Raw genomic sequence first — 62,212 nt, forward strand, 5'->3', positions numbered from 1 at the left:
TCAAACCATTATTTTAATTAATAAATTTATTTCTCCTTATTTATTTAATTATAAAAATCTCATCATTTTTCTAAAACTCTATTTATTTTTAAATAAAAATCCTTTTTAATTTATTTTACGAAAAAATTGGGTGTTACAATAGATATCCTATCCCTAGATTAGATGATATGCTTGATGAATTGCATGGTTTGTGTGTGTTTTCTAAAATAGATTTGAAGATTGGATACTATCAAATCTGCATGAAAGAAGATGATGAATGGAAAACAACTTTTAAAACAAAATATGGTTTTTATGAGTTGTTGGTGATGCCATTTGGTTTAACTAATGCACCTGGTACCTTGATGAGGTTAATGAACCATGTTTTGCATGCTTTCATTGGAAAATTTTTGCGGTGTATTTTGATAACATTTTGATCATTTACATGATATTTTTAATGTTTTGAGAGAAAATAAATTATATATCAATCTTAAGAAGTGTTCTTTTTTCCATAAATCAATTATGTTCTTGGGTTTTATCATTAGCTCAAATAGAATAAGTGCAGATGAAGAAAAGGTAAAGGCAATCAGGGAATGGCCTGTACCTAAGAATGCTAATGAGGTAAGAAGTTTTCATGGTTTAACAAGTTTTGATAGAAGATTTGTGAAGAACTTTAGTTCACTTGTTCCACCTTTAAATGAACTTGTTAAAAAAATGTGGTGTTCAAGTAGATTGATGTGCATGAGAAAGCTTTTAATTTATTGAAAGATAAGCACACCAATGCACCTTTGCTTTGTTTGCCTAATTTTGATAAAGATTTTGAAATTGAATGTGATGCTTCTGGTGTTGGAATAGGGGCTGTACTGATGCATGACTCTAAACTAGTTGCATACTTTAGTGAAAAGCTTCATGGGGTAGCATTGAATTATTCCACATATGAAAAATAGTTGTATGCTTTGGTAAGAGATTTGTAGACATGGTAGCACTATTTGTGGCCAAGGGAATTCATAATTCATTTTGACCATCAAAGTTTGAAGTTTCTAAAATCTCAAGGTAAGCTTCAAAAGAGACATGCCAATTGGTTGGAATTAACTGAGATGTCTCCTTATGTGATCAAGTACAAGAATGGTAAGGAAAACATAGTGGTTGATGCTTTATCCGAAAGGTATGCTTTGCTTACTTCTTTGCAAACTAAATTTCTTGGTTTTGAGCTTGTGAAGGACTTGAATGCTACTGATTCTAACTTTGGCAAAGTATGGAATTCTTGTTCTAAACATGACTTTGGGAATTATTATAGACATGATGGTTTCTTCTTTCAGAAATATAAATTGTGTGTACATATGTGTTCCGTGCGTGAAATGTTAGTTAGAGAAAGGCATGACGGTGGAATGATGGGACATTTTGGTTTGAAAGGTCGTGTCAAAGATAAATGACAATGCTTACAAGCTGGACTTGCCAAGAGAATATGGTAACATAAGTGCTACCTTTAATGTGGCTACTCTATCTTTCTTTGATATAGGTAACGAATCGGATTCGAAGATGAATCCTTTCGAAGAGGGAGAGAATGATGGAGGTGCAACCAGCCCATCCTTTACATGGGATTAGAGGTCCTATGACAAGGTCCAAGGCTAAGAGGATGAAGCAAGCATTGCAAGGTCTGATTATAAAGATCAAAGAGAAAGAAGACCAATGTAAATTAAGGGTTGCACCTAATTGGGTTACTTTCTTACAAATTGAAGATGCTTTGAGACCAACTTGAAGAATCACTTTGGGAACCCAATTTACAAGACAAGAATCATCCATGGGCTGAGTTGTTTAATTTTGGTGGACTATTAAAATTGGATTGATTAGATAATAATTAAATCCAACATGGATGGACCAATCACTAGAGCAAGGAGTAAGAGATTTCGAAAAAAGCTTGGCGAGAGACTAAATTATCCCATGGAGGAAAGAGAAGAAGAAGCAAAGCTCATAAATTTTAGTCAACTTTTAGAATATGATTTATTTTTATTTTTTAATTGTATTTTTGGCCTATTTTCGGAATTGTAATGGGTTGCCATGATTTTTTATTGTTATTTTAAAGTCTTTAAATTATTAGAATAATTATTGGGCCTTGGACCTAAATTAGGGTGATTAGTAGGAGTATAGATAGACTCCTTAAACACTTTGTTGATAAATTTTGAAGATTAATGAGATTTGAGAGTTTCTCTATTGTAAAATTTTTTACTTTGTTCTTGGGTTAAGAACTGATAGTGTTGATTCTACCGGCAGGTTGCGATCAGGATCACACTCCTTTTAATAACTTTGTTCTTGAGCAGCGATTGTGACAGAAACAGGAAGAGTAGAAACAAGGGAGACCAATCTCATCACAAGCATAAGTACCCAGTTATTAAAGTGAAAACAAGGTGGTATTTTGAACCAAACTAGTCAAACAGGCTTTTTGTTTCCCAAGATTCAATGTTACCTCTAGATTTGGCTATCCAAAGTCAAAATGCTCAACAATATTTAACAGGGAATCTGCTAGAAATGAAAATCTAAACAAAAATGTGTTCCTTTTTAGTACATATAAGGATCATAAGGATAATATAAAAGATAAGGTTTTCATAGGAATGAGTTTAGACTTAGTTTTAGTAACTTAATGCAAGGGACCACATATCAACCAAACTCTCCAGATCAATGATTCCATACTGATAACATGTAATTCTTTTAATGAATGAGTAGCCCTCTATAACCACTTGCCCTACATTTGCCATGGGAGAATTTGTTCACAGCAACCCGCATCTCAAGGAACAAGCATGGAAAAATAAAAAGTGACATACCAGACATTATTTCCTCATTTTAAATAATCATATTGACATGTAAGTGAAGTAATTACAATAGCAATCCCCCAGCCCCCAGGAGAGAGATGTAACACCCTGATATATATATATATATATATATATATATATATATATATATTAGTAATTATGTTTGATGTTTGATTATTTGTTGCGTTATTTTCATCCGTAATTATTTTTAAGGAAGCTAATTTAGTTAATAGAAGGGTGTGGATAGATAAGGATCTAGCTTCTCAAAGAAGCCTATTGAGAAAGCTTCTCAAAGAAGCCACGAGGAAGCTTCTGGAGGAAGCCTCTTAATGAAGCTTCTAGAGAAAGCTACATGAAGCTGCCTCGGTAAAAACGCTGCCCAGCCTTTGTTAACCGTTGGATCTTCTCGAACTTTGGTCTGCAGCTTCACAAGACACTTTTCCACTATCTGACCGTTGGGATCTTTGAGTAGATCTCTGGAGTGTGCTCGAAGCTTCCGTTCCCGAGAGCATTTCTTATTTAAGCACTTCAGCCTTTGCTTTCGTGTAGCTTAGGAAAAATGTCATTTCTTCTTCTTTCTTTCTTCCAAAGCCATTTCTAAAGTTCCCAGCACTTTCTCCATCACCCACAGCCACCATTAGCCACCACAAACCATTGTTGTTCTCCATTGAAACTCCCCAACGAGAGGAACCCGTCGATTGGAGCGGAATCTTCCAACTTGGCTTGCAGTTTCGGTAGAGAACGAAACCCTAATCTGACCTTTCATTTTCTTTCAAGATAACCATGGTTCTATGCTTGTTTCTTGTTAGTTTCATCTTGTCTTTGCATCTTTTCTGACTTTGGAACCGCCATTGCATGTCTTATGCTTCCTTTGAAAAACCTTAGAGAAAGAGACTTTGTAAACGTTATCCTTTCATGAAATGCATGTTATTTTCGTAACCTACATTGAACCCCGGTCACTTTGGCGTGGTCGGAATTTCCAAATGATGTTCCTTTGTAAAACCCAAAATGCTCTCAGCTCTTTCATGTAGTGATGTGGGTGTTTGACCCAGAGCACTGTTACTAGCTTTGTTTTCTAAAATCCATACTAAGTCTCCTTCTTTTTGGCATGGTAGAGGCTTGTGTGGAATCGATGAGCAAGGACAAAAAGGAATCTTCAAGTGACGCGACAAGGAATCCGCGGGGTAGCTCATGATAGGTAAGGGGAGTTTATTATAAAATTTACCGTTTTAACACCATAGTTAGGGTCAGGGAACCTAGCTATGAGGATATCTGCCTGACCCTGTTGCATGTTGATTTTTCTTCAAAGAAAATTACGTTTTAACTAATGGGATGCGATATATATATATATATATATATATATATATATATATATATATATATATATATATATGTATGTATTGTGATGAATGATATTGTTGTGGTTGTTTGATTTGTGTTGTTTGAAGACCTGTGAGTGTGAATCTCAGGCATGAAAGATATATATGTATATATGTGCGAAATGCAATTTGTTGTTGATGTTGCTATTGAAGATTTTAATTGATATGTGATGATAATGATGATTATGATGATATTGATTTGAGATGACGTTGTTAATAAAGACCATGTCAACATGAATTGTTATATGTGAATATAAAATGAGGTTGTTGTTGTTGTTGATAACGTCATTGAGACGAGATGATATTTATGTTGAGAATGACATGGAAATGGAATGTTGATTGATGTTGGAAATGCATTAGCATGTGCATGTTGTGTATGTTCGTGGGGGGCACTATGCACTGACCTTCCAGGGTCTTTGGCACTAGCTTTTGGCCGCGCTCATACGTTGGATGTTGTGTATGTTCATGGGGGCACTGTGCACTGACCTTTCAGGGTCTTTGGCACTAGCTTTTGGCCACAAACATACGTCGTATGGAGTGTATGTCTTGGGGGGTAGAGTGCACTGACCTTGTCGGATGGCCCAGACGTGGGTAACTAGCGTGGTTAGAGAATCTAAGCATTTCTGAGGGGATGCTTAGGCGCTTTAATTGGTCCATGGTCTTTGGCACTTACTTTTGGCCATGATCATAGCTCATACGACACAGGAAATAGAGTAACTGTGGCCAAGTGTACTTTGTACTAGGGGGTTGTCACCTGGTAGGGAACACCTTTGGGCTCCCAGGCTGATCACCTATGGGAGGGGGGCTGTTACGTGCATAACCGGGTGGTCTCGACAAACTCAGCACAGTTCCCTAAGTGAGAGTGTCGTGTGGACACGCTTAGGCTATTTCCTGAGGTTTGGTTGTTGTCGGTACGTACCACATTGCATCTGAGTGTTGAGTCAGGTGCATGCATCATTTTGTGCAGTCTTGATTGGGTCCATGGATGGATGATGAGTAATTGTTGGATGTGAATGATGAATATTTGTTGGATATGAGTGTTGAATAATGATTGTTGTGTATGCTTATCATGTTTGCCTATGTTCCTTGCTAATTGTGGTTATTTGGAATTGGTATTGGTTCTTTTATAATAAACTCACCCTTGCAATTTTGTATCGTGTGGTTGATACCTGTGATGATCACGAACCTTGTTCGTGGGAGCAAAATGACAGTGGCAGGGTGTAGGGAGTAAGATTCTGGTGAGGAGCCGTCGAGCCGACGTGATGACGTTGGCGTTATTTTGGGAGAGAGTTGTGTTTTGTAATCAACTCCTCCGTAGCTGTTTTTTAAGTTTTATTTTGTTGAGTTAAAGATGTAAAACTGGAATTTTAATTATATATATATGAACATATTTAATTTTCGTTATGTGTATGACATGTACCGAATTATTGTTTCTATGTAATTATGCATATTCACTTAAGTAATGGCGTGTTGTTGGATGAATTTATGTTGTGACAAAATCACTTCTATTTTCATAATAAAAAATTAAGGGAGTTCTTTTTATAAAAATTGAAATTATCGAATATTAGAGTGTGGATACCGTAGCGACGAGGCGGGTCGTTACAAGAGATGTGTCTGTAGCTTAAAGAAGTTACTCATCATTCAATGAAGTATCAAAAGCCTATAGAACATGTATACAATAAGGAACAAATTAGGTAGACTCACCTTACAAGTAAGCTCTCCTTAGAAGCCACCAACAACAAGAAAATTATCCTTGACGACTAATGTGCTAATTTGGGTCTGAGAAAATTCTTCCAACAAATCTCCTGCATATCTCTACAAGACCAAAGAATGCATAGTTAAGTAAAGCAAAGAAATTACACATGTATAATTAAGTAAAGCATTATTGAAGCCATTTAAATTGGAAACTTGTATAAAACTAATCATAATTAACACACACTTAACTAAAAAAAATTCTCAAATGAACCATGTTATGTTCTCCAATTCATTAACCACACATGACACATGTATTTTGACTAACTATGGGGTTACCTATCATCATGCCTCTAACCAAATCAATCAAGTAGTTATTACTTGAACCTCAATGGACATAATAATATAATGACAGAAAAAAATTGTTATCATATCATTCCCTGCTAATAGTCATCTACATCATCAGTGTCATCATATGGGCAACGTCCTTCAAAAACAATGGCATTCACTTTTGACTTGATCGGTAAAGTAATTTGCTACATTATTAGAAGTCGAAAGAAATAGCATGACTAAGAAAGCAAATTCTTAAATGATAAGTTGCAACACATTGCATGACACAAACTAGTCACTGATGCAACTCATTTAGATTTGAGTCATACCTTGTTTTGGTGAACAGGCTGTAAGACCCATAACATTTTTGCATAAGCAAAAATATAGATCCAGACAAATTGTAATAAACAAATATATATTTATGCTCAAATAATTGTCAATAAATTAACAAACTTGTTTATAATGTTTACAATAAATATTAGCACAATATATAAATTCCTCTTATATCATTTAAACCTTTCTAAATCACATGTTTTTAACTTCTAAAAAATATGTTTCCCATTTCTTGCGAATTGTTTTTATGGTCTTCATGTCTAACAATGTTTCATCACCAAACCACTACAAAATATAAAATATACAAATTAGTCACGTGCACGTAAAATGATTAAAAAGTGATAGTAAACTAATAATTGAAACTTGTTAAAGTAAATATACCATGCTCTATTATTCTTCAAACCCCGCATGACTATGTTCCACATCCAATGCATGACATAATAGCCACACTCATAGTCTCCGCTTTGAACATCTCTAAATTCAATATGAAATATATTTAAATTCCATATTACAAAGTTTTAAAATATCACCAGTTGGACTAAAGCATTGATTAAATGAATAACCTTTACTTCAATCTAGTGAGATGTAAGTTGATTAGATTTACCATCCAAACTAGTCTTCAATCTCTTCATTGAACTGGTTAAAAAAACATCAATGTATGTAGGAGGATAAAAAGATTTATGTATTCATGCTAAGAATAGAGTAAATGAGTTATAATTTAAAACTTAACTTGTTAATTGCGGCTTGGATGGGAATATCAGGCTTTTTACGCAAGGAACAGAACTAGACAACAAGATCATTCCTAGGACACACAACGACAAGCTACCAAAGGCCCCTGAATTCGAGAATGATTAGCTACTTATAATGCAAACATTCTTTTAATGCATTTGTTAAATTTTACTTATTAATTCAAGTAAGGTTCTAGGTAGACCTCTTTTTGTGATTCCTTCTCTTATGTTTCAATGTAATGTTGACATTCATCACGTCTATCCTTTGCATTGTGTATGAACTAAGACTCAAGGAATACATACATGGATCCGTGACCCATCCTTATACTCGATTTATCCATAAACCTATTTTTAATATTACAAATGAAAATTTTTAATCATATATATCATAAGAAATGTTAATTATTAGTTAATGAAAGAAAACTTTGAAATTAAATTTACTTACATCATCCACAACTGTAGTATAGATATGTTCAAACATTTGTCACCTGATATTATTTCATTTACATCAGAATATGTTATGAAGGATGCTTCTACATTTAGAATCCCAAATTTAGTCCCATCCCATGACAACTCAAGAGGCTTCTCGTAAATATCATACAAATTTTGAATCAAATCAACTAAGTGATCTATTTCACCAATGAGAGTCGACCTATGAACAGGTTCAACCTATTTCTTTGAACGAATTTGTGAATCTTATTTAGTTAATAAACATAATAGTTAACCTAATGTTAGTAAAGAGTTTTTAGCAATATAAGAATGTCTTAATATTTTTAAACATAAATAAACACCTCATGTGAAACAGGTTTCACAAGATGTCTCAGTCATGCAATGAATGCGTCAAGGCACATTGTGAAAAGGACTTGGGAAAAAGGACTTAAGCATTACCATCGTAAACTTTTCCAACACTCACCTTGACCACATCATCTGCATAAGGCACATTGTGTATGGTGGACGGCCCCCATATACTTTTCCCAAGGCCACCAGGCGGGTAGAATGATCATCTAGAACGTACAACCCCATAGTAGGTTTTTTCAATCACCGATATGGGTGATAAGGTTTGAGAAATCTTCGATGCCTAGTATATATTGTCTTCTTTTCATGTCTCAGTTGGATGTAGCTTGTCTATTTCTCATAGATAGGACATGCATGATGTCCTTTGACATTATATCCACTCAAATTCCTATATGCTGAAAAGTCATTCTGAAGGTCTGCTGGAGATTCCCATCAAACACATCAACCCCGTCTACCCATAATTTTCTTAAGTCTTCAATCAAGGGAGTGAGATAGAAATCAATATCATTTCCTAGCTATCTTAGACCCGCTATCATCATACACAAGATAATGTATTTCTGCTTCATGCACAACTAAGGAGGGAGGTTGTAAATCATCAGCAAAATAGGCCATGAACTGTAGTTAGTGCTTAAGTTACCAAAAGGATTCATGTCATCCAAAGCAATTCCAAGCCTTAGGTTTCTTGACTCCTCCCCAAAATTTGGAAACAATCGATCAACAATCTTCCATTAGGGAGAATCAATCAGATGCCAAAGTAATCCATCAATTTTTCTGTCATTTGCATCCCATGTAAGGTTTTTTGGATCATGTCCATTAGCAAATAATCGCTTAAACCTTAGAACTATTGAAAGATATCAGCATACCTTTGCTGGGCAGCCATTGCTGGTGGTTGCATTATCACTACATTCGTCATCCTTCACTTTGTACTGTGATACCCCACATGTGGAGCATTTGCGCATTTCAGCAAATTGATTTCTGTACAATATGCAATCATTAGGGCATGCATGTATTTTCTGGTACTCCATATCCATAGGACATAATATCTTCTTTGCCTCGTAGTAATTTTTCAGCAACGTGTTAAGATGTGATCTTATGTCATTCATTGACCCGCAACTCCCATTCCCACATTTAACACATGGACAAAAAAAAATTCCACCCATAAATGGTGCGTTACGTTTAGCAAATTCCAAGAATTGTTCAACCCCATTCTTATACTTCTTCACTGATACGTGATGCTTTCATCCAACTTCAATCCGTGTTTACTCTATTGTCATACTCATAAGGTTATCCCACAAGCATGAACATCACTTATTTCATAAAAGGTGTGACCCTATCCTATTCAGGAAGACCCTTTTTATACTTGATTGATACGTACAAGTTAAGTATCATTTCTTAAATTTGATAAAATTTTGACAACATTTCGCATTGATCTCCAAGTACACGACATGAAAGCAGTAAGATCAATTCACCATGATCAAGTATGCACCCGGAGAACAAATCGATATGCACTAAACTGATATTTCATCAAATTTAACAACAGATACTTAACCTATACGTATGAATCATATATAAAAAATGACTCTTCCTAAATTGCCCAAATAGACAATTCAAGATTCAATACAGTGATTGATCCAAACTGCCCGTATTAATCATTGTATTGAATCTCAAACGTGATGCAATCCTACCCCGCAAGGGTATTGGATAGAAGACTCCAAGTAGATTGGGTCAGAGATGCAAGAGAAGGCCCTAGGGTACTTATGAGTCTTAGGATAGATTTTGGGCCCATGGGCTAAGTACGAGCCCACTTATCTTTGTACATATTAGATTAAGGTTTCATTATTTTTGGGCCTTGTATTTAGGGCTCCATAATGTAGGTAGGGTACCTTAGAAATATAGGATTTTTCAGCCCTTGTATTTTAGGGCACCTAGACTAGTTTTTGTTTTAGGGGTAGTTTTGTAATTTCACATGCACTAAGTGAATATTTGATGTGTGTGGTTGGAAATAAATTTAATTGAATTGGTAGAAGCCCAATCCAATTAAATTTTAGAGGGGGAGGTGAGCATTTGCTTACTACACCCCATTGCCACATCATATAGTCACACTTTGTGCATGTCCTTCATGCTTTACATGCCTCATGACACCTAAGCACACTTAGTGGAGAATCTTGGAATTAATCTTGGATTAGTGGACTGAACCATAACTAAAATTCACTAATCATAATTAGTGAAATTTTGGCTCCAAAGTTTGGCTCCACAAATTCAATTTCAAATTCAAGTGAAATTTGAATTGAAATTCAAATTTCCCTCCAATTTTTGTGACACTTAGGCTATAAATAGAGGTCATGTGTGTGCATTTTTTTCAACTTTGATGATTTGAAAATTAAACTTCAGATTTCAAAGCTCTTTTAGAGCACAAAATTTCATGCTCTTCTCTCCCTCTCCCTTCATTCATCTCCTTCTTCCTCCAAGCTCTTATCCATGGCCTTCTATGGTGGTGAGCTTCTTCTAGACTCATCTTCTCCTTGAAGTGGCGTCTCCTCTCTCTCTTCCTTCTCCATTCCGTTGTCATTCATCTTCCAAGAAGCAAAGGAATCCATTGATGAAGAAGATCCTAGGCCTACAAGCTCCAATGGAGCATACATCAAAACGAGAAACTAAGGTTCATTCAAAATGCATTAATTCTTAATTTGAATATAAAGCAATAGCATAAAAGAGAAAGACATGCACAACAATTATAAAAATAACAACAAAACTTACTTGAACAAAAGTGCAGAACCAGTGAGTTTTAAAAGAATGATGCCCCGACAAACAGTGACGTTGATGCAAGAATTCAAGCAATTAACGTTCTTCTCAAATTAATGGAAAAAAATAATTGATTAATCCATGTTTAAGAAACTAAACTAGTAGTACACTAAAAATAAATAAACTTCGGAAATGTTGTTTGTTAGACCACTTGTTAATAATAGTTAGTGTCCCATGATTCACTTGAAGATTAAAACTCACCTACTCGTCTAGGATATTAGGGGTCAAAGAATATTAAAAGCTACTAAGAGATTCCAATGAATTTAATGTAGAGGGCAAAAAAAACAAATAGCATACTAGAAATATAGCAAGGTATTATTAGAGGCTATGTCGTTGCACCATGAAGATTCAAAAAGTGAATCATCAAAATTTAGGAGACACGAATACTCCTCAAAAAACTACTTAGGCATGCCTAGTCTTTGATGTTATACCAAAGGCACATTCCACCTACCTATACCATACCTAGACAAAGAGCTTCAACTACAGAACACTCTTTTTTTGTCATGTCTGAACATGAAACACCCACTTTCAAACCTGTGCTATTTTGAGTTAGAGTGAGAGTGACTTGAACTAACATTACAACAACAACAACAAAATTCCACTCTGGTGAATTATTTTGTAGCAAATACAACAATAAAACAACACAATTGTCCTAATTTTTTAGTTTTTTTTCTCCTTAATTTCTACCATTAAATAGATATTTTCAAATCCTAGAAGGTAAAAATTATTTGCTATGTTGGCATGCAAGCTCACAAATAACAAACACTTCAATAACATTTGCTATGTTTGCACACAAACTCACATCTTGGATAATGCTGAAAACATCTTTGACAGCCAGTGGTATGATACCAGGAGAATATTGTTCTCCTTTCAAATATCATTATTAAAAAGCAAATCAGAAACACAACTGAAGAGATCACATCAATTATAAAAGTATGCCATCAAATAGTTAACAATGATGATGTAACTAGTGTAGGGGAGAGTGTGGATAATGCTGAGGGAGTAGCTAGGGGAGTGATGAAGGGGTTTGAGGTAAGGAATTGTTATGATGCTGCAACCCAGCACAGAAGAATGGCTAGCAGGCAAGAAGGAGGCAAGCACTAACCTTAGGGCCAAAAGGAAATTGAGCAAACCACACCATTTGGAGGATTTCGTAACCACTTTTGCTCCTAAACGCTGAGCTGGCAGTCTGCTAATGGAGAGTGAGGATACTTGTCTACTATTAGAATCTTATTTTGTTATTCGGTTATTCGCATTTGTTGGCCTTTGCTCCTTAGGACCTGCAGAGGAATTAGAATAACAATTCAGCATTCATGTGCTTATATATACGAATGTAAGATGTAATGGAATGCAAGCAATATAAAATCTGAAATTCCTCTCCTCAATCTCCCTTTTCTGCAGGTCTCCTAGTCCTCGAATTCTAGAAGCATAACAAGAATGTTCTTGGGGACTTGAGGTATGTGCAATCTGTGAGCCTTCCTCTCAAGTGCTTCAGAAACATTAGCAAGGAGGAGGTTGAACAGAAGCTTATGGTGATTAGAAACCTTATGAAGAGCTATGTGGGAAGAGGGGTTATTCTTTACTTGGGTGATCTAAAGTGGTTGTTTGAGTTATAGGCTAATTTTTGTGAGCCAAAAACAAACTACTACTATTCTATAGAGCACAGAAGCTTATGGTAATTAGAAACTATTGGATCGAGTGGCCTCGGAATAATTAAGAAGGGGGGTTGAATTAATTATGAACGTGTCTTGACTAATTAAAAATTTATCCTTCTTAATGTTACTAGATTCAATTAGGATTTACTACTAAGTTATGAGAAAGTAAAGAATAGAAACAATAACTTAGACAAAAGTAAAGCGGAAATAAAAAGTGCACAGTGGAAAGATAAAGAGTGTAGGGAAAAAAAAGACAAACACAAGATTTATACTGGTTCGGCCACAACTCGTGCCTACGTCCAGTCCCCAAGCAACCACCGGTTCTTGAGATTTCCAATAACTTGTAAAATCCTTTACAAGCAAAGATCCACAAGGGATGTACCCTCCCTTGTTCTCTTTGAACAACCAAGTGGATGTACCCTCCACTTGAACTGATCCACAAGAGATGTACCCTCTCTTGTTCTCAGTATAACAACCCAAGTAGATGTACCCTCTACTTGTACCACAAAGGATGTACCCTCCAATGTGTTAAGACAAAGAATTCTTAGGCAGTTAGTCCCTTGAATCTTTGTAAGGGGAAATAAAAGATATCTTAGGCGGTTAGTCCTTTGAAATCTTTTGTTTAAAGGGAATAGGAAGAATCAAAATAATTCTCAGGCAGATAGTCCTTTGAATCTTTTGGTAAGAGGGAGAAGGAAGAATCAAAAGAATTCTCAGACAGTTAGTCCTTTGAATTCTTCTGGCAAGAAAGAAGGAATGAAGAAGAAGAATAACACAAGTTTTTGGTCAATGAACTTTTCTTGAAAGAGAAAGTATTGAACAAAAAATTTTAGAAAGATGAAGAGAAATGAATGAAAGAAATCTGTTATGCATTCTTTGAAATTCGTGCCATGGTCACATATTTATAGTCATTTGATGACTCAAGTTAAAAGTTGCGACTCTTGGCAATTTCTTCAAAACTAGTCACTTCAAGAGTTGTGACTTTTGTGAAAACTAGTCACTTAAAAGTTGTGATTCTTTTTTAAAACTAGTCACTTAAAAGTTGTGACTCTTAAAAAATCTTCAGAAAACTAGTCACTTTAAGAATTTTGACTTTTGGTAATTTATTTTTCAAAGTAAGTCACTGGTAATCGATTACTATCATAGTGTAATCGATTACACATCAACAGATGTGACTCTTCATGCTTAAATTTGAAAATCAAAATGGTTAGAAACATTGGTAATCGATTACAAGTATTGTGTAATCGATTACACAAGTTTGAAATGATTTGAAAATGTTTTATCACAAGTTGTGACTCATGAAATTTGAAATCTAACGTTTTAAAACATTGGTAATCGATTACATGATTATGGTAATCGATTATAGCTTTGAAAATCAGTTTGAAAAGAATGTTGGCTACTGGTAATCGATTACTGCCTTCTGGTAATCGATTACCAGAGAGTAAAACTCTTGGTAAAAGATTTTTCTTTGAAAAATTCTCTTGAACAAAATTGTGCTATTCAATATTTTGAAAAACTCTTTTAATACTTATCTTAATTGAGTCTTCTCTTGAATCTTCACTTTAATCTTGATTATTGAAACTTGCTTTGATTGAACGACTCTTTGATTCTTGAAACTTGTTTGACTCTTGATTCTTGACTTGAGTCTTTGGCATCATCAAAATAATCTTGGAAAACATTGCTTCCACAGAAACCAGTTGTTTTTCATTGTTTCATCATCCCCTTCATCTCCCACTTCTGTTTCCTTACATGAAAGAAAGTTCAACTTTCATCACAACCACCTAATTTGGCCAATCATTTTTTAATCAGAAAAGTCACCAAAAGAATGTGAGTTAAACACTGAAACTGGTGATGATGATGGCTATGATAGAAACTTTATAATGTTCATGCCAGATACAGATATCCCTAAACCAAATCTTTTGTCAAATCCAAACTCTAGCCCCAACCCAGCTTCTTCAAGTGAAGTAGTGGATGGTTTGCAAATCACTCAAATGTTCAAGGAACCTAATGGTGAGAATCATAAGATTTTGTGTGATGCTTTGGAGAAAAAGGTTCCACATCATAAAGATGGTAGTGTTCTAGAGATTGCAAGTATTGTCCTTCATTGTAGATCAGGAATGAGAAAAAGAAAATTAAACCAATTGATGGAGAGAAGAAAATCAAGAAACTTGGATGTTCTTTCTTGGTGTGAATTCTCAAGCCAAACATGTAAATCATGCAGGTTTTGATGATGTCAAATGCAAGTATTGTCCTTCATTGTAGATCAGGAATGAGAAAAAGAAAATTAAACCAATTGATGGAGAGAAGAAAATCAAGAAACTTGGATGTTCTTTCTTGGTGTGAGTTCTCAAGACAAACATGTAAATCATGCAGGTTTTGATGATGTCCAAAAGAATTTGCTTGATAATGAGCGTCATCATCAAAAAGGGGAAGAATGTGGATTATGCATTGTTTTGATGATGTCGAAAAGAAATCACTTGATTGTCATCATCAAAAAGGGGGAGAATGTGAATGTATGAATACATGAATTTTGATGATGTCAAAGAAGAATCAAACAAGGCCGCTTCAAAGGATAAGCATTTGCTTCAAGATTAATTCAAGATTACTTCAACAAACAAAGCCTTGTTTCAAGATTCACTAAAGATCAAGACTTGCCTCAAAACAAAGGGTTTCAAAGTCATGCAAGGCTCTGGTAATCGATTACTAGAAGGGAAGAATGAAAAAGAGCTTTTGAAAAGGGTTTTGAATTTGAATTTTGAACATGTAATTGAGGCTCTTTGTGTTGTGTTATGTTGTGTTGGTGACTTTGTGAGCTAATACTCTTTGGAATTTCACCACTCTGTCTGTGATGATGGTTGTTGAGAGGACAAGAGTCTTGAAGGACCAATTGTCATTGAAAATTTGAAGGTATAGTGAACCTTGCAAGTTCACTGACTTGATGTTTATCTCAATCACCTCTCCTTCTAGGTTGAAGTGCACCCTAAACCAATTGCAGGGGCTTGACTTGGCAGGATTTGAAGATGCTAGTGCATCTGAAGTACTGTTTACACTGTGCGCCCATTCTAATAGAGTCTAGCCTTGCTCATTAACAGAGTAACAACATGGAAACAAAAGATAGTTTAATAAGAGAAGCAAGGTGAGGGAGCAGATTTTGGGAGTATTTCATAGATTCCATAAGATGACAGGCATTGTTGTTAGAGAAGACAAGTTGTGATCTGTTTTGGGAGTGTAGAGGGGGAAATTCTATGGTTTTATTTTGTAGAGGAAGAGAAGAAGCTCTAGACAGAAGACCCAGAAGTCTATGTGTGTGTTATGTATATATTAATATTGTGTGATGCGTATATGATTCATGATATGTGATAACATGTTGATTTGGAATTATACCATTGTGATTGAGATTGAATGTATGTGATAAATTGAGTATGTATTGAATTGTAATATACATGTGTATTGAGATGTTGTGTGCATTGAGTTATTAGCTATGAACTATACAATCACATAATTGTAAGACCCTTTAAGGGCAATGAGTTAATGCGCGACGAGTATTATGATGGGAACCATATGGGGTCCTGATGAGTTTAATCACAAGCACGACAAGATAAAATTATTTTGAGATCAATTGAGGAGTCGTGTATTTAGCACAGTTCATAGATAGAGTCCGCGTGCTAAAATATTTTCTGGATTAGACCTGAATCAGGAGGGAGAGACCCTGACAGACTCTTTGGAGTGTAGGCCTTGGGGGTAAATACACTCGGTTTGAATGTTTCTTGAATCCTATGTTGATCCCATATGGTTGGAGCGTTCTCACAAAACAGAGCGACCCTGACTGGTCTCCCTATGATTTTACCTAGTGAGAGTGATCTGACTTACTAGTGTGTGATTTGTCTTGTCATGTACTCTTGGACGCCCGACGAGGTTTTTCACTGATATGGTACCACATTGCATATAGGATTAAGTCTTAGTATATATGTCGCATAACGCTTGCGTATTGATTGATATTGATTGGTCGAGTGATATTGTGTTTGACCCTTGAGTATGTGAATGATGTGAAAATAAATGAGGTGTGGTGTTACGCGATAGGTGGTGGAATGACATGAACTGTGTTTAAGTAAGTTGTATTTCATTTATATGATATGTATATCTATGTTGTCCCATTTCTCTCTATTAGTTAAGAATGTGATAACTCACTCCTCGTGTGTTATTTTTGTTTTGATCTTGTAATGATCTCAAACTTTGTGTTCATTGGAGCAAATGGTTAGATGGATGACTATAGAGAACCTCATGCTAGAGGACATTGGAGCACAATGCTCTGATAAGATGTGACATTGGAGTATAAGTTTTTATATTAATTGCATGAAGTCTTAGACAACCTTGTTTTGAGCCGAGATAATTTTGTTATTTATTTGGACAAATTCTATTATGATGTTAGAAAAGTGAATGTGAGCCTTTTATCCTTTGAAATGTTTTTATTTAAATGTGTTTTAAAACTTTTAATTAATTTTACTTTCATATTTCTTTTATTATTAGTACATATATGTGTGGGGTAGAGGATGTTATAATCGTAACCTTCAAATCAAAGATGGTTTTATAAAAATTGTCATTAATGACTTCTACCAAAGACAATTTTTATAAAACTGACCTAAAAAAGTTGAAATTAATTTGAATAATGTTACTGTTTGTTTTTCTACATTGGTTTTTTGAAAACCAACCTAGATACAACGATATTAAATCATGATTTTTTAGTAATATATTTACAAGGAGTACTATAACATACCAGTTCTGTAACACACATCTTCCAACACTTAGAGTAACTCGAATAGAGTTACTACTTCTAATTGTAAGAGCATTTCAAAGTGAAATTGTAACCATTGGAGAGCATTGCAGCACATAACAATTTTCATGCAAAGCGGACCAGACCATAGCAAAATAATATTGAAAAATAAAGTAGGAAGACGGCCTTAAAAAAAGTGAGAAAAGAACCATTTTTGTTCTTCAATGATACGAATTACTCAAACAAACAATTACTCAAAATTGTCATAATAAGAATAAAATTTGTTAACGATAATAAAAGTTTTATATAAAAAAAAGCATTTGAAAACTTATTCAATCATTATACAACAATTTTGTGTTAACGGTCATTTATTTTTAGCGTTATACAATGTTTAAGTTATAGTTAGTGGGGGTATAATTAATGCATATAGGTCCAAAAAAAAGTTATAACAATTCTCTCATTTATCTATTTACTTTCTTAAATTTTATTGTTCATATTTCATTCTCTTTGCACATAAATGGATCCCAATCATCTCAATTTTTCTTCAATTGGATGCCAAATTGGCAACCCCCAAATGCTAAAATTGTTCAAAATCCTCTTCAATTTTCAAAACCCAAACATGAGAATTTTTTTCCAATTTCTATTCCCTAATTACTTTCCACTAAACATGTCATATATGGTAATCTATATGTAATGTAAGGTCAAAGTGGAATGAATTTTTCGTTCCATCATGTTTGATGGTGACTCAACAATGAGTATATGGAGATTATTCTGATCGACAAGTGCAAACACCAACGGGATCCATACCTAAGTCTCTACTTCCTTCACTATACTCTCAGATTAACTTGGAAAATGTGCAATCAATGAAGATGTAAGCTTGTGTGGTCGTGCATATTTTATGTATTTTAATTTTGGAGGTTAAATTTTATTTAATTAAAATGTATTGTATTTTTATTTATTATTAAAAATTGTCATTTAAACATATTACCTTAAAACTAACATGAATAATAAAATATAAAAATTAAGATATATTGTGGAGTCCATTTTAAAAACTTAAGTGATATTTTTGGTTAGAGTAAAAAGTTAATTGGGTTATTTAAAGTAAAAAATATATTATGTGACATTATAAGAAAGTTTGAAATACTATTAAAAAAGTAAAAAAGAAACTCCAATGAATTTGTTGGTTGGATAAACTATTGTTCAAATTTATTGAAAACTAGTCACTGACCCGTGCATATGCACGGTTTTTTTTTTTTTGTTGATTTAGCAATTTTAAAAAGTTTTCATTGGATGATAGGGAAAAAAAAAAGAAATATAGGGATTAAGGCAGCTATTATAACATGCAGTATGTCCACAAAGTAACAACTGAATAATTACAATAATATTGGAGCATAAGATTTAAGATGACAAAAGCATAGTAAACGTTGTTTGTAAATTAAAAAAAAAATAATAACCAAATGTAAAGCAAGGTTGATGAAAGGAATTCTAATCAGAGGTTGTATCATCCCATTGTTGTTCTCTTCTGATAATCAATTCTCATACTTTATGATAAACCACTCGTGCATACGCACGGGTTACTCCGCTTCGCTCTACAATTTTTTATGTTCAGTATAAAAAATTATTTTTATTTTTTTAAACAATTTTTTATGAATAAATTTTGAGCCAAAACAACAAGCACACTTCCCTTTCACTTTTTTTTTCCTGGACACTGATTTTTCTGCCAAATTGTGTGATTTTTCTTATTTTTTCCTTTAATCCAAATCGCTTGGTTCTTTTTTCATAATAATTTTTATCTAGATGTCTAGAAAATTCAGTAAACATTTCAGCTCAAAAAACGTAGTGACCAATTCCCAGTAATTTATACAAGTTCGTATGTTCAAGCTGCCAGCACCAGCGATTTCAACCTAGAAATCAAGAGTAGTGTTTATGTTGCTTAAGGCTTGGATAGTTACAATTTGTATTTGCTTATGCTCAATTATCTTGAATAAAACAATTCAAGAGAGCTTAAGACTTATTTTGATTCACAAATCCAGCCACAACTCAGCACCACAACTCAACTTCATCATAGGCATCATGTAGGAAACTTAGAAAAAAAAAAAGTTCAACAACAAGACTACTTCTAGGAATTGATTTAGAACATGTTATGAACTAAATAACATGCATGAATTAGACTCAAAATTCAAAAGATAGGCTAAGAATGACAAGAATACATGAACAAATGTATCTAGAATTCAATCAACAAAATAAAAATTCAACACAAACTTAGAACATAATGTGACAATTACTATGACTAAACATGACTCTAAGACAACATGGATTAAGTGATTTACACTTAGATTTTTGTGTTTTTTTTTCTAATCAATATTTTGGAAGAAAATTTAGATCTAAGGTTCAGCACAAGAATATTATGAATGAAAAATGATAGAACCTGAAATCAACACAAAAACATGATTCAAGAGTAGAACTACAAAATTTGAACCATAGAAATGCAAGAACAAGTGTAGATCTAAGATTTAATCGGTTTATTTTTTTTAATCTACTCTAAACAGCACCAAACCACAAGACAATGGAGGATATACATGGAGAATAAGATGAAGAACAAGGAATTAAAGAGAATTCACCGAACAAAAAGATAGAGGAAGCAAAAGAACATCACCTAGATGAAGATGCTCTGATACCACATAATGTAAGCTCCATTGGAGCTTGTAGGCCTAGGATCTTCTTCATCAATGGATTCCTTTGCTTCTTGGAAGATGAATGGCAGCAGAATGGAGAAGGAAGAGAGAGAGGAGACACCACTTCAAGGAGAAGATGAGTCTAGAAGAAGCTCACCACCATAGGAGGCCATGAATAAGAGCTTGGAGGAAGAAAGAGATGAATGAAGGGAGAGGGAGAAGAGCACGAAATTTTATGCTCTAAAAGAGCTCTGAAATCTGAAGTTTAATATTCAAATGATCAAAGTTGAAAAAAATGCACACACATGACCTCTATTTATAACCTAAGTGTCACACAAAATTGGAGGGAAATTTGAATTTCAATTCAAATTTCACTTGAATTTGAAATTGAATTTGTGGAGCCAAAATTTCACTAATTATGATTAGTGAATTTTAGTTATGGTTCAGCCCACTAATCCAAGATCAATTCCAAGATTCTCCACTAAGTGTGCTTAGGTGTCATGAGGCATGTAAAGCATGAAGGACATGCACAAAGTGTGACTATATGATGTGGCAATGGGGTATAGTAAGCAAATGCTCACCTCCCCTCTAAAATTTAATTGGATTGGGCTTCTACCAATTCAATTAAATTTATTTCCAACCACACACATCAAATATTCACTTAGTGCATGTGAAATTACAAAACTACCCCTAATACAAAAACTAGTCTAGGTGCCCTAAAATACAAGGGCTGAAAAATCCTATATTTCTAGGGTACCCTACCTACATTATGGAGCCCTAAATACAAGACCCAAAATTAATGAAACCTTAATCTAATATGTACAAAGATAAGTGGGCTCATACTTAGCTCATGGGCCCAAAATCTACCCTAAGGCTCATGAGAATCCTAGGGCCTTCTCTTGCATCTTTGGCCCAATCTTCTTGGAGTCTTCTATCCAATGCTCTTGGGGGTAGGATTGCATCAGGAACTAAGTCAAGGGAGAAACTAATTTTTGTCCGCCAGGTGGATAAGCAAAACATCATTGCCACCCATGAATGGATACTCAATCATAGCTGATATTTAATTTTAGTATCCTCTCGCATGCTACTTCCTGGACCTCTATATAGGCCAAAAAGGAAAAGGGGAAAATTGGACACTCTAAAGAGCAGACTGGATCAAGCTTAAAAGCAGGATATAATTATTTTTTTTACCATTTTCTCAGATAGACCTTTATGTTTTAGCTATGGGAGCCATATTTATTGAGGATCTAATCAAGTCTATCTGTATCCAGGACAGGAAAATCATAGTAAAAGTAGGTACATGAGAAGCAGTTGTTAAAAATCCATAATCAAACCATATGAAAACCTCAAATAGGTATGCTTAAAAAAAAGACAATATAATACCGAACAGAATCAACAGTACATTATGAAACAATTTTCAAGTTAGGGTCCAAACTCATGCCAGTAATTATCCATCGAAACACATTTTCAATGTTGAGTAAACAGGTCAAAAAGTTTCAACAAACAACAATAACAACAAAATAATCAAGAGGAAAACATATTAAATAGCAGAAGAATATCGTATCAGAGGTCAATATTGGGCTCTTTGAGGTTGATGATGTAGACAAAGCTTTGTAGATGTCGATGGAGAAGTGTCCTTACTAAAAATGAACAAAACGAAGGAAATTATTAAGGAAGAAAAAATGGGTAACAGAATAATACTGTGTCTGCTGGATTCTTCTTCACTGTTGACCTTGCAAAAAATGAAATTAAAATGATCAGCTCATAGAGCAACACTGGACGTTAAAATGATCGCCTTTGTTGGTGTTTGCAGATTGCTTTGCCATTGTTGTTGTGCAAGAGCAGCTCGGCCTGCTGCAGAATTCTTAAATTGCTCTTGCCTATAATTCCAATCAAAACCTATTAGTTTGTCTATAGTTACTTTACCTATGCATTCATTAACCAATAGAAAAGCTTTATAACAACATTCAAATGTCTTTGGTCGTTTCATGCCTCACCCCCATTTCTAAAAGTAGACTTCATCCCATTAACTATTTGTTAATTGCAATGAACCTTGCACACATTTTCTATTATGACTACTTCCACAAACACATTTCAAAACATGTAGTAGTACCTAAGAGTGACATGAAGAAAATAACCCCCCTGGACATTGAAATTGAATTTTCCCTAATGATTGTAATTTGTGATAGTTGTATAATGTTTGTAGTGCATTGAATGAATAACTTAGCAGCAATGAGCTCTAAAAACAAAATTAAGGCCTTGAAACTATAAAATAAAATATTATACTGAATTGAAGTTTAGATAATAGTTAGCAAAATTCAGAATTGATGTAAATGGGATGGTACCCCTTGCAACATACTTTATATCAATATAGCCCTTTTATTTGTTGATTAAAAACAGAAATTAATTAGTCTCAAATTTGTAATAGCATCATATGATTCTTTTGGTTATGCATGAACAATAGTGTATTACAGATTATCATAATAAAAAAGAGTTATGTTTGTGTGCTCGTTGATTGTTGCCTCCTTGGAGTAGAAGATAGGGTCCTTATCTCTTCCAATGAATGCCAAAAGATTCATATTATATTGGGATTTCAATGAAGGAAAGGGTGAGTCTTCAAGCTTCTTCCATAGGGCTACAACAGTAAGTTCATCTTCAATTCAACACATATCATGGAATTTTATATTATATTGGGAACCACAAATTAGAATCAGAAATTACAAAAATAATATATGAGCAGAGAACATGCTAATGTAAGTAGAGCATAAATAAATAGAAAAAATATAAAAGAATTAAGAAAACATGAATACCTTCCATGTGAGTTTAGAGTTAGATGTACTTATCAAAGCTTCTCTCCAAGTAACATGTAGACTTCTTACCTATGCTTTGTCTTGAAAGAAATTGAAGCACACATTTCATGTGTAACATCAAACTTCATATTTCAACTGAAAATGGTATAACCTTTTAAAGCACACCAATTGACTTTTCATTCTTACCTCTCTTTTGCCTCTTTAAAACGGTCAAAACTACAAATTGTTACAATAAACACATGTAAAATATAGATGGACAAAGAAACACTAAGCTAACCTCTCAGCACAACAAAAACACTCTAAAGCCAAGTAAAGAAAATAAAATGAAGGCTAAGTTTGTCTGACATGTACTACGGAGGAGAAAATTTACATGAAATAAATTTTATAAAATAGTTCCTATTTTATCTTTCGGTTTTAAAGTTCAACAAAATATTAATTACTAATTACTATCTTTTCAATTATGACATTATTCTAATTCTTAAATATTTTGCACCTCACAAATGATAGAGAAATGATAGTGGACTTGGAAGTCATATCAGGATATAAATTGCACTTCTCAATTTAATTTGTGTTCTATCTTCCAAAGTGGACTGGTAAAAATGTATAGAAGTAATACTCCCTCTAGATTCATATCAAGATATAAATTGCACTTCTCAATTTATAATTATATTTAAGTTCACCAAATTTAGTCCGGGAGGGAGTTTTTTTTCTTATGAGGCCACAGTTAACAGTTTTTTTGATAAAACTATTTTCCAAAACAACTTTTTGAGTAATACAGTAAGGTGTCATAGGGTAATTCGGATTCAGATCGAGTAATACAATCTATATAGGAGTTCACACGGGTTGGAATTAGTTGGTCAAATAGAAGGGTAATAATAATTAAATCCAAATCTAGTTATTGTTCTTATAGGAATTAGCATAGAAAGTTTGTATATTAAAAATTACCTATTTGAAAGGCGAGACCTGAAAATGAAGAGCAACCAAGATTTATTATAGAAGACATAGTAAGGCCAATACATACCACATTGTATAGAAGACATAGCATATGTTTACTAAATATAGTGTAGGAGTAGAATGTCAACATATCCAGGGATATCAGAAGTACCTTGGAATATACCTGAAGCATTTGGGTATGCTAGCAGCTAAAACAACATTGTGTAGCACATAAAGTACTTGAATTATGGTTATCTACTACTTACCCTATTTGTATAAAATTGAATAATAATAATATAATAAAATTTTGAAATTTTAATATGATCTAATAATTGGATTTGAATTGGATCAATTTTCAGCTCTAATCTTACTTTATTTTTTTTGGAAAATACTAAATAAATAATAAAATATATAATAAAAGATGATTTAAAACATTAAATATTTCATTTATATATTATTATATAACTTATAATATAAATTTCTAAATATACACATTATTAAAAATAAATTTACACAACTTGACAACTAAATTATGCATCTTAACTCATAGTTATTAAGAATTTATCTTTAAATATATTTTTCATAAATAGGTATAAGTTATGAGATAATTTTACAAATATATAAGAATAATATAAATGTGAGTGACATAAAGTTGTGTAAAAAAAACATATATATATATATATATATATATATATATATATATATAAACAATTTCGGTTTAGATTGAATCAGACCAATTTTTTTAATCAAATCTAATCCAACCAAATTAAAATTTTTGATCTATTCAGTTTTTTATTTTCAATTTTGGATTCTTGAAAGGTAAGGCCAATACATTCCACATTGTGTAGAAGACATAGTATATGTTTACTAAATATAGTGTAGGAGTAGAATGCCAAGATATCCCGGGATATCATAAGTACCTTGGAATATACTTGAAGCATTTGGGTATGCTAGCAGCTAAAAAACTGAATGAGAAATATGCTACTTTCAACTGAGACAAACAATATAAGTTAGTTACATTCTCCTTTGATAAATACTTGGGGTTCACTAATGTTCCGAAGGGATAAAATAAAACACCTAAAAGTGTGACGGGCTAGAAATAAAAGCAAATGGTAAATCAAAAGGAGATACATATTTCAAGAAAGAATAGCTTTGTTTGGTGTCACAATGGAATGAGTATGTTTGACAACTTACTTTATTGTAATGAGGCTCGGTCCAGAAAAGCCAAAACCTATAAAGAATAAATTTGGTCCAAATTCTTGATGCTCAAGCTCAATGAGTACCATGAATTCCTACTAAGGGAGTTTGTATAGAATTATAGATGATTCACTTACTGCAATGAAACCATTTCGTAGAGTGAAGTAATCATCTTTTGATACTGATTCGTAGAATTGCAAAATAAATCAAACCTACATAGAACACAATATGAATTTAATTAGTATAGGTAAATAATTGGGTGGTTTTCTAGCAGTTTTTATCATCAGGATTGAAACACTGGTATCTTTTAAGAATTCTCTAACTTCTAACATCATGAAGTAAGATGAAAATAAAGACAATAGATAAGAAAGTAAACTAATAATACCCGAAATTTCATACCACAAAATATAATAACATTGAAGGGAAAAACAAACCCAGGCAAGCAAGCTTATGTGTCAACATCCCAAAAATAAAAGTAAAAAACATTAAGTGAATATATGAACCAAGTAGCCAGTGTCTTAGCTTCTGAGTAAAGCCTTCAAAACCTGACATTAAGTATTCATTCATCCCCAAACGCATCATTGTACAGAATAACCTCAAAAAAGGGTAAAACTTTTTAAAAATCATATTTGAAGCATAAAGCTCACCTACACATCTTCTAAGACATAAGACATAGGAAACATCAACGTTAACTCCTGTCATCACAACATAAAATAAGGGCCCTCAGCTAGAGCCTACATAATAATAATAATAATAATAATAATAATAATAATAATAATAATAATAATAATAATAATAATAATAACAACAATAATTAAACAAAACCAAAAAATAACACAAATTAAGAGAGAGTAGAAAGAAGACATGCGCTTGTTCAAAACTTCATTTTTTTTTTTGCCCCACTCAACAAAGCAATAATTTATTTTATGCGCTTGCTTTGAAAAAATTGAAATTTAGGGGTAAAAATGTTGAATTTCATGTACCCATGAATCTATTTCAGTTTATTTTCTGTGCTTGGTAAAAAAAAATTGAAACTTTAGAGGTAAAAATGTTGAATCTCAAATACCCATGAAGATTGAAAGTTACAAACCTTGGCTACTGTGTAGAAATATGAGTTAATGTCAGTGGAAAAGTGTTACTACTGGAAACAAAGAAAGTAAACACTATTAGTAAGGAAGCAAACATGCATAACAACAAACAAAAGAAAAACCTTGGTTGTTGGATGCTTCTTCCTGGATGACCTTGCAAATGGAAACAATTAGTATCGAAGCAAACATGCATAACAGCAAAAAAAAATAAACCTTGGCTGTTGAATGCTTCTTCCTGGATGACCTTGCAAATGGAAACAATTAGTAACGAAGCAAACATGCATAACAGCAAAAAAAAACCGTTGCATGTTGGATACTTCCTCGCGGGTGACGTTGCAAAACCACGGAGCAACGAAAACTGTTTTAACTTGGAACAACAAAACCAACAAAATAACGAAGAAAAGAACATTCAATAGGCAAAGAATACCGTATTAGGCAGGCAAGATCAGTGTTACTACCAAAAGGAAGCAAACATGCATATCAGCAAAGCAAAAAAAAAAACCTTGCCTGCTGGATGTTTCTTCACGGTCACGTTGCACGACCACCAAGCTGAAGAAAACTGAAGAAGGAAGAGCTAAACGACAATACAAAAGAAAAAACGGGTTTTCTCGATGGGACATTTCGATTGAGACCAGAGGATGCAAGTGCGCTACAGAGTGCAAACATGACAGCAGACGACTGGAGAGCGAGACACGTGGCATTGCCCACAGAAGAAAACAGGTTAAAAAATTGGAGGGGTAAAAAGACCAAAAAATTGAAAAAAGTGCCACATGTCAGTATTATAGGTATGGGTACAATAGGTTTTTCATTGGACTACTCTTTTATTAGAGTTATTAATTATTATAGATTATAATCATAAATAAAAATCATTAAATAATCAAGGACTGAAGTTATAAAAAATTTATAAATTTTAAGTAATAGTGAATACTTTTCTTAATTTATTATATGTTGAAAAAGACTTTGGTAGCCTTTCACGCACTCAGAACAAAATGAGACAAAGTAAAATTATATGGAATGTTATATTATTATTTTGTGTATTGTGTTTGCCAATTATTGAATAAAATAGTACACGGGCCTTGATTTGTTTTCAAGTGTGATTTACAATAGTTTAAAAAATTTGAATATACTAGAATAATAATAATTTTTTCATATACATATAGTATATATAATTAGAGGAAAATACTTTATAAGATTATAAAAAATTTACTTTGAATTATAATATATATATATATATATATAATAAAAGGATAAAATAATTTTAGTACCTGTAATATACATACTTTTTTATTTACCTTAAGAAAAAAACTGTTCATCTTAATTCTTGAAAAAACAATTTTAGCTTTCGAGTCTTATTGTTTGATTTTAGTCCCTACAATAATATTGGATCTTGCTAATCAGTGTTCTTAAAGACACCGGAAGAAACTAAATGAAAAAAATATATATTTATTGTAGAAATTATAGAAAAACACAAAAAATATTATAAACACGGTAATTTTTTACTTCCCAATAAAATTATTTTTACTTTTAAGTTATCATTTGCCCAATAATATTTCATTCACACTATATTAGTCCTTAGAATGTATTATATTGCTCTAAAAAAAGTTAATGTATTACAACCATCAAAATCAATATAGTCAACATACTAAACAAACTAATTCTGCATGTATCAAATATTATATAATTTTTTTGGTATTAAATATTATAGGGATTAGAGTCAAACAATGATAATCAAAAGGTAAGCATTCATATTTTTAAGGAATTAAGAAAAAAAAAGAATGTATATTTCACAAACTGAAATATGATTTTTTTTTCTTAAATATGTTTTTTTGTCTTGATAAGTTAATATTTTTTTATCTTTGGTCCTTATAAGTTTATTTTTCTAATTTTAGTTGATGTAAGTTTTGACTTTTTTTAATTTTGATTCTCATAAGATAATTTGTTCATTTTTAGTCTTTATAAGTTTGGGTTATCTTTAAGTTTGGTTCCTGTCAGTGTGAAATAAATGAAAAAAAAATCTTAAATGTACTAAAATTAAAAAAAAAAAAAAAAAAAGACTTACAGGAACCAAAACCAAAATTTAAAAAATGTTAACTTCTAAAGACTAAAATTAAAAGAATGAACTTATTGAATCTAAAAATAGAAAAGCACTAACTTGCATAGAACAAAAATATATTTAAGTCTTTTTTTTAAGTAAAACTAAAATATTATTTAAATCTAATAAAATAAGAATAATTTTTAATCTTCTTACAAATCCTTCTCCTCCCTAAGTTTTAAATGTGTTTTATATTTCTAAGTTAATAAATATTTTTACTTTTCATTCAATACTTAACATAAAGGTAGTAAGAGGATTTATAAGAGGATATAACAGGAGGATTTAGCATTAATGATAGTGAATCAATTTGCAGAGAAAGTTCTTGTCGGTAAATCTGCCATACTTTTCCTTTTCCTTTCAGTTATAAGGAATTCTCAATCCTGGCAGAAATTCATATAAAGATCATAAAATGAAAAATACTATAAAATTCCTCAAAAACATCAAGATAACAGCACCTTGATCATACTGTGTAATCTTTCAATGAATAATCCAAATTAAAATTGACGATATTTTCCCGACAAAGTATGTATAAGCATCATTACTCTTCTACATTTATGCAAGTTCTATTAATATTTTAAAAATAGAGAAATGTAGAAATCTTGAGCAACGTATAAATTTTGGGCAAGTGATAACTGAATCAACGGGTACATTTTGCTGGTAAGTAATGTTTGATTCTACATGTAAGTAATGCTTCCCATTATGCAATACAAAAGTACCTCATTAAGGCATGTGCGGATGTGCCATTTGGCCTAACCTTGAGTTGTATTTGATTTGCTGAAAAAATGAACAGTACATAAATAATTATTTTAATTTCAGAAAAAAGGTTATGGGACTGAAGAAAACTTCGTTAGCATAAGTCTTAAAAACTAGTTACTCAATAAATTAAGAAACTAAGAAATAAATATTTAACCCACACATAATATCATCTTAAAGTAAAAATATGCAATCTTTCATCCTATACTCAATAATCCTTTACAAACACCCTGCTCTCAACCCTCCTCTTTTATCTGTTCTTTTCCTTTCCTTCAAAACTGCTTGCATAATGCATCTACTACCATAACAAACAAAAAAATATACATTATGACTTGGCTATTTGTATTGTACTATTCTGCTCAGGGTATATACTACAGTACACGGCCACATATATGCATAGAACAAAGTGCTACCACCACCGGAAAATACAGTGAAATAATGACACACCTTACAGTTTATTTCATAAAAGTAACACTTTAGAACAACACAGTTTGTAATTAAAGATTCTAAAATATTTAAATAAAAATTTGTACTTTTTAATAGCCTATTGCAATGGCAAGCATAGCCACTATCTCAAATGCCACATTCTTCGGATAAACATGCACTGCAGTACGTAATGATAATAAGCAAAAGTTACTTTTGATAAATGGAGACAACAAGATTAGTAAGAACATTAATAATTAGCTAATTGAATTATTTCAAAATGATTATTTTAACACACATTGTTCAAGTCATGCAGTAGATGGCAGATCCATACCAACTTCCTGGATTTCTATGCTCCCTTAAGGTACAATGACATTCATGGAATCTGATACTAATGGATCAGAGATTGATGTCAACCTATATAGCCTAACTACGGGATTTGGACAACTTAAATTTTTGAGCATGACAAGAAAACAGAAGCAATATTTTAACTCTTCAATCCCTATTAAGCGCACAAACTCTAAGCAAAATATCAAGGGAAAATTGATAAGACAACCCTGGTAACATGAAACAACACAAGACAAAAACAGAATCATGGATTCGGGTGGAAGCACACATAATGGTTCTCATCTTGGAGCTTTCTTTCTCCATTCTGTTCGTCCCCGGTTTATCTCAAGTCCTTCAGTAGACAACCTAAGTAGATGCAGAAACTGCTGGTGTTCATGTTTGTCTTCCCTTGCCGTGGCAGATCCATTTGTACCTTTCAGTTCTGGAACTGCCTCGGCACCACCCTGTATCGCTTCCACACTAGTGAGGGAATCGACTATGTCATGTTGTCCGCACTCTCGTCTGTAATCCAAGGTAATACTCTGCAACTCATGGCTATCAATGATTTCTTGAGGCATGCTCTGATAAAGTAAGACAGTATGTTAGTGACATCAACATGATAAGACATTTTTCTACATAAAAATTGATAATATAGGTCACATGTATGTTATTTATGACAAGGGTGATTATAGAATAAGCAACAAACCAGAAGAGGAGAAAAAAAAAAAATTCCAAATCAAATGAAGTGCATGAAAATTCATTTATACAAAACAGTATTTAAAGCATCTTCCTGTCTGTCATTATTTCCAATTCTAATTCACTGGTTATTTTAACATCATGTAGATATGATAATAATATCATTATATCAACACCATTGTATTTCTAATTGTACATCTAAGGTCTAAACAGCTGACTATCATTAATGTCAACTTTAGCCAAGGCTAAAAAATTAAAGATAAAAAAAGTTGACCCAGCATGACCTCAATTAAATTAGTTTCCAGTAATCCAGCAACAGATATATATTAGATAGGTTGCTCCAAAAATATTCAAAACCATGGATTTTTGTCAAAAGAATGGTACACAGACCACTTCTTGATGAAAAATTTCAATTGATTGTTTTTTAAAACAGTTTATTTAAACTGCTTAAATTATCAGCTTATACATTAAACATATAGCCTCATTTTCTTTTTCATTTAGATCTAAATTAATACACATTTTTATTACTTGTTTGCAAAAGCCAATCTTGATTTTAGAAATGTGTCAAAACCATGTTTTTTCTGGGTGTTGAACATGAAAGAAAAATTATAACTAACAAATTCAAAGCAACACTAGCATATCTAAGAAATGGCAAATATTCTAGTGAAAAGTAGAACCAATATTAGTGAATTATGAAATGCAAGTGACAGTACATGCCATTTGGAAGAAATAACACACATACAAGTATCCAAAAATATTGAAAAAAAAAGGATTAAATGCATAAAAGTATATAGGAAACATATCAAGTAAGAACATCTAATGTAAATTTTGTCAGTCCGACCATTGAATTATTAATAATTGTGCTTTTGATCTAAGATGCCAAACATCAGAAAAATTGAACATATCAAGTATGAAGTATGCAATCAAGTAATTGATATTTTCTTAATTTTGAAAACATTGCACCTTGAGATATAAAGATTTCATGAATGTAAAATTAAATGAGAACATGATATAAACTGTTTATCCAAAAGATGATTTTGTGACAAATAAACTAGCTAAAACATGAAATAGATAGTATTTCAATTAATTAAAAAGACAATCCAACAACCTCAAGCACCCATCCAATATAGGTGACATTGTTAACATGCTGATTCATGTCCAGATCCGCTCTTCTTGGCTGCAAAATAAAAAGCACAATGAGAAGGCCAGGCTCTTGAAAATTGAAATATGCTGGATTTGCCAACTATTTTATCACCAATAAAATTCCTTCCTTTGTGCCTGTTAAAAAGGGAAAAAGAAAATAACAGAAAAAGGTTCACTGAGGCAAATGATCATACCACAAGTCCAAGTCTGGAATACTGAGCAGGGTCTTCCAATTTTGGTATTTTCTTCAAGCTATTACTATCTGCCTCTGGAATAGCTAACCTAAAACCACAGAAGAAGATTTGGACAAAGAAAATAAAATCACAAGTTAAGCCGCAATCCAGCCAGGGTATTGAAATTTGAAACCCACCAAGTCACTAACAGTAACAGTAACAAGACAAGCAATGCGGTATGATCATTCAGCCCTAATAATTCAACCAAGCTACTTGTAGCATGCTAACTAAGCCAGAAAAAAATTGTTCAAGTCAATTTTTGTACCAATTGGCAATTACCAAAGAAAAACTATGAATCTTTTATAGGAAGACTCATTTCTAAAATAATGGAAGATAGTGTTTGTAGTAAGTTCCCACAATTTTATCAGAAATCACTATGAAACTTCCTCACATCCTTTCCTAAAAGAGGGAAGTGGCAGAAGCCGCTGAAAGTAATAGAATCTAAGTTTGTGTTGTTGATGGAAATGATATCACAATTTCAACAATTAGATATGAATAACAATGATGGTGATGCTGTTAATTCTCCTTTATTTGTCAATTAAGAATTCTACAGATTAGCAATAGTGATTCTTAATTATGAAGTGATGAAAACAGCTATTTTCACTGCTAGGAGTCCGTAATCAAGGGCAGTTGATAAAAAACCAAAAGGTCATTAAGTTCAGAAAGAGTTCAGTCAGTTCTAGAATTATGTGGGATGCTCTTCAAATAGTGGTTCTCCATATGTTTTAGTGAGGTAAATTAAGATAACATCTACAGAGTTGTTTTCAGTTTAGAACAGGAATTCTGATCACTGATCTATCTAGGTTTCTGTCCAACGAGATGGACTCCAAATCCTGTCTCCTTATTTTCCCTCATTTAAATACACATAAACTATAATCCTAGGCTAAATCATTATTTCAAGAAATCTATAACACAGAGAGGGAGGGTATGAAAAAATGATACTTGTATACCTACATTTTGATTTATTTTAATGGTGAAACTTCCTTCTGGAAATGTTTAAGTACCAATCAAGAAATAATATTTCTTTAAATATGTGTGTGTGTGACAAATTACACTCACACAACCAGAAGTTTATCAATATTATACGCAATATCCCTTGTTTTCTTTTCATCCATGATCCAACACAAACCTCCCTCAATTTATATAACATAACGCCATGTACCCTTAACCTTAACACAGGCCTTCTGTTATATTTTATATTGTTATATGTATTGAGGCAGTGTATGCAATGTCAAAAAAGAGAGCGATATTGGTGTATCATTATACCTCAAGGGAGGTGAGATTAATTTATCCTACACACACATACAATAAACTTGAGATACTTTATTGTAGAAATTAGATAGAAGTCTCATGAATTACTTGAGAGGGAGTACTCAGCATCCTTGATATTTACATGCATAAAAGAATAAATACATTTTACAATTACAAAAACAATAATAAGGAATTAAACTATTCACTTCGACTCTGATCTTTGCAATGATACATTAACTCCCACAATTCCAACAAAAACAATTGGGCAGCATAACATAACACATTAATATAGTTGGGTTGGAGGGGTGCTCAACTTTTGTTCTTTTGGTAATAGTTCTCCACCTTTCATCCTCCCTCAACCTATACCCCTCCCCCCAAAAGACCATTCTCACCCAATTAATAAAGCTTGAATCTTGAAACTGGCAAAAGTGATTTCAAATATATAGGCTACATAAATATGCGAACACGTGTCCCAGATTTTACTTGACCATCTAATGACATCCTCATTAGTGATGCCTCACTTACTACCTAGTAAATGGCAATTAACAACCTGCACTGCAGTTTATCACAAATTATATCAAGCTGGTAGGCTCCTCCCTCCTACCAAATAAAAGTTGTAAGAAGTCATTTCAAAATGTACTATTGATGCATGCAAGATCATATGCTATAATTTAGTTTATTCCAGAATCCATAAAAATATAGAATATTGATCAAGTAGTGTAACCCTCTTTGCACTAGTGAGCTAAGAAATCCCAGAAAGTTTGATCTCTTCTGCTTATCAAGTCTTGTTATTACTACAATGATTAAGAACACCTAAATAAAACAAATCGTCTAACAAAGTTTGAGTAAGTTGTAATGCATTGGCAGCAAATGATAAAGAAAAGTGACTACCTGGGCTCTCGAGGACAGAAAACCAAATACTCTTCTTTAACATCATCAGAAACCTTCTGGAGTCGTCTGGTGTCCTGATTCATCATTACCCATTTGCTGAAACAATTAAATATAAATAGTCAACTATAAGAAAGTATCTAAAACAAATTATTTCAGACAGTATAGCTATTGTATGCAACAAAACATAAACATGTCAAAATTTACAGATGCACCAATTTATGATGCAAATGAACTAATTGTTAATGTATCTTGATTTGCATCAATGGATAATTTTCTGTCAAATTTAGATTTTGGGACAGTATTGCTTCTGAGCTTTATGCTTTTATAAAATCCCGAGCATCCTTGTAATGTGACTTGAGGATTAATTGTAATAACCAGTAGTTTAGTCTCCTATCCTTTTTGCCACTAAATAGCATAGGTTATATTATATAGGCTTATCATTAATGGTTGGTTGGTACCAAAAGAAACTATCATGAGCTCAAATGAGGAAAGAGATTTTACAAGAACAAAAGAGATCAAAAGGAAAAGCTCGTGATGGGTCCTCTACAAGGTTGCCCAGAAATCAAAGAATGGTCAAATATCATCCTAGTCCTACACAAAGTAAGCATATATATCTGATTGTTAACAATTGATCTGCCATTTAAGACCCGAAAGGAGCCACGCCAGAAAAAACTCGATAGATTATAGTGCATAATGGAAAATCTTTACCTTGTTGCCCTTCCAATAACTTCATCAGTTGCATAGTCTTTCAGTATAAAATCACGCCTTGTCCCAACCCTTCCTTCCCCTTGGCACCATGTCTCTATCTCAACAATGTCACTCCTGTTGGAATCATTTAAGTTAGACTTTTCAAATTAGAGTTTATAAACCGAGTGTTATAAAGAACAAAAACCAACCAAGCAGGGTATTTGTAGATTTCAATGTGCATGCGAGCAGTAACCCATATGAGACGCAATTTTCTCATCGTAGGGGTGGTTGCAAAACCATCAGTAGAATATCCAACACTCTGAGCATGATTACATCCAACCTCCTATAACACAAAGTCGCCAAACATTTCAAAATTCATTTGAGTTTGAAGAATACAATAGCACATGCTCTTCACATTAGATAAATTCAGTTCCTAAGGTGAGATCTATCTTCTTTTTTGTTTATTCAACAGTCTCTAAAAGACATCCAAATTTATTTGATACTTTAGAAAATAAAAAAAATCAATTATATTTTCCTACTGATTTTCATCTTTTGGTTTTGATGAGTCAAGGGACTGCCTTGTCTCAAACCTGGGATGCAACAATGGTATTACAATGAGCAAATCATTAAGAGAGCATTAAAGAAATACCAAGAAGATAATATAATAAAAAGAAGTTTATAGCATTTTCACAAGATCAAGACTAGAAATAAGAGTACGAATTTTTAATATGACAATTATTCTGAATCAGAGAGTTAAAATCAAGGAAACAAATTTAGTACTAATACAAAAAAGAAGCACGAAGAAGAAAACAAAGCACACTTCTCCAAAATCTTATACTACAAACTCCAACACTCCATGCATGGAACTCAGTGCCTCCAAATCTGGACTACTAAAATTGGCACAAAACAGCAAAACCATAAAGCTATAAAAACATAGTACACAAAACAACCTCGAATGGTACAAATCTTCAATTTGTAAACTTCAAAACAGTTTTAGTCAAAGCAAAACAACCCCAGTTGCCAAAAAAAAAAATTCATTTTTCACTTAAGAAACAGAAAAAAGAAATCCCATTTCCCATTCCAGAAACACCAAGATGCTCAAAATCCCAATCAATCACCCAATTAAACAAGATGAAGCAATCAAATCAAATGAAATCACCCAATTTAAACAAACAAACAAAAAATCAGGACCTGCAAGAGATTGGCAATGGTTTCAACAGTGGCAGTCTTATTGATCCCAACTTCGTAGCTCCTCACAATGAACTTCTCCTTATAAGACAACCCATCCTCCGTCAAGCTCCCCACCCTCAGCCGGTCCGCCAGCGTACCGGGATCCGCCTCTACCCGGGTCGCCACCGCGCCGTCCTTTGCCGACACCGCCGCGGACACCCGGATCGACCTGCCTTCCGGCAACCGGAATCCGGAGACGCCGCTCCTCCTCCGGCGAGGGACGGCGCAGGCGGGCCGGCCCGCGAAGCCGCATTGGGCCAGGGAGTGAGCCCGGTCCAAGCCATTGCACGAAAGCTTGAACATTTTTATTTTTTTAATAAAAAAAGAGAAAAAAAATAGGAAAAAGGGAAAGCTGGGTGACTGGGTGCGTATGAGAATGAGAAAGAAGGGGAAGAGGCGGAGTGCAACAAACAAGTGGTTTTGAATCGAACGACGTTGTCGAAGAGATAGAGATGGGAAGCGACACTGAAGTGGTGAATGAAGCACGTGTTCTCGATGGTGCTCTTTTTCTTTTTTTATTTCTGTTTTCCACCAAACCAAACCTCCCTTGTCTTCTTCAACTTTTTAACCGTCCAACGATTAAATCGATGTTTGTTTTTAAAAAAAAAAAAAAAAAAAAAAAAATATATATATATATATATATACTGCTTCTTAAGTCTCATTTCAAATTTTGAATACTCTTGTTTTATGAGGGAGCAACTTTACTCTTCTTGTCCATGATATATTCTTTTTAAACTTTTAAGAGTTTAATGTATATGTATTAATATGTGTAAAATAATTTTATATTATTATTTAATTATAAATTATTGTTTGAATTATTTTAAATAAATTTATCAAACATAATAAATTGTAATTAAATTACTTGTTTTACTTTTTCCTCCTGCATAGCTACTTTCCTTTATTTACAATACCAACTAAATGATTCCTTTTAAAAAAATATCAACTAAACAATTTAACTTAATTATTTTATCTTTTTTAATCTATTACTCAAAATCTTTTATTTTAACTTTAATTTAAATGTTTCAAAAGATTTAATTTAAAACATTTTTTAAGAAAAATTATGATAATCTAAAATATAACTTATGTAGTATATTAAAAATATTTATTTATTACAAATTACAATTATAATATAATTTATATATTTAAAATTATTATTTATAATAAACTATAATTTTTAGTTATATAAAATAAATATTTTATGGTTTGCAATGCATTGGCTAAAATATTAGTTACTTTATAAAATTATAAATAGTAGAGTTTTAGTCTTTGTATCATATAAAGTAAATCATTCTTTAATACATTTAAGATCTAAAATTTATAATGAAAAATATTTCAAAATATATAAATTATATTATAATTAAAATATGTAATAAATAAATATTTCTAAACAAGTAAATTATATTTAAAATTTATGATCAATAATTTATATTGTTATTTTAATTATTAAAATTTAAAAAAATGAAATTCAAGTTAAAATAAAAAATATTGAACATGATAAATTAAAAGAGACGAGAAGTTATTAATGTGTTTAGTTGATATTACAAGTATAAGATAATATATCATATAGAGAGGGATTTAGGAAAAAAATTGAAAAAAAAAAACTTAAATAACTTTTAGATCCCTTATAAAATTTTGAATTTTGCTTTGAATTCTTGATAAAAAAAATTGCATTGAGTTATGATAAAAAAAATTTCTTTTAGATTTTTATTGTCATTTAAGTGATGATATGACAAATGATGATATGATAGTTACAAATTTTAATTGTGGCTCAAAAATTAATACTATTTATTTTAAATTTAAAATTATAATTTAAGACAATTAAAAATTATCAAAATCAATAAAAAGACCGAAAAAAAAACCTTTCACCGTGAGAAACAATTTTGAACCTTTGGGTATATTTGATTTTTAAATGAACATATTAGATTTTTGTATGGTTAATTGATGAGGAGTATGACTAAAGTAAGGTCATGCAGCAAGGACAATGCATGATCTTTGATGATTATCTATGAGTGCAAACATGGTCCCCTTCATCCATCTCACTGGAAGCAAAAATTGATGGCACTCTTGTTTGGATTAAGTTTCTATAACTTAATCATATATTTTATGATGAAAGTGTTTTCTTAGCACTTGTAGCTAATGTGGGAACACTTATTAATGGGTACTAACACATTAGATGTTAGTTGTACTAAGGGCAAACGTAACATATGTGGGAGTAACAATGAACCTAAGTCTAGATATCATACTCGAAGGATCAGTTGTAGTTTCAAAATAATTCAATTATGAAATAAAATCAAACAATTTGATTTTAATAGACAATTTGAAAAAAAGGAGTTTTAATATAATATTCCGCAAAAAACAAAACAAAAACAAGAAAGTAATGCTATTGAAGGTAACTTTCAAATAAGAAAACCTCATATTATGACCTCATGTGTACCCTAAACTACCTTAATTCTTATTTTAATTGAACCCTAAATTATACTTCAATTGCCAATTGCCTACAAAACTCATTAATCAATATTTTCTCAAGGTCTAATAATACTAATTCTCAGTTGTGCATATGAGCCTTAAATTAGGATAAAGGATAAATTACATAGAGGTTGATTAAAGGCTATTAATCTAATTGGAAATTATACAACAAATTTGATCATACAAAGTCATATGAATTCAATTGCTTCATATTTGATTAATTACAAGTAGATGATCATGACAAATAATTAACTAGAATAACAAAATAGAAGAGATTCAATTGATTGAATAATAAAGAGGTCTTTTGTGCAAACACGTTTTCCCTTAAGACTTCATATTTTCATCTATCTTTATACAAACAAGGCCTTAACTTTGCTTATGTGTACCAATTTTGCTTATGTGCCGTGATATTAACCAACGTAATTCCCACCCAAAAACGTCAACATCACACTATGTATATGTTATTTTTTGTCTTTTGTTTTTATTACGCTTCTGTTACCAATGCCTTTTTGTTCCCAAGAAGGTTCAATTTCCAATGCCCTCCTCTGACCAACTCAGTGTGGGGTTAGAGCGCCATTTGCAGAAACAGGACCGCTAAGTGACCACTAACCCTAACTGGACCTCCCATTTGTTTTTGGTCGAGAACGAGAAAGAAGGCGGAATGAAAGTTGTTGGATACTGAACGAAGAATCTAGCAAGCCGGATATAAGTTCGTTTTCTTTGCAACTGAAAGAACAAAGTCAAATAAGTAACCCCCAACTGTAGGTACAGGTTGATTTGCTTTGCATATCCAAAGTTTGCGATTTCGTTATTTATTACCAACTACCTCAGTAAAGCTTCATTTTCTTTGCAGGAAAAACAAAAAGGTGAAATAAGTAACCCCCATCCCTAAGTACAGGTTCGTTTTCTATACCGAAGTTCAATATTTCGTAATTTATTTGTTATATGCTGCGATATTTTTGTTTTGCTGCAATTTAAGGTCAGATCTGCATTAGTACAGGTTCGTCATGTGTTGCTTTATTTGTTATTTTATGATTTTTATCTTCTTCGTGTATATATACTTCGCAATTTCCTTTTTTGTTACTTGTTATGTTGTGTTTCTTTTATTATGTTGGCATATTGAAGTCAAATCTGCATGAGTACAACTTTGTGGTGTCTAGGTTTGTTTACTTTACGTGGTTTATCTACTTTTTGTTTTGATTCCCTTACTTGAAGCGGGACCATTTAGGTACATTTTTTTGTTGATGCCTTTCTGAAACGTTTATGCTTATATCTTTGTGTCGTAGTAGTGGCTCAATAGGTGTCTCATCGCATGTCCTATGTTGTTTGCAAAGTGTTCTATCTGCCTATGTTGTTTGCAAAGTGTTCTGCCTGTCTATGTTGTTTAGATTTATATGGGAAATTTTTTGCTACATTTTTGTTATTTGTATGCCTTTCGAAACGTTTATGCTTAGATCTTTGTGTCGTAGTAGTGCCTCAGTTCCTTTTTTTTTTACATGTCCTATGTTGTTTGCAAAGTGTTCTGTCTTAGGCCTTTGTGTCGTAGTAGTGGCTTAGTAGGTGTTCCAAGTCCTCTGGCTCTCTCTAATTTTTGCAACACACATTGCGGACTTTTCTTATTCCCCACTGTCTACTTCAAACATTGTTTCTCCATACTGTATTGTGTTTCATAAATTATTCTTATGTATTTACAAAAAAAAATATTGTCATTTATTTGTAGTGATGTCTCGGAAGGAAAACTTCATCTCTGAATTGCATACCAAGAAAGGGACTTGGAAGATAGCGGTCTGAATCACTGATATGTGGCATGTTAACAAGCACAATGGTAGACAAGCAAATGAGATGGTGTTGATGGACCAAACAGTGATTTTTATATTCTCCACTTTCATTGGTTTTGGAAATTTCATATATTCACGACTTTCATTCGTAACTGTTGCAGGGTGCAAAGATTGACGCCACTCTATGGTAAAAAATTTTTCCTGAATTTGAGTCAAAGTTGCGTTGTGGTTGTGCATATTTGATTCAGAACATCAAAGTTTTTGACAATCCTTCTGAATACAAAGTGAGTACAATTCCATTTTTGGTTTATTTGGTCAAAACTACTTCTGTGAAGGAGGTTGAATGTCCTAAGATTTCTCCTAATATCCATGTTATTACTGAATTTGTTGATAATGTAGCTTCGCGTGATACTTTAGTTGGTAAGTGCATTAACCAATTTCTACTATGGATAGTATGATAATTTGTCAACAAAACTTGCAATTGTGTTTTGTCGTGGTTTTTAAATAGATGTTGTCGGTGTTGTGACCGAAGTCATTGAACGTAAAATAGTTAATCCTACATATAGAGTTACAGTCAAGTTGAGAGATAATAGGTATTGTTCATGCCATTATTTTTTAAGGCCTATTTAGATGTGTACCATTAGAAGTAGTATTCTTTTGTAATATTTTTAATTTTTAATTTAATGTTCCACTCTATATGTTTTGTTCTGTTATAGTGATGCTGAGATCATCATGACCGTGTGGGAGGAATATGCTCTTCAGCTTGATGATTCTATCGAGAAAAACCATTTTGTTAGGAAGCCATTGGTGGTTATGTTAACACTTGCTAAGATCAAAGATCCTAAAGGTCATTGTAATGTAATTTTTTATTTTTTACATATTAGCTGCAATTTAATATATCAATGCATTATACATGTAACTATAATATTTTTTGCAACAAGTATCCACTCAGTGTCCAAAACATCAAGCATGGGTCGAAGTTGTATGTCAACACTGATATAGCAGAAATCCAACAATTCCGTAATAGGTACAATGGATGCATTATTTTTTTCATCTGTTGTTGCACAGTCATAATAAAACTCAAATTTTATGATGCTGAGGAATGCAGTTTAGATGTACGTATGCCATTTTATGTTGGCGGAGTATCAGATGAAGGAAGTGTTTGTCAATAACAATATAGCCAATATTCCCAACAAAACTCAGTGGAAAAGTTCTTGCATAATGCTCGAATGGTCAACTTAGGTGAAATAAGTAGACTGAGACAGGTAACAAGTTTAAGTTTTTAATTAATGAATGTTATTTGGATAACATTTATTAACATTACCACTTAATTATTTTCTATTTTATTTTTATTCATTTAGGATTGTTACTGTTTGACTGTTGGTATGGTGGATGAAGTGATCATTAATACACCGTGGAGTTATGATAGTTGTCCCTACTGTACTACAACATTTGACCCATTAAAAATTGGTGCAGCCTGTCGTTCATGCCAGAACCAAGTTACTCACACCCTTCCAAGGTAACTTATATTTCTCCCCAAATATCCAACAAAATCAATTCCAACGACTTATTATGTATATTATTTCAGTCTTTACTGAAAGGATATTGTTGTGTAAGGTATAAGTTAGTTCTGAAAATGGAACAAAATAGGGAGAAGGCTAACTTCCATTTCTTGGATGCGACATGTATCAAAATCTTTGGTAAAATGGCCGATGAATGTCATCAAGAGTTGATTGAAGTATGTTCTCTAAATTACAATCATCCATACTTATATTCATATTTCATTTAAATTGTTTATTCATTCATAGAGTGGTGATGAGATCAAGGTTTTCAAATGCACCAATCATCTGTCTTGGATGTTAGGGAAGAGGAACATCTTATCCACACAATGACATCCACACTTTCTCTATAGGTACTAAACAATTTACTAAATCAGTTTATTTGCTAATTTTATGCCTGTAATTGATGTTTATTATCAATGTACTACATGCAGGATGAACCAAGTATAGGGAAATTACCAAATGTTGGTGCTGAAACTTTATCACAGGATTACCATCCTACGGTGGAATTTTTTTGAACACATCTTATTTACTAAGCCATCAAAAAATAATTTTAAATAATGTATTCCTATTTATTAATATTATTTTTAATTGTCACACACAACCTTCATTGTCACAGCCAGCTGATTACGATCCTGGAAAGACTGCGTTTGTCACTCCTGCCAAAAGAATGTCTGATCAGCAAGGCAGTAGTGAATTTGAGTATGACGAATACACACCATATCAACTATCGAGGAATAAGCATATCAAAGTTGAGTAATTAGTTGCTATTTGATATAAATATTGTAACTCATTTTAATATGCATGTCCTGTTTTACATGTGGTATATCCTTTTGATACTAGCAAATAGGTCCAAATTAACCTGTGTTTTGTGATATGGAACAATTACAAATACCCATGTATGAACACTAATATGTATCGAGAGTAATATGTATCATTAAATTTGATATCATAAATATTTCCAGCAAATAACTACAATTCATATAATTAATTTTTTATTGGTGAATATAATAAACATACAAACTTTGGTTTAGAATTGACCAAATATAACATGACCAAAAAAATTACAACATATGGGCAAAGTTTAATGTGTTTTAATTTGAAATCCAAACACACACAAAACAACCTGCATAAAATTGGACCAAAAAATTTGAAATGCATTCTATTACATTTTTGTAGTCATTTCAACTTTGTGGGGTCAATTGTTCGATACAATTTTTTCATTTTATATTTGTAAATACTATACTAATATTAATATAAAATTTAGTAGCATTTACTTGTAGGCTGAAAAGTCAGATCCAATCTTTAGAAAAATTGTCCTTCTTATTACGGTAATGTATATTCATCTACCATCTCTACAAATGATGTTCATTGAAATTTGTGCCAAGACAGTTACCATTATTATTATTATTATTATTATTATTTTATACTATATTATTTGTGTTATTATTATTAGGTTATAATCTTACTAGATGTTACATATTACATTAGATATTAGGAGATATGTAATTAATAGACTAGACGTCACATGAACAAGAATTTTCCAATGCCCAATATATCGCAATGCCCAATAACTATGCAGCAGTTACATCAAGGGTCATATTGGCAGTCTAAAAGATGTGCAGTTATACAAATAAATATTAACCAATGTATAATAAATAATTAATATAAATAATAAATCAATCAAATTTATCAGGAAAGTAAAAGTTATTCAATTAAGATACATATTACAACAAATTGTAATTAATGTTATTAATATTGGGAGACTAAAAGCAATGCAATTAATGTACTTATTGTAATTATTATTACCAAGTTACAAATAACTGTTGGGCAGTTACATTAAGTAAAATATCGGGAGTCTAAAAGGCAGGTAATTATACGTATTAAATAATTAAAGAATGAATATTAATTAATAAATAATAAATAAAAAGTATTACGGGGAAGAGTAAAAGCCTTGCAATTATTATACATAGTGCAATTAATATCATGAAACTAAAACCCATGTAATTATTAAACATAATGTATTTATTATTACGAAGTAAGATTACTATATATTAATTAATGTAGTAGATGTTAATTAATTAATTAATTATCGGGAGTCTAAACGCCATGCAATTATGAATTCAAATTATCAAAAGTTTGATAGACATGCAATTATTATTGTTAATGAATATAAATTAATAAATATTCAATAAGAAAAATTAACCTGTGTAAAAGTCATGCAATTATTATACATAATGCAATTATTATTGGGCACTAAAATCCATGTAATTAATATACATAATATAGGATATGATAATTAATTAAATTTTTGGGAGTCTATAAGCCATGCAATTATGATTCTAAATTATCAGAAGTCTAATAGGCATGCAATTATTATAGTCATCATGAATTGCTATTAAGTTATCAAAATATTACATTATTCGAATAAACATGCCATGAAAAACAGTTTTCCAATACGCATTAATTGCTATGACAGTTACATCATGCACATTTTATTCACTGTGTAAAAACCATCTAATTATACACATTGGTATTATACACTTTGGAATAACTAATTAGGAAAACCTTCATTGTTCTATCTGTCCGTGGAAACCAAAAACAAAAATTTTCACCAAGTATCAACTCATTCTGCCCAACAACATTAGTCAAGCGTTATCACCATGAGTACACAGTCATCAACAGCTTCCAATGTTGTAAGTTTCTTTCACTTTACAATCCTTCCTCTTTTGCTTCCAATGTGTATATGTTCGTTATAGTTTCCTCATATGTCCTCATGTTTGTCATTCTTTTTATGACCATATTGTGCATCTAATTACTTTGTTGTTTGATAACAGTAATGTATTATGTCAGTAGAAATATACGATAATGATTTACTTCACTTACTGGATTTTCGTCAATAAATAGTCTAATATTGAAGATGATAATTTTCCAACTCATTCCCTTTGAAATACTACTATGCATTTGACTAGCATAATAACATCTGCATACTTCACGCATGCGTAAATTGACCTTTGCATGTAAATGAACAATAAATCACAACTTTTATGTTAATAATAAAAAAAGTTGTTGATTACCATATTTGATTGCAATACACTCAACTATTTTTGTTGCTTATTTTGTTTTTTTTTTCGCATACAATGTCGATTGTATAACACATTCAAATAATTTTTTTGGGCCCCATAACATATCATTAGTGCCCGTTCCACATTATGTGTTTCCCACTTCCCCACCACTTCCCCATGATGCGTGTACATATTTTTTCTTTATGAAATGGGTACAAATTAAAAGTGACTAATTACATAAATTATTGTCATATAGGACCCACCTAACTTATTGGGATGTACACTGACATACCAATTTGTAACGACATTGCATACTGATAGAGTAAGTACTTCCCCACCTATACAATTTTATTGATTTCTGTTCATCGAAAACCAATGATGTTTACTGTACTTATCAAATGATTCAACATATATATTTGATATGTTTAAATGTTGTACTTATAGAACTTGATTGAGATACCATCAATCTATCATAGACAATGGACTCCACACTATCCACCAAATGTGTTGTTCTGATACAATGGATGTATCCACAATATAAAGGTTAGAAAATATTACAGCAGATACTATTTTGCTAATGGCTTGAAGGAGTTCAGAAAAGCTTTGGACATTCATGAAGGTGTGACGATCACTTTTTCTGCTCCTGAGAAAGATTGGATATTCAATCTTCACTTCATGCCACCACTGGATAAATAAACATGTGGAAGGTCACCTGCAACCTCAAGAACTCATGTGTGGACTATAGATCTTACCCAACCTATGATCTTAGCCGCTCATCCATTGGTAGGATTGCATTCATATATTTAACCACTGTTGTCTTTATTGTTGACCTTAAAATATTTACTCACTTCCAAGTTCTAATGTAGGTACTGCCAACGGATGTTCTCAAGTTTGTTGATGACACAACAGAAAATATCATTGTTCTAGGTAATGATGACCATCCTTTGCTATGGAAGTTGATCATGCATGATGGCCTATAATGTGTTGCTGAACCATGGTACCAATACTTGAGAGAAAATGACTTGAGCGTCGGAGATGAGGTAGGATTCTATTTCAGGCCTAATTAACAAGTATGGGAGCTCATATTCAGAAAGCAGTTGACATGGAATGACGATGACTCTAATTGAAGATGGCAGTGCAGTACCCTATTTTAGAAATGTTTGTTGTTGAAATTTTTATGTATCTATGGTTAAGTAGTTTTATGTTGTAATTTAATTACCTACTGCTACTCGATAATGTTTCCTTTTGGGATTTACGTCTATCTGAACAACGTTACAGAACTACATGCTTTTATCATATTTGATGAAATATATAACTTGCTTTTTTTATATATTCATATATTGGTATATAGTATAAATTTGTGAAGACTTGGAAGGACACTGAACCCTGTCAATGGTTATTACATATATACATGCTATCCAAAAATTTTGAAATCTAATACATAAGAAGATTTTGCTATAGACAGTGTTTATAAAACTTTGTATTTTCAAATTAAAAAAGATTTTTAATAATACCTTTTTAACACAAATCAGACTAATAAATTGAAAATAGCTTTTTGTGAAATAATGAGGAGGGGAAGGTTCCAAATATTTAACCATATATTTCAATCAATCACAAATTCGATAAAATATATCAAATAATATATTTATTAGCTTTGATAGAAGTCTTAGGCTAATCCATAGAAATGTCTAATCATAGACTTGGTGGGAAAACAAAAATGCGAGGGAATGCACAAGGGGCCCTTCTTCTTTTTTCTTTACTAGCTTCTGATGAATATTAATGGTGAACAATATCAAAATGTTCTTCACCCAACTTCATCAACATTAATTCACATTCAACATCAAGTAAAAGACAGATGATGATAAATGATGAACAAAATGGGAAGCCGAAAAGCAATATTTCCACAACATCACAACTTACCTCCATCATGAACAACAAAAGATATATCTTTTACTCCTAACTCTGAAGTAAAGTTTCTATCTTTATACAATTTATTATATGTTATACTCAATATTCTAACACCCATTCATGTACATTATTTATTGTTAAACAATATTAAGTCACTACTATTCGTACATTGCTATATATACGGGAATAATACTACATGTTGCTCGATTATATGTTGAACCTAAATTATGATTTTCAAAGTATTACACAATGCTGCAGAATACTTTGACAACTGAAAGTTCAAATGAAAAATTTTGCCCAATGAAGGAAAAATAGAAAACACATTTTGCAAGAAAGAATACAAGGTTCTGACACTCCAAATCAACATTTAGCTAATGGTAACAATGACCACAAACCTCCAATTGAGTTGCACATATTTTATAAATACTAATTCAGATATAATCACTGTTATTGTTGAAAAGCGTAAGCGTATCTCAGCATGCGACCCACACTTTATTGATGACAGTCCTACACTACATACACAGTGCACACCTTTGTCAAGCATCACTTCGTCTTCGAATCAGTGTCGGCAACATTATATTGGGGAATTTCAAATTCGATCGAAGCATACAGTCAATGTACGTACCATTAACGCTTCTTCAATCCAGAAAAATTTGTTGTACAAGTTTGGGAAAGTAAATTTAACTTCATTAAACCTCAAACGACCATCAACTTCTATAGAACATACAACCACAGGTGCTACTCCAATTCAATCTGCCAGCACGTCTCAACATATACATTCAGGTAGATATACAATACAAAAATCAATACTAATATCGCACATCTCAGATGATAGTGATGAGGAAATCAATATAAACCAGACAAACATGGATACATGTAATATGTGGTTATTGTTATTACATCTAAAATGACTATATCCATGTGGATAATAATTACATCATGTCAAATTGATCACCATGTATATTTAACTTCCTACGTATCTGACTTACTTAATTAAATACAAAACACCTCATTTTAGATTACACAAATCTGTGTCATGTAGAATATTCATTTGACGACCCACCAATGGAGGATGATGCTGATACTGATCATTATAGCAATCAAGATACACCATATGGTTATCAAAATACTGGTATTGACGTTCAACTTTCAACTTACATTTTGCTGTCTTTTCATTTCTTTTGCACGTCGGGAGAATCTAAACTTCCAAATTAATGTGTAGGTCCAACTTACAATGATATTGGAGATCCAGTTTGGCAATGCAAGCACTGTAATGCTATGATGTGGTATGATGAAAGGATTAACAAAGACAAGCAGTTGAAAAACTCAAGGTTTGCATTATGTTGTGGTGATGAAAAAATACAACTACCTTTACTACAACATGCTCCATAACTATTGAGGCAACTACTATTTGACACCAACAGTACCCAAGCTAAGAACTTCCAGCAAAACATTCGTTCATATAATCTAATGTTTGCATTCACATCACCTGGTATCAAAGTTGACATAACCTATAATACTGGAAGAGGTCCTCCTACATTTCGCATCTCCTACCTATGGCTAATAACTCATCCAAATTTGCACAGCTATATATTTATGATATAAACAATGAAGTTAAGAACAGGCTTGCCCAAAACCCGTAAGGGTTAACATTCGACAAATTGCATGTTACATTATAGTTTTATAAATGTCTTTTTAATAATGTATACCATGAACACTTGGTTATGCACCTTCAACAATGTTTAGGAACAAAAATATTATTGATGAAGACATTATCATTGGAATCAAGAATATGCTGATAAGCACAATCGATATGCACATAAGTTCAAAATGGCAAGGGACAAACTACAATCTTTAGCTGTTTATGACCTCAAACTAAAACTTATTCGTGATAGGCAATCATATGAAAGATTATATAACTTGCCAAATACTACTAAAGTTGTTATTTTGATTGTTGGTGACGAGCATATAGACAATAAAAGAGATATCATCATTGAAAAGCAAATAGGAGTGCTCAAAAAGAATAAATGAACTACATCATGCATATTTGCCTTTGCAATATCCCCTTTTGTACCCAAAAGGAGAAGATGACTATAGACCAAATATTCTTCATAAGGATCATCCAAATATCCATGTTGCAAAGAGGAAAAAAGTTACCATGTGTGAATATTTTTGTTTCAGAATGCAATCAAGGGACAATGAAGCTCAAACTGTACTACATTCAAGGAGATTATTTCAATAATGGATTGTAGATGGCTATAGTATGATTGAGTCTCAAAAACTAAACTATGTTAGACAACATCAACAGAAACTCAGAGTTGACAATTACATGAATTTGAATGCCTATAATAATGAGTCCCGAACACTTGGCAATAAAAAAGGTAAGAGAATTATACTACCGAGCTCCTTTGTTGGTAGTCAAAAGTATATGGAACAACTATATTTTGATGGTATGACAATTTGTGGCCATATTGGATTTTCAGACCTATTCTTGACATTAACATGTAATCCAACATGGTTAGAAATTCAATGAAAAGTTAGGAAATGCAATCTTAGACCTCATGATTGCCCTGATGTTGTCTCACGGATATTCAAAATGAAGCTAAATCAATTGATGAATGACCTCACAAGTGGACATGTCTTTGGTGCCATTGTTGGATGTAAGTAATTACCACCTCTACCAATCATTTTCTACACTTTAAATTTACAATTATATTTTCAAATATACATTATTAATCATGCTACTAATTTTTCAATTGGACTGCAGTTGTTTACACTATTGAGTGGCAAAAAAGAGGATTGCCTCATGCTCATATTTTAATATTTCTATATCCTTCAAACAAGTATTCAAATCCATAAGACATTGATAACATCATTTTTTCCGAGATACCAAATAAGGATACACATCCAGAATTGTACGAAATAGTCACCAACAATATGATTCATGGACCATGTGGACTACCAAATACGAGGGCACCATGTATGGTTGATGGGAAGTGTATTAGATTTTTCCCTAAGAAGTTTCACCAAGCAACAATTGTTGACCAAGATGGATTTCCAGTTTATAGAAGAAGAAACAACGGGCATACGATTCAAAAGAATGATATTGAACTTGATAATCGATTTGTTGTACCATATAGTCCACATCTCCTACTTAAATATAGATCACACCTAAATGTGGAATGGTGCAATCATAATGCATCAATCAAATACCTGTTTAAGTACATCGGCAAAGGATTCGATCGGATTACAGTAGCTATTGTTAATGTGCAAAACCAAGATGACACACAAACTAAGGTTCATCTTGATTGTCGGTATGTATCAATCATCTGAGCATTAAATGCATAATATCTATACACAAATCACCTTTCTTGTTTATATTCATTTATTACATATTATGTGTATATGCTTTATTATTTCATTCACCAGGTATGTGTCACCCCCTAAGGCATGTTGGAAGATTTTTGCATTCCCAATGCATGGACGTGCATCAGCAGTTGAACGTCTATATTTCCACCTTAAAAATCAATAGTCTGTTTACTGGAAAGATAGTCAACAAATAAGTTCCGTATTATCTAAGAGTACAATCAAAGAATCAATGTTTACAGCTTGGATGGATTCTAATAAAATATACCCTCATGGCCGGGATCTTACTTATGTTGAATATTTGTCAAAATTCATTTATGTTGCACACAAAAGATGATGGCAACCAAGAAAACAAGGATATACAATTGGCAGGCTCATATGGGTACCCCCTTCAAGTAGAGAGTTGTTCTACATAAGGATGATGCTAACTTCTGCTACTAAAGGGTCACAATCTCACAAAGATATTAGAACAGTAGGAAATGTGGTCTGCAATACATTTAGAGAAACATGCTTTGCAAAAGGTTTTTTTAGGAAATGATCAAGAATTTGTTGGTGCTTTACGAGAAGCTAACACTTGGGGATCTGCACAATTCCTTAGAAATTTATTTGTGAAGTGTTATTTATGAATACCATGGATAGACCATAATATGTGTGGGAACAAACATGACAATGTATGACAGATGATATTCTATTTAATCATAGAAGATAAGGTAATTTCAAACAACCTAAATAATTGCATATCATTCATATGAAACAAGTCAAATACTAACGAACTAATTTTTGTACTGTTCATAGGCATTCAACTAACTGACAAAGAAACAATGCATCTTTGTTTGACTGAAATTGAAAATCTGATGCAAGCCAAAAGGAAAAGTCTACGAGATATTCCTTTAATGCCATACCCAATAGGATATGCTGCCAACCCACATGGAAATAACTCGTCTACAATGAAATGGCTTATGATAATGAAATTTTGTACGTTGAGTTCAACAAATGCTATCACTCACTAACAGGTATGCACAACATATTTTAGTTTTTCTTAATACAATATTCATTGCCAACAATCCATACTACTAATTCATCTTGGACACACTACTAAATGCAGATGAGCATACTTCTATTTTTTTTATAAGATTATGCATGTTGTTGCAACTCAATCAGGTGGAATTTATTTTCTCTATGGATATGGTGGCACTAGGAAGACATTTATCTGGAAAGCTTTATCATCTGCTATACAGTCTAATGGAGAAATTGTTTTAACAATAACTTCAAGTGGGATTGCTTCATTACTACTGCCCGGAGGTAGAACAACACATTCTAAGTTTGCTATACCAATGCTTGCAACACAAAATTCAACATGCAATATTCATCAAGGGAGTGACTAGGCTGAATTGCTATAGATGACAAAACTAATAATTTGGGATGAAGCTCCAATGTGTCACAAGTTCAATTTTGAAGCACTTGATAAAAGCTTAAAAGACATCATGCACAACTATAGACCTTTTAGAGGAAAGATCATTGTTTTTGGTCGTAATTTCCGTCAAATACTACCTGCTGTGCCAAGTGGTAATCACTCTGATATTGTCCATGCAACTCTAAATGCATCATACATTTGGGATCATTGTCAAATTCTTAAATTGACAAAAAACATGTGTTTGCAAACCAATCATGCTGCCCATACCAACAGTGATGACCTCAAACAAGTTATTCATAAATGACTATGTCCTATCTTTGATACCCAGTGAGGAAAAAAAGTATTGTAGTGCTGATAGTATTGATAAATCTGATGAACTACTCAATCCTGCATTTGGAGTTCTAACACTTGAATTTCTGAACTCATTGAAAACATCAGGAATACCTAATCACAAGTTAAAAATCAAGGTTGGCACTCCCATCATATTATTACGAAATTTGGACCAGACAAATGGGTTATGCAATGGAACTAGGCTTATTGTCACAAGACTTAGTTCAAATGTGGTTGAAGCAAAGATTATTACTGGACCCAATATAGGTCATAGGACATACATATCAAGAATGCATATGTCTCTTTCTAATTCTCCATGACCATTCAAATTAATTAGAAGGCAATTTCCATTCATGGTTTCGTTTGCAATGACCATAAACAAGTCTTAGGGACAGTCCTTAGGACATGTAAGATTGTATTTACCAAATCCAGTATTTTCCCATGGCCAGCTATATGTTGCACTTTCACGAGTGCAAAGTAAAAAAAGACTGCATATTCTTATTCATGATAAACAAGACACTCCAAAAAATACTACTATTAATGTAGTATACAAAAAATTATTTGCAAACTTATAAACAAGGTATGCTTCCCAAATTCTTATTGTTACATATGTATTATGATTAATCAAATTCATTTTCTATCAAACTATACAGTAACACATCCTACGTTTCCTACCTACAACATTGTTGATTGACTTGATTTTCAACATATCAATTTATAATCAGAGTATTACAATACACTACGTATTTAACTTTACCAGTACTTATATAGGTTTCAACATGCACACTCTTTTGCAATTTGATTATCATCAAATCTCAAATAAATTTGTTATATTAGCTTTATTTCTTTATGTTGTAGGGGAAGAAAAAAGAGGGAAATGTTGCAAAATTTGTTATTAGGTCACAACCACTTAAGCATTTTCATATCAATTTACCCCTTTTTAGGTTAGTACTGTATATATTAGCAACATCCTATTTGGGATTTTTAGATTTTCAACAATCTTAACTATATATGCAAATCAATAGATTCATTTATGTTGATTGTACAGACTCTCATTCACTACAACAAGATGTATCTCATGATAATCACAACAATACCATCCTAAACTAACTACAATTGCATGAAGTTAGTTTCATATTCATATTGTATTTAATGTTTTGATTCTATCGATACTTCATCATTATTATCATCCCAATTAACAAGATTATAGAACTGAATACATGTAGTAATATTTGACATTTATCAAATCTCAAATATTTTTATTAGCCCGTGAATCGGCACGGGCAACTATCTAGTTGAACAAAAAAAAAACCCATTGAGACTTCCACTTTTCTATTTATAATAAAAAGAAGTAAAATGGACTCATGGAATAAAGTGAACACCACCTCGATTATAATAAATTTAAACTCACAACATTGGTATTAGAAGAAGGGTTTAAGTCATTCTTGTCCTTTAATCTCAATTAGGAGACCTTTTTAGGTATGTAAAAAATCTCACATTACTTAAGAGTAAAAAAAAAAAATTTATAAATATCAATTTTTTCTTAATTAATCAAAGTGTCATTTAATAAAAGATAAAATCGTGATAGACCATTAAATACTAAAGTAACTCTAATAACAATTTCAGAATATTGGAGTCTATATATATATATATATATATATATATATTCGACAATAAATAAGGAAATAATAATTCCATCATTTTTATTTTTAATGGGTCCTATGATTTTTTAATTATATTATATTCTTATAAAGCAATCTCACAAATAATGATAATCTTCTAATAAAGTGTGTAAATGAATCATGTATATTTTAAAATTTTCTTAAATTATTTGATTAGAATACAAAAAATCGATTACATTATTTAAAAATAATGCGGTTTTATAAAAGTATAAAAATATATAAAATTTCATTTACCAACCCTTGAAAGTAGTTTGGTTAAGTTGCCTGATGAATTTAAACTTGTTATGAAGTGAAAAGTATCATCAACCAACCAATTATTATCAATCACTGACAGTATAATTTCAACCTGAGTAAATTGACTGAACCGAATTATAATTATTAAAAGAATGTAACTTTAACCTTTTCAAATAATTATTTTTGAGGTGGAATCCTACGGGCAATATATGATTACACAGAATAAAGCTATAAAAGTCAATGAAATTAAATCAAGAGTCCGTCGGTTTCACTTTCAACATTTCGTTTTATTTTATTATCCATTTCTCATTCCTTACTCGTTAGTCGTTTCTACTAAAAAAAGCAAAACAACATTACATAATAATAATAATAATAAAGTTATCGAAAAATAATAATAATATTTTCCCTTAAATTTGACTCAAATTTGCTTTAGTTCCTTAAATTTTCTTTAAAAAATTTAGTCTCGTAATTTAAAAATAATCCACTTTCGATTCCCAATTTGTAATTTTTAAGTCTCTGATAAGCATCAAAATTGAATTATTTTTAATTTACGAAAAAATCACATTTTAAATTTGACGGAACAAAAGTAAACTTCCTAAAATAATAAAAACAAATAATTTAAGCCATAATTATAATTTGTGCAACTTTTGGCTTAGCTATCCTTGTGGTGACTGTGAACCAATATTCTGGCATAATTTTATTTTTTATTTTTTTATCAAGCTTTAATAAAGCTATGGTAAGGGGTGTTGTTTGTTACATTTCATCAGCAGCAATGTACTTTGTGTCTTGACACAATCCACACACACACCAGCATTTTCCAACATCCAAAAACAAAGTCCTAGGATAAGTTAAGAACTCCAATCTCTTGCACTTTCTTGTTTTCACATTATTATTATTACTACTTGTTTGTGTGTGTCTGTTCTACATTGTTGCTTGCTACCCTACCCATGATCTTGGAACTGTGACGAGATGCCACATTGATTAACAACAACAACAATAACAACATTAGATCTCAAGTTGGAGTCTTTGTTTGGAGACACCCATTATGGGGGGTGTGAGTCTGAGGGAATCATGGTGTTTCTGCAAAGGGGTGAGTAAGTCTGAGAGAATGAAAGCTGCTATTTTTACAGGGAAGGCTCAGGCCATGGCCACAATCGCCGCCACCGCCGCGCCTAATGGGGCTTCCGGCACCGGGTTTTTGATCCACAGGAACCTTCTATTGACCACTCACGCCAATCTTCCGTCGGTGGTCGCCGCTGACACCGCCGAGATCCGGCTGCACAATGGGGTGGCTGCCACTCTTGCTCCTCAGAGGTAACCCCCCATTTGAGGATAATGCTGTGATTTCGTTTTGCTTGCTGTAGTTGGTGTCGTGTGTTTGTCAAAATTGGAAGAAAATGTTGCCAAACTGTCATTATCTTTTTCTTCTGGTTAGTTTTTCTTTTTTTAAGATTTTTTTTTTTGGGGTGGTGGTGGTGGTGCTTGAGATTTTGTGTGTTTGCTAGGTGGGAGAGGGAGATAGGTATGCAAGTATAGGATTATTGGGATTGAGGGTGGTTGGCTTTTGAGTTGAGATTTGTTTCTAGAAGATGGTTACCAATGCAGTTAATGTGGTCAAGTTGGATAGGAATTCAGTTCTAAATGTTGGAAACACATTATTGTTAGAATTGAGAAGAGTTCAGTTTGTTTTTTTTGTTAGAGATCCTAGTATTTGAAAGCTACTTCGGGTTGGATCGGGTAGATTCCCTTGTGGAGGCAAAAGCTCCCGTTGCTTGATTTTTCTATTTACAAGACTTGAACTTAATACATTGCTTGAGGGGAACCAAACTCTTTGAGACTGGGACCAGCAAACATTTGAAATGAAATATTAGCGCATCTTATTCTTTTTTTGAACTATTTCTGGATGCCCAATATACTTCTTGCTGACTGTATCACTGTACAACACAGTGACACATTCCACCGCACATCCTTCTTGTCTCTATTTTACGTTTCATTTGATGATTTATTTTTCCTTGACTTTCTGTATACCTGCAATTTTGTAAAGTTTGAAATTTTTTGCTGCTTGTTTCTTTTTATAGCAGTTGTACCTAACATTAGTTCGCTTTATCAAGGATATTCATGTAGAAAAATAATGGTGGTTGCTAATTTAGTTAATTGCTTGCTTATTAAAAAATTAGTTAATTACTTTTAGAAAGGTAACTTCTGCACGTATTAACCAGTATCATGTGATACCATTTCATGTGTTGATGTAGATGACATTGTTGTTGCTTATTCACATATCTTTCAGCTTAACTACTTAGTTTTCATGACTGTCTGGCCAATCCTTACCAACTTGGCCTACTAGCAGATAGAAAGAACTACCAACTGCAAAGTATGAAGTCTCATTTATTTTGAACCAATGAATTTATTTAATTTATGGTCAGAGCTAGCTATTTCTAGGCATAGCAGACCAAAATAGTAATTAAAGATAACTGTAAATGTTGGCTTGTGTTGTGTGCATTGATGTCAATAACCCAATAGTTATTATAGTTGGTTCTAGACTAATTATGATCCTTCGTAGAATCAATTATGTAAATGTGTGAATATGTATTCCTTCAAGATGCCAAAATTTATTCTCCTTATATATAATTCATGACGTTCTGGCACGCATTCATCAAACTACAGACTGGTATGATTCTATAGTCGGTAACTAGTTGTTAGCATTTTCATGTGAGGTATTCAGTAGTGTATGGTAGTTCCAGTCTTGTTCTTTAAAATCTCTTATGAACTCGTGTATATGGAATAGTAAGAGTTAAATACCAAGAAATCAAATTACAGTCTTATCTTTTATTCAGCAAAGGCAAAAATATATAAACAGAAGGTTTGAGAATCTTTTAGAAAGGCTATCTCATTTTCAATTTTTCCTTAATACCATTGAACATTAATAGTATGTTTTTCTGTTTAAAACCCTCAAACGGATGTTCAGCCAGAAGCTGGAATTTGTAGCTTCTCACAAAACTGAGCTTTGGAATGTGTGCCACATGGTGAAACAAGAAAACAAACACACACTAAATAGTTTTTTCCCTTCTCATTCAGTCCGTATATATGACTATGTGCTTGGCATTTACATAATTTGCCTCACATTTCAGAAATTATTGTCATTATTAACTTAACACACCTTGAATATATAGAAACTGGTGTATAATCTTTTTTTTTGGAAAGTTATCATAATTGTGGTAATGTGGTCACACCTAGCCCACTTTAGTTGCGGTTCCTTTGGAGGCTGCCTTAATTGCAGCCTCGGAGGGGGCGGGGGGGTGTTTAGTCCTGCATAGACTAACTGGTTTCATGGGGTTGAGTTGGGCCCTAAGCCCAAATTCTAAAAGCTGGAAAAGGTATTTCAAGATGTAAACTTTTAGTTGATTATAATGGAAAATGTTGAGTGGTTGCATATAGAAGATGCACTGTTATCTGAAATGTGAAAAAGTCATCTAAATTTTATGCATAATATTTAACAAACGAACAATTCATGATACATGGAATGGAATCAAATCAATCTAAAACAAATTGAATGTCAAAATTTTGGTTTTGATGTTTTAGCATTTTGTCTAATTAATAATATAATTCTTATTACTTTGGTAGAGTTTTCTTCATAGGAAATTGTTGGAAAGCCACCTTAATTGTGATCACCCTTAGGTAGCTGTGGACAAAGAAGGTTGTGTTGAAGTCCCACATTGTGGTGGGTAGTCGTGGATAAAAGGGGGTATGCTGAAGTCCCACATTGACTAGATATAGTGCTGAGATCGAGGATATAAGTGGGTTGCAACCACACCTTACAAGTTGGTTGAGTTAGGCCTATACTCACTTTTTGACATGTTCCAAAAGAAAAGTAGACATAGAACACACTTTTCCTTAGTAAGACCTTCATATAAAATGAACCCAAAAAGAGTTTGGGCTCGTTTATTAGACAGTCATACATTTTAATATGTCTAATCTCCCCACTAAGTTTGAATCTTGCATCCTTAAACTGAGAATCTTATGGATTTATCGGCATCTTATTAATATACTTGAGTAACTTTATTTACTATTCTTCCTTTCAAGCAAGTTTCTGCTGATTTTATTTTAGTATTTCTCTATTTCATATTACTCTTTTAGCTGAAATTCATAATAGAAAACATGGTTCTGCAGTAACTGATTCTGATGAAGACCAGAATATGTCAACGTGCAATAGAAGTTTGCTTTAGTTTGAGTACATTTTTTCTGGCATTATGTATCCAATACTTTAGCATCTCAATTCAGACTCTGCATTCTGAAACTTCAGTCAACACTTTCTAGTAGTATGTTTGAAGTTTCTCCTAGTACTCCTTTTGGCATGTAGATACAAATGACGTTTTATTTTGTAGAGCAGCACCATTTATCTTATGTTGTTTTTCATTCAATTATGCAGATTTTGAAATTTAATGTTTCTGTTTACTTTGTGAACATATATTGAATTAGATTATGCTTGTATACTGTTGCGTTTAATGACTTAATTTACATTGTGGTCTTACATTTCTTAATGATGATGTTATTCATATATATTATTTCTCTCTCTTTTTTTTTAAAAAAAAAGAATGTGAATTTGGGTTTTTCAAATCTCATATTGCTTCTTGCCTCATTGAGATCACTCCTTCAAAAAAGTTCCTTTTGGGAACATTCAAAGAGAACTTTAGTGTTTTCTACTCAGCTATTCGTTTTTATTTTTTATTTTGGGGGTGGGTAGCTACTTTTAGAGGATATATCTCATTGTCTTCTCCAATTAATTTATTATCTTATTATGAAAATCACCACTTACAGCAGTCCTTAGAGTGATTACTTGTAAACCAGTGCATCATTTTTTTACTTGGTTTCAGGTTTTTCATTACAAGTTCTGTATTAGATCTTACGATTGTGGGTTTAGATGACGGGGATGGAGACTCAAATGCACAGGGTCAGTGCCCTCACTACTTGAAGACCAGTTGTAAAGCCAATCTGGATCTGGGAAGTGCAGTGTACCTTTTAGGCTACACAGAGAAACAGGAGCTCACTGTTGGTGAAGGAAAGGTGGTCATAGCCACTGACAATCTCATAAAACTGTCAACTGATGGAATTCAATGGAGTCCTGGTTCTGCAGGTTTTGATGTGCACGGCAATCTAGCTTTTATGATATGCGATCCTATGAAATTAGCCACATCACCTAATACCAAATCTCCTTCAACTTCAACTTCATCATCATCATCCTCTTGGAAGAAAGACCACCCCATGCAATTTGGCATACCAATTTCTGTCATATGTGATTGGTTAAACCAGCATTGGGAAGGCAACCTTGATGAGCTTAACAAGCCAAAATTACCAATCATGCGATTGATGTCTACCGGCCAAAAGAGCGACCATTCATGTGCTTCCTTCACCCTGAGGCAAGTTTTCAAGTCAACTGAGGGTGATGATGATGGCACCCCTTCTTCATCAAACAACGCCTTGAAGGCAAGGGATCAGGGACCAAGCTCTTCTGCTGCTACCAACACAGTTGAAGAAGAAAGCTTGATCACTAATCCCAATGCTGCAAATGTACAGGGAATTCCCACTCCAGAAATATATGAATCGCCTAGAGTAACCGCTGGCCCACTCAGAAGGAAAGAAAACATACCATTGCAGCTTTTGGACATCAATTTTCCTCCAAGGACTGCCAAACATGCAGTTTTTCCACAATTATCCAAACCAAAGTGTGCTGAAAATCTTGCCAAAGAACCTTTGCCCGAAAACCAAGTAGAAGGAGAACAAAACAAGCACACAAGGCCAACAACTCCTATTCCAGATGTTTCCTCAACAGGTTCTGTCAATGGAGCAGCTCAAAGCGAGGTTCAGTCTAGTTCGTCTCCCGTGGAAGTACACGAGATGCAAAATGGATACAGCAGCGAAGGCGAGACCATGTACTCAGCAGAAACCGCAGAGTCTCGCAACTACGCAAGCCCTAGAGAGTTGAAGTTTCAACAAGTGGGAAGGAGCCAGAGTTGTGTGAGTTACAATAGGTGGGGTGCTGCACCAAGAAGCCAAGTTGCACGTGGGATGATGGTGGAAAATCAGAGAAGCTTCATGCATGTGAAGAGAATGTATTCACAAGGTGCAACAACTTCTCAGAGAAGCAATGACTATTTCAGCCCCACTGTCTCCTCAATCATGAAACGTAACAGCAGTTCAAGCAAGCCACCACCCCGGCAGAGTGCTGTTCATTCTCCTTCACCCAGATGGATGTTTTGATTGATTGATACTTTATATATGATGTTTCTACTTCATAAAGTAAAATTAAAAAAAAAAAAATTAAAGAAAAAGAGTATAGTGGCTTTATGTTTATATTTTTTTTGTTCTCCATATTTATATGCTCTTTATTTTTTATGGAACATGTGCAAAGACTAGTTATGGTGAATAAGAAATTTAAGCCAAGATGTAGATTTCTTTCAAAATGACTGAAGGTGATTACTATAGTTCCATGTTGAGTACAGTATTTCACCATGGATTATCTAGTTATTGAAGTCAACAGAAAGCCTTGAATTGAAAACTCCTTACTTCACTTAAGTTCACACGTTCTTGGGTATGTAATTATAAATCGAAATTAATATTAAAAAAATAGTGCTCTATCTATCCGTGCTGTAACCAAGAATATTTTATACTACTAAGAGCTGTTTTTAAGTTACGGATGAATTTAAATTTAAATATTTGATTATTCAACTCAATTTAGTCAATCCTCATTAACAGTTGCAATCAAATAAACAAAAATATAAGATTAATTTTTTTTCCAAACACGTACTATTTGTGTTGAAGGTTATCACCTGTGCGTTGTGTCTTTAATGTATTTGTGGCGCATCCAAAAAAATGCATTAAGATTTGACTCAATCACATCTCCCATGACACGTGAGTATATTTTCTTTTCTTCTAATTTTGGTATAAAGATTTACCTATTTTATGAGTGACTAATTTCTAGCGAGGAATTTAAGAAAACATCTTTAAAAAAAAAAATCTTTTTTCAATCATTTTTTTTTTTTATATTTATAAGGTTTCAATTCGAAACTTTATTTAAGAAATCTAAGTCTAATTCTACTCAAACCAGCATAATGTTGGTGTAAGTTTAGTTTTATTTTAAAGAAATTTATTTTTTAAACGAGCTTTTAAAAATCAAATGATTTTTTTTTTCATATTTAATATTTATGAAAGGTACAATGTACCCTGTGAATTGTTCTGAACCGAGCTCTACAAGCCCAATATGTTAAAACGGACTACTCCAACCTAGATGCCATTCTCGGCCTAAACTAATAACTGAAGTATAGACCCAAGTCAACCACAGTACAACCCAAACACAGATTGCTTCTCTGCACCCAAGTACAGAAGAACTCACCTTGACTCAGAGTAAATTGATAATGTAAGCATAAAAAAAAAAGTGTAAATTGCTAGTGTTCTACTCTGAAACAGACTAATATTACTCCTCAAGACCTTGGACTCTATGCTAAGTGATCCAATCCATCTAAAACACTAGATTTAAGGGAGTTGCTAGGTGCACCCAGCAATATTGCTGGTGCACCCAGCAATTTATTGAAACTACCATTTTGCCCTTTAAAATAAAATTATAAAAAGCGCGAATGTAATTTCCGGAAGACTTTTTTTCGAACAGCTTCTTCTTCTCTCCCGGAACAGCTTCTTCTTCTCCCGGAACCTGCTTCTTCTTCTCTTCTCCGTGAAGCTTCTTCTCCGCGAGGCGCGCCAAGGCTTTCTTCTTCTTCTCCGCGAACAGGTTAGTTCCCCTTCCCCTTCCCCTTAGCTTGTAATGTGCATCACTGTTAGGATAGCAATGGAACCTTAGCATAGCAATGGAACCTTAGGATAGTAACCTTAGGGTAGAAGACGAGAGGGGAGAAGACGAGAGTACGCCGGAAAAAAATGGCGGAAAAGGCTGACGGAGAAGTCTTCCGGAAGACCCGTTAGGGATTCTTCCGGAAGTTCCGGAAAGTTTCTGGAAGAAGTGTTCTTCCGGAAGAACACTTCTTCCGGAAGACTCCCGGAAAACCTCTTCCGGGAACTTTCCGGAAGAAGTGGTTCATCCGGAAGAATTCCGGAAGACGCGCTCTTCCGGAAGAACTTTCAAATTTCCGGAAGACCTTTCCGGAAGAATCCCTTCTTCCGGAATGTTTCCGGAAGAACCACTTCTTCTGGAAGTGGTTTTTTTGTTTTTTTTTTTAAATTTTTTAAACAGAAATTGTTTTGTTTTTTTTTTAAATGAATTATTTTATTTATTTTGGTTATTTTGTTTTTTAGATTTTATGAAAAATGAAGTTTGGGTTTTTGATGTCATGTTTTTTTTATAATTTAAATTGTGTATTTTTACTAAATATTAATTTGTAAATTTTTTTTTATAAAAGTAGTTGCGTTTGTTTTTGTTTATTGTTTATTTTTTTAAATTAGTGTTTTTTCTTTAAAAATGAAGTTGTCTATTTTTATAATTAAAGTTGTGTGTTTTGGAAGTTTTATAAAAATACTAATTTTTTATAATTAATTAGTTTTTTTTATTATAAATGAAGTATTTTATTTTCTAAAAAAATTGTGGATGTTTACTAAATAATTTTTTTTACATTAGTTGTTTAATTTTTTTTTAAAATTAAGTTGTGGATGTTTAGTAATGAATTATTTTTATATTAGTTGTGTTTTGTTTTTATAAATGAAGTTGTTT

The 62,212-nt window shown here is 32.7% G+C and overlaps 2 protein-coding genes across 2 annotated transcripts; one reads left to right on the forward strand and one right to left on the reverse strand.

Annotated features, from left to right (window-relative positions):
- Window positions 1-29,477: 29,477 nt before the first annotated feature.
- On the reverse strand, window positions 29,478-36,215 carry LOC114396710 (oleoyl-acyl carrier protein thioesterase 1, chloroplastic-like). Its single transcript, XM_028358833.1, has 7 exons — window positions 35,659-36,215; window positions 34,677-34,810; window positions 34,489-34,602; window positions 33,781-33,876; window positions 31,600-31,687; window positions 31,371-31,439; window positions 29,478-30,147 (listed from the first exon to the last, which is right to left on the reverse strand). Exons 1-7 carry the CDS (start codon window positions 35,998-36,000, stop codon window positions 29,866-29,868), a joined length of 1,125 nt encoding a protein of 374 aa, XP_028214634.1. The 5' UTR covers window positions 36,001-36,215; the 3' UTR covers window positions 29,478-29,865.
- Window positions 36,216-54,263: 18,048 nt separating this feature from the next.
- LOC114395201 lies at window positions 54,264-59,814 on the forward strand. Its single transcript, XM_028356917.1, has 2 exons — window positions 54,264-54,813; window positions 58,371-59,814. The coding sequence occupies exons 1-2, from the start codon at window positions 54,545-54,547 to the stop codon at window positions 59,752-59,754; spliced, it is 1,653 nt and encodes a 550-aa protein (XP_028212718.1). The 5' UTR covers window positions 54,264-54,544; the 3' UTR covers window positions 59,755-59,814.
- The last annotated feature ends 2,398 nt before the right edge of the window (window positions 59,815-62,212 follow it).

The sequence above is a fragment of the Glycine soja genome, chromosome 18 (genome assembly GCF_004193775.1).
Source record: "Glycine soja cultivar W05 chromosome 18, ASM419377v2, whole genome shotgun sequence".
NCBI classification, from domain to species: Eukaryota; Viridiplantae; Streptophyta; class Magnoliopsida; order Fabales; family Fabaceae; genus Glycine; species Glycine soja.

Excerpts from the sequence above, each read along its gene's own strand:
- LOC114396710 (XM_028358833.1), bottom strand. The coding sequence starts at position 36,000 with ATGTTCAAGCTTTCGTGCAATGGCTTGGACCGGGCTCACTCCCTGGCC. Across the intron at positions 34,811-35,658 it reads CCATTGCCAATCTCTTGCAG|GAGGTTGGATGTAATCATGC; the intron begins GTCCTGATTTTT and ends TTTGTGTTATAG. Across the intron at positions 33,877-34,488 it reads GTTATTGGAAGGGCAACAAG|CAAATGGGTAATGATGAATC; the intron begins GTAAAGATTTTC and ends TAATTGTTTCAG.
- LOC114395201 (XM_028356917.1), top strand. The coding sequence starts at position 54,545 with ATGGGGGGTGTGAGTCTGAGGGAATCATGGTGTTTCTGCAAAGGGGTG. Across the intron at positions 54,814-58,370 it reads GCCACTCTTGCTCCTCAGAG|GTTTTTCATTACAAGTTCTG; the intron begins GTAACCCCCCAT and ends ACTTGGTTTCAG.